At 43.5% G+C, this 72,089-nt stretch overlaps 1 long non-coding RNA gene across 1 annotated transcript; it reads left to right on the forward strand.

The window, feature by feature from the left end:
* Nucleotides 1-34,989: 34,989 nt before the first annotated feature.
* On the forward strand, nucleotides 34,990-46,979 carry LOC122550232 (uncharacterized). Its single transcript, XR_015757082.1, has 3 exons — nucleotides 34,990-35,015; nucleotides 36,708-36,792; nucleotides 46,755-46,979. It is a non-coding gene; the product is annotated as an uncharacterized LOC122550232 (long non-coding RNA).
* Nucleotides 46,980-72,089: the final 25,110 nt, after the last annotated feature.

The raw sequence follows: 72,089 nt of genomic DNA on the forward strand, positions 1-72,089 counted from the left end.
CATTCTGTTCTTAGCTGCCTGGACTTTATGTACGCTTCTCTTTTCCTTTTGGCTAGTCGCACGATTTCTCCTATCATCCACGGTTCATGAGTCTTACCTTTCCTATCCCTTGTTTTCAAAGGGACATGCCTATCCCGCATTATCTTCAACCTATCTTTAAAAGCCTCCTACATATCAAATGTGGTCTTCCCTTCAAATAGCTGCACCCAATCCACATTTCCCAGCTCCTACCAAATTTTGATATAATTGGCATTGGCCCAGTTTAATACTCTTCCTTTAGGACCACTCTCATCTTTGTTTATGAGTATTCTAAAACTTACAAAATTGTGGTCACTGTTCCCAAAGAAATCCCTCACCGCAACTTCTACCACCTGGCCTGGCTCATTCCCCAACACCAGGTCCAATATGGCCCCTTCCCTTGTCGGACTATTGACATACTGCTCTAGAAAACTCTCCTGGACGCTTCTTACAAATCCTAACCCATCCAGACCTCTAACGCTAAGTGTATCCCAGTCAATGTTGGGAAAATTAAAATCTCCCATCACCACCACCCTACATCTTTCCATAATCTGTTTACCTATTTGTTCTTCTCCCTCATACGCACTGTTGGGAGGCCTGTAATACAGCCCCAACAATGTAACTGCACCCTTCTTATTTCTCAGCTCGACCCATAATGTTTCACTGCTCAAGCCCTCCATAATGTCTTCCTTTAGCACAGTCGTGATATCATGACTGACCAGCAATGCAACTGCTCCCCCCTTTTACTTTCCTCCCTGTCCTGTCTGAAGCATCTATATCCTGGAACATTTAGGTGCCAATCATGCCCTTCCTTCAACTCTGTGATTGCAAAAACATCATACTCCTAGGCACCAATCCAAGCCCTAAGTTCATCTGACTTACCCACTATACTCCTTGCATTAAAGTATATGCACATCAGGCCGCCAGTTTTTTTGCGTTCATCTGCTCTCTGCCTATTCTTCTCCTTGGTAATGCTAACTTCATGATCATTACAGTCTCTAGTTTCCACCTCACTGTCTACTAGTCTTCTCTTCTGATTCCCAGCCCCTAACACATTAGTTTAAAACCTCCCAACAGCAGTAGCAAAAACTCCCTCAAGGACATTAGTTCCAGTCTGGTTCAGGTGTAGACATTCCAATTTGTAATAGTCCCACCTTCCCCAAAACTGGTCCCAATGTCCCACAAATCTGAACCCCTCCCTCCTACACCATCCCTCAAGCTACATGTTCTTCCTGCCTATTCTTTCATTTCTATGCTGGCTAGCACGTGGCACTGGTAGCAATCCTAAGATCACTACCTCTGAGGTCCTCCTTTTTAACTTCTCTCCTAGCTCCCTGAATTCTGCTTTCAGGACCTCATTTCATGTTTTTTACTTATATCATTGGTGCCTATATGCACCACGACAACTGGCTGTTCACCCTCCTCTTTTAAAATGCTCTGCAGCCGATCGGTGACATCCCTGACCTGAGCGAGGGGAGGTAACTTCCCATCTGGGAGTCTTGTTTTCGGCCACAGAACCGCCTACTTGCTCTCCTTACAATAGAATCCCCTATGACTATGGCCCTATGAGTTGTTAGCTTCTAGTTAGAGGAGGGTTAGATTCCATTTCTTTCTCCACAGCAAAAGTTACGCCAAATATTCATTTAATATCTCTCCCATCTCCTGGTGTTCAACACAAAGATGACCTCCTTGATCTTTAAGAGGCCCTACCCTCTCTCTCATTACCCTCTTACTCTTAATGTATTTGTGGAATCTCTTTGGATTATCCTTAGTCTTATCTGCCAATGCTATCTCATATCCCCTCTTTGCCTTCCTGAGTTAAAAATGCCCCTACACTCTTTATACTGATGAAGGGATTCAATTGAACCAAGTTATCTATTTCTAAAATAAGATTCTATTTTACACCTGATGAGAACCTCAATATCTTTATATATCCATTGTTCCTTAATTTTACCAGCTTACCCTTCACTCTAACAGGAACATAATGCCTCTAAAATCTCCTCACCACAATCTTGAAAGCCTCCCATTTGTCAGCCATCCTTATATATGTGAACAGTCTACTCCAATCAACTTTTGAACGTTCTTGTCTCATAACATTAAGATTTGCCTTACTCCAATTAAAAACTTTAACTTTTATGGAAGGCTTATCATAGAATCCCTACAGTGTGGAAACAGGCTTTTTGGCCCAACAAGTCCACACTGATCCTCCAAAAAGTAACCCATTTCCCTACTCTACTACTCTACATTTACCCCTGACTAATGCTCCTAACCCACACATCCCTGAATACTATGGGCAATTTAGCACGGCCAATTCACCTAACCTGTATATCTTTCGACTGTGGGAGGGAATCAGATCACCCAGAGGAAATCCACACAGATAAAGAAAAATGTGCAACCTCTACACAGAGAGTCACACGAGGCTGGAATCAAACCCAGGTCCCTGGTACCGTGAGGCAACAGTGCTAACTACTGAGCCACTGTGCTGCCCATTTTCTCTCTACCCCTCCACATTTTGCTTTGGTTAGTGAAGGAGGGAAACACTACAGTGATGTAGTGTTTGGGCCTTGATCCCTCCTTGATATCAGGCCCATGATGACCTATTCTTTCCATAACCATTTTGAAACTAATAGAATTATGATCGCCAGACCCAGAGTGTTGCCCCACTTTTACTTCAATTACCTGCCCTGCCTTATTGCCCAAAAGGAGGTCTAATTTTGCTCCTTCTCTGGGGGGTAGGAACATCCACATATTGATAAAGAAAATTTTCTTGAACACATTTGACAAATTCATCACCATCTAAAGCTTTAACACTGTGGTAGCATCAGTCAATGTTTGGAAAATTAAAATCTCCCATTATTAATCCTTATTATGCTTACATGTATCCAAGATCTCTCTACATATTTGTTTTTCAATTTACTGTTGGAGGGCTGATAGTACAATCCCATCAAAGTGATCTTTCTTTTCTCATTTCTAATTTCCAACCATTTATTTTCACTCGACAATTTTCAAAAATATCTTCCCTAGTTACAGCTGTAATGTATTCTTTAATCAAAAATGCCTCCTTTCTTGCCTCCTTTTCTATGCTTCCTGTAGCATCTAAAACTCACCTGACTGTGCTGCCAGTCTTGCCCATGTCTCAGCCAAGTTTCCGTAATAGCTCTGATGTCCTAATCCCATGTTCTTAAACATGCCCGGAGTTGACCAGCCTTACCTGTAAGTCCCCTTGCATTAAAATAAATGCAATTTAGTTCTTCAGAGTTACTACATACTCTAACCTTCTCTTGTCTTTCTTTTCTAATTGACATGCTCTTTTCACATTCAGAGCCATCCCCATCAACCTTTCTATTTACACTTCTACTTAGAATTCCTCCACTGCCGCTCTCATAAAGTCTCCTTTAATGGAATGAGCAAATCTCCCTGTTAAGATTAGTCCCTTTCCAGTTTAGGTTAGACCCCTCCTTTTTGAACAGGTGTTTTCTATCCCAAAAGACATTCCAAATGTCCAAAAACCTGAATCCCTGAACAATGCACCATCTCTTCAGCCATTGATTTATCTCCTTTTATCCTTTTGTTCCTTCCCTTGTTTGAGTTTGGCATTGGGAGTAACCAGAGATTACAAATGATAAGGTTCTGTTTTTTAGTCTTCTACCTAACCTCTTAAAATCACTCTGTACTGCTTTAATCTTTTTCTTAAAAATGTCATTCCTACCAATGTATACGAAAATTTCTGGCTTCTCAATCTCATCTTTAGCAAAATGCTTGAAACATTTATAGACGTCATTAATCCTAGCATCAGGAAAGCAACAAGCCATCCTAAATTTATCCTCACTTCCATGGAATCTCCTATCTATGCTCCTGACAGGAGAGTCCCCGACAATAGAGTCATAGAGAGGTACAGCATGGAAACAGACCCTTCGGTCCAACCTGTCCAGGCCGACCAGATATCCCAACCCAATCTAGTCCCACCTACCAGCATCTGGTCCATATATCTCCAAACCCTTCCTATTCATATACCCATCCAAATACCTCTTAAATGTTGCAATTGTACCAGTCTCCACCACATCCTCTGGCAGCTCATTCCATACATGTACCACCCTCTGCGTGAAAAAGTTGCCCCTTAGGTCTCTTTTATATCTTTCCCCTCTCACCCTAAACCTATGCCCTCTAGTTCTGGACTCCCCGACCCGAAGGAAAAGACTTTATCTATTGATCTTATCCATGCCCCTCATAATTTTGTAAACCTCTATAAGGTCACCCCTCAGTCTCTGATGCTTCAGGGAAAACAGCCCCAGCCTGTTCAGCCTCTCCCTGTAGCTCAGATCCTCCAATCCTGGTAACATCTTTGTAAATCTTTCCTGAACCCTTTCAAGTTTCACAACATCTTTCCGATAGGAAGGAGACCAGAATTGCACGCAATATTCCAACAGTGGCCTAACCAATGTCCTGTACAGCTGCAACATGACCTCCCAACTCCTGTACTCAATACTCTGACCAATAAAGGAAAGCATACCAAACGCTTTCTTCACTATCCTATCTATCTGTGACTCCACTTTCAAGGAGCTATGAACCTGTACTCCAAGGTCTCTTTGTTCAGCAAAACTCCCTAGGACCTTACCTTAAGTGTATAAGTCCTGCTAAGACTTGCTTTCCCAAAATGAGGCACCTCGCATTTATCTGAATTAAACTCCATCTGCCACTTCTCAGCCCATTGGCCCATCTGATCAAGATCCTGTTGTAATCTGAGGTAACCCTTTTCCCTGTCCACGACACCTCCAATTTTGGTGTCATTTGCAAACTTACTAACTGTACCTCTTGTGCTCACATCCAAGTCATTTATGTAAATGACAAAAAATAGAGGATCCTTGTGGCACTCCACTGGTCACAGGCCTCCAGTCTGAAAAACAACCCTCCACCACCACTCTCTGTCTTCTACCTTTGAGCCAGTTCTGTATCCAAATGGCTAGTTCTCCCTGTATTCCATGAGATCTAAGCTTGCTAATCAGTCTTCCATGGGGAACCTTTTCGAATGCCTTACTGAAGTCCATATAGATCACATCTACTGCTCTGCCCTCATCAATCTTCTTTGTTACTTCTTCAAAAAACTCAATCAAGTTTGTGAGACATGAGTTCCCACGCACAAAGCCATGTTGGCTATCCCTATTCAGTCCTTGCCTTTTCAAATACATGTACATCCTGTCCCTCAGGATTCCCTCCAACAACTTGCCCACCACTGAGGTCGGGCTGAATTTTGTCAAACACTGCCTAGCGTAAGAATCATTCCAAGTTCCAATAACTGACTGCCCCTTTCATTTTCCTTGGAGAGACCATCCCCTTCAATACTTCGAAAAACTGAATATCTATTTGATATAAGAATAGCGACTGGAGACTTGTAAACTATCTTCTTACCTTTCCCAACAGTTATCCATCTGACTGATTTTGCTGTGTAATAACTTTTCTAAATCTACTTAACCTTTTCACTCTGTACCTCATATCTGCCCTTAATAACATGAAGCCTAAAAAAATGGAACTTTCAATAACACCTTTTTTTGAATTAGAATCCCTACAGTGTGGAAACAGGCCCTTCGGCCCTACAAATCCATGCAGACTCTCTGAAAAGTAACCCACCCAGACTCTACACTTACCCTGACTAATAAACCTACACTATGGTCAACTTAACATGGCTAATTCACCTAACCTGCACATCTTTGGATTGTGGGAGGAAACCAGAGCACCCAGAGCGGACCCACACAGATACGGGGAGAATGTGCAAACTCCACACAGACAGTGCCCAAGGCTGGAATCGAACCTGGGTCCCTGGCACTATGAGCTAGTAGTGCTAATCACTGAGCCACCATGCCACCCCTAAATATATCTGATGTATAAAATAAACTACCTTTCATTACCTACAGAAAATAATGTTAAATGGAAAAATTTAAAAAATATATGTATCAAATATATAAAACTTAAATAAATAAAATCAACCACTTAGCTGATTAAATGAATAAAAATATGACTCCTCTTCAATAAATTCCTCAAAGGAAACAATCTTCTCCAGAGCCGACCACACGTAGACTCCACAAAATGAAAACACAATTCCTTATTTTTACAAAAAAAACTGTTCGGATTTTTAAAAAAACTTCTGCAATGTAAAAAAAAACTTTTAAAATATGTATAGTCTTTTTTAAATTCTGAATTTAGAATAAAAAAAACTCAGCCTTTCACTCGAGACCCTGAAAGGCTCAGTGATAATGATCATTTTTTTTTTAAATTCATTCATGGGATGTGAGCATTGTTGGCTGGGCCAGCATTCATTTCCAATCCCTAACTGCCCAGAGGGCAGTTCAGAGTCAACTACTTTGCTGTGGGTGTAGAGGTAAGACCAGGTAAGGAGGGAACTTTCTTTCCCTAAAGGATACTCGTAAACCAGATCAATTATTCCCAATAATCAACAATGGATTCATGCTCATCATTAGACTCTTAATTCCAGATATATATTCAATTCAAATCCCACTTTCTGCCATGACGGGATTCAAATCCAGGTCTGCAGAGCATTACCTAGGTGGCATGGTGGCTCAGTGGTTAGCACTGCTGCCTCACAGCATCAGGGACCCAGGTTTGATTCTAGCCTCAGGCGACTCTCTGTCTGTCGTTTGCACATTCTACCCGTGTTTGTGTGGATTTCCTCCAGGTGCTCCAGTTCCCTCCCACACACCAAAGATATGCAGGTTAGATGAATTAGCCATATTACATTGCCATAATTGTTAAGGGATGTGTAGGTTAGGTGCATTAATGTAATAGGGTAGGGGAATGGGTCTGGGTGGGATGCTTTTCGGAGGGTCAGTGTGGACGTTTTGGGCCAAATGGCCTGTTTCCACGCTGTAGGGATTCTATGTATTGGAATGGCAGTCCAGTGATAATACCACTAGGCCATTGCCTAAGTCTTAGGTCTCCTTGTCATCATTACTTTAATCAAACAGCCACTTGTGGATATTTGCATTAACTACACAACTTGCCTGAGTTGCTGTATCACTTATGCATAAATAACATGAAAAGAAATACAACAATACCATTAACATCATTGTTATTTTGACAGCAAAATATAGCCTATTAGCTTCGGGTAATTGCTTAATTATATCTTTACTGAATGGTATAGTATCACACCACATGAATTAAATATCAGTTATTCCTAGAAATGTAATACACAATCTCTTTAGATGTTTGGACGTGTTGGAGGTGAACGTGCTCTGTGCCTATAGCACAAAATGTTAGCAAAACAGCAGTCTATCTTGTAGTGGCCTGATTTCCTTACTCCTAAGAAACTCAAGCCGACAAATTGTGTTATTTTCAATTTCCTCCCTGTTATATTCTCCTTACTATTTGTGATGAGTTTTCAGTCAAACCACTAAGACATCTGTAGAGAATGTAAATTTCATGATTTGTTTTCTTCCCCCTCCATTTTACCTTTAGTCCAGGTATCAAGTCACCATAGTCTTATCAGACCATAGGGCTTCTCTCTCAACAGACAAAGACAACTGGTGGTAATTTAATCTGAGGGCCACCATACCTCAGGCAAGGGGAGAAGGAGAATCCTTCATGGTAACTTCAGCCAGTAACTGGAATCAAACCCACATTGTTTGCATCACACTGCTTTGTAAAGCAACCATCCAGCAGACTGAGCTAAACCTACCCCTGTTTACCTTTACTGATCACAATGTGTCCCAATGGATACTAGGATGCACTCTGCATTGCAAGAAATCTCCTGAGCCCACTGGTAGGCCACAAATCTATCACTTGTCTTATAGAATTTGCATCCATTTGAAGTGCAATATGTGATGTTAATTCTAAACTGAACATTAATAGAATAGAACATGGCTTAACATAACATTTGTCATTTTACATCTTCAACTTGCATCAGAACTTCTTTTCTGAAAGATGGATTGTTGAGAAATAAAGGGGATTGTCCAGAGTACTGAAAGGTCCCAGTTGTCACATTTCTGTCATTTGAGCATGTCTTTTATTGCGTGAGATCAAACTGGAACTACTGCAGTGGCAGTGTGTGATTCTTTATTCTGTTACCATTAGAAATGCATGATGAAAGAATGAAAATAAAGAAGTTGAAATAGCAACATTCACATTCAGTCCACAATCTGTCAGGTACTATTTTGTGCCACTTACTTTTGTTGGCACATCTTTAGTTTTAGAACTAGTCCTTTGAGACAAACCTAAACCACATCATTCATTTAAATGCATGTGTTATGTTTAATTTTCCCTGATGATAATGGCGTCAACTCAGTTCAATGCTGTAGCAGAGCCATCTCTGAGTCACAAGATTGTGTATTCAGCTCCAGCTCCAATGGCTAAAGTACATAATATACCCCCATGCAGCACTTCAGATATCAGCTATCTTTTGGATGAAACACTAAATTGAGGCATCATTTTCCCTGTCAAGTGCATTTGGAATATTCAAAGATATTATTCAAAATAGAGAAATATAGTTCTCCTGGTATCCTGGTCATTATTTATTTCTTAACCATCACCACATAATAATAATATTGTTTGGTCATTTATGATTTATTATTTATGATTTTTGAAATGTGCAAAATAGCTGTTGTATTTTCTATATTAGAGAAGTACCTCACTAGCTGTAAAATACCTTGGGCTGTGAAAAGTGCTATATAATTAGTTAATCCATTCAGAGATGTTATAACTCACCATTGGAGCACGAGGGACTTTAACTCAGGCCTCCTGGATTGTCACTAATGAGTAACCAACAAAAGTTGAGGATAGCTCACAACACTGAGGAACTCCTGGGTCTGAGATGATTGACCTCCAACAACCACAAAAATCTTCCCTTATGTCAGGTATGACCTCAACAAGCAGAGATTTTTCTCTGCATTCCACTCAATGCAGTTTTGCTAGGGCTCCTTGATGCCACATTTGGGCAAATGTGGCTTTGATGTCAAGAGTTGCTGCTCTCACCTCACCTTTGGAATTCAGTTCTTTTGTCCATATTTGAACTTAAGCTGTAATGCAGTAAGGAGCTGAGTGATCCTAGCAGAAAGCAAATTGTATGTAAATCAGTTGGTTATTGTTTTGCAAGTGTTGCTTGGTAGCTCTGTTCACGACCTTTCCAACATTTTAATGATGATCAAGAGTAATTGTTTGGGTTGGATTTGTCCTACCTTTGGTGCATGTGGTGTAGCTGAGCAGGTTTCCATTTTGTCAGATAGATGCCGGTGTTGGAAATATACTTGAGCTTGGATGGTGTGCGGTTACTTTCGGAACAAAAGTCTTCAATACGATAGTCAGAATTTTATCAGGCCCCACAGCCTCTGCACTATTCAGTCTTCAGCCATTTCTTGATATCCTATGGAGTGAATCAATTTGGTTGAAGACTGGCATCTGTGGTACTGGGACCTCTGGTGGAGACTGAGATGGATCATCCACTGAGCACTTTTGCCTGAAAATACTTACAAATGCTTCAGCCTTATCTGATGTGCACACTGATGTGCTGGGCTCCCCTATTATTAAGGATAGGGACCTTCCACCTCCTGTTAGTTGTTTAATTGTCCAACACACCTGGATGTGGTAGGATTGCAGTACTTAGATCATATTCTGTGTTTGTGGAATCACTTAGCCCTGTCTATCATTCAATGCTTATGATGCTTGGCTTGCAAGTAGTCCTGCTTTGTGGCATCACCAGCTTGACATGTTTTTAGGTATGCCTGGTGCTGGTCCTGGCAATGTGCTCTTGCACTTTTCATTGAAGCAGGATTGATGTCTCAACTTGATGATAATAGTCGAGTGAGGGATATGCTGGACCATGAGTTACAGATTTTGGCTGATTATAGTTCTGCTGCTGTTGATTGCCTCCTGAGTGCCCAGTTTGAGTTGCTAGAAGTATTTGAAGTCTGTTCCATTTAATGTAGTGATAGCACCAGACAAAATCATGGAGGGTATTCTCAGTGTGAAGATAGGACTTTATTGCCACAATGACGATGCAGTGATCACTAATACTGATACACTGTCATAAATGGACACATCTGAGACAGGATTGATGAAGTAAGTGATGCATTCTTGCTGATACCCTCACCAGCTGCTGTAGACCCCGTCTAGCTCCTTGCCTTTCAAACTCAGAGAGCTTGCTCAGGAGTGGTGCTACCCAACTATACCTGGTCATGGATATTGAAGATCCCCACAGAAAATACATTCTGTGCCCTTGCCAACTTCAGTGCTTCCTCTAATGGTGTTCTACATGGAGGAATACTGATACATCAGTCAAGGTGTAGGGGAATAGTAATCAGAACAAATCTTTCCTGCACATGTTTCATCTTATGGTCAGGCAGCATCCAAGGAGCAAGAAAATCGATGTTTCAGGCAAAAGTCCTTCCTTAGGAATCATTCCTAATGAAGAGCTGTTGCCCGAAACATTGATTTTCCTACTCCTTGGATGCTGCCTGACCTGCTGTGCTTTTCCAGCACCACACTCTCGACTCTAATGTCCAGCATCTGCAATCCTCACTTTCGCTTACGTTTCATCTGATGCCATGAGACTTCAATATTGATGGTCTCCATGTCGACTCCTTCCTAACCGCATACTACTCTGCTTGAGGGGCAGAACAGACCCAGAGATGTTGTCTAGGACATTATCTGTATGATTCTGAGAATATAACTATGTCAGGCTTTTGTTTGACGAGACCAAGGGACAGCTCTCCTAATTTTGGCACTAGATGTTAGTAAGGAAGAACATACTTTCTGTTATAAACCATATTCTGTCTCCAACATACTTATTGTATTGTGCAGATTAATGTGTGGCATCTTGGCAGCAGTCGCAATGCCTTCATTCTGCAAGCATGGCACCAAGAGCCATCTTGAGAAATTATAAGCGATTGCTGGCCATCATGGCCATCCGCCGACCATTTGGTTCATGACTCTGGCATGCAATCCATAACAGTATGTCTACAATGTGCACAACATGGTTATAACTGGGAGCCATGCTGCCATAGGAAATGTCACCATTTTGCTGCTGAAGCATTACTTTCTGCAGAAAATATCTCATGATTTTCCATGATCTAACGCATCCAGCACAAACTCATAATCACAAGGACACAGCTCCTATCATCAGGGACACAGTCAGCAGCTGAGGAGGAAGAGTTCTTTTCTGACTGGGTGTGACTGGCTGGTGACAGGGCCAATAATACTGGATGCTACCATCCTGAGAGAGAACAGCAACTTCATGCTGTGCAGGGATAGTTTTAATCATCCAAAGTGGCTGATCAAAAGCCTAACAAAATGTTAGAGGTCAAACTGTTGGACTGTTCTGAGACTGTAGGCTACTTTGCACACTGATATCATAAGACCCACCATAAGGCATAGCCACAGAAGCAGGCCATTCAACCCATCGGGTTTGATCTGCTGTTCAGGGAGATCCTGAATCTATCGTTCCATTTTTTTGCTTTTTCCCCATAACCCATGACTCCCTTCCGGATGAGCTATGAAAATTCTTTATGATTTCAGACTTGAAAACTTTCTGCTGCAAAGATCTGCACAGATTCAATACCCTCTGATGGAAGAAATTCCATCTCTCATTTTTCTAAACTCCAATGGTTACAGGCCCAATCTATTCAACCTCTCCTCAAAAGACAGGCCCTCCATAACTGGGATAAACATTGTGAAGCTTCTTTGGACTTCCTCCCATGTCAATTACATCTTTCTTTGAATAAAAGGATTAAACTGTTCACAGTATTCCACGTGTGTTATGATTAGCACCATATATAGTTTTAGTAAGACTTTCCTATTTTTATAGGTAAAAACAAGGACTGCAGATGCTGGAAACCAGAGTCTAGATTAGAGTGGTACTGGAAAAGCACAGCAAGTCAGGCAGCATCCAAGGAGCAGGAAAATCGATGTTTCGGGCAAAAGCCCTTCAACTCAATCTCCTTTGAAACAAAAGCCATAAGTCCACTTTCATTCCCTATTATCTGCAAAAAGATTTGGATGTTAACTTTTCATAATTCACGCAGTAGAATTTTTTCAAGGAGGTGACCAAGTGTTTGGATGAAGGCAAGGTAGTTGATATAGTTTATATGGATTTCAGCAAGGCCTTTCACTAGGTCCCAAATAGAAAAATGATAAAGAAGGGATCATAGAATCCAGGGTAACTTGGCAAGTTGATTCCAAAATTGGCTGACTGAAAGGAAACATAGGATGGTGGTAGAAAGCTTTTTGTGGGACTGGAGCTCAAGATGTAGTGGTATACCACAGGAATCAGTGCTGGGTCCCTTATTGTTTGTAATATGCAGAAAAGATGTGGATGAGAATTAGGTGTAACGATAAGTGAGTTTGCAGATAATACTAACATTGGCCAGGTGGTTGACAGTGAGGAGGAAGGTGTTAGTTTATAGGATTAAATGGTTAGATATGCAGATCAGTGACAGATGAACTTTAACCCTGATAAAAGTGAGGTGATTCACTTTGTAAGAAGGAACACGACAAGGGAGTACTCAATAAACGGCAAGACACTAGGAAGCTCAGGATAATGGACAGAACTTGGAGTGCTTGTTCACAGATCTGTGAAGGTGGCAGGACAGGTAAGAGGTATATAGGATGTGTGGCTTCAGTTAGGCCGTAGCTGTGTGCAGTTCTGGTCACCACACTTTAGGAAGGATATGATCAGAAGGACCGAGTGGGAAGGAGATTCATTAAGATGTTGCAGAGGATGGAGAATTTCAGCATTGAAGAGAGGCTGGATAAGCTTGGCTTTTCTTTGGAGCGGGAAAGGTTGAGGGGAGACCTGATAGAGGTGTAAAAGATTATGTGGGACCTGGATGGGGTTATTAGAAAGCAGCTGTTCTCCATAGTCATAGGGAAACAAGGGAGCATAATTTTGAAGTGAAAAGCAGGAGGTTTAGAGGAAAATGTTTTCCTTAGAGGGTGGTGGGGGTTTGAAATGCAGTGCCTGCAACCTTTAAAAGGTACTTGGATGAGCACTTGAAATGTCATGTCATTCAAGGCAATGGACTGACCTAATGTGGGAAAGTGGGACTAGTGTAGGTAGTAGTTAATTTTTGGTGGTACAGACTCTTCAGAGCATTGAGCACACAGGCTGATATGTTTATGCAGTGCTGCACTATCTTTCACATAGGACATCAAACTACCCTGAATGTAAGTTTGCTCACTGAGCTGGAGGTTCCTTCTCAGATGTTTCAACACCATACTGGGTAACATCATCAATGAGCCTCCGGTGAAGCACTGGTGGTATTTCCTGCTTTTTATTTATGTGTTTAGGTTTCCTTGGGTTGGTGATGTAATTTCCTGTGGTGATGTCATTTTCTGTTCTTTTTCCCAGGGGTGGCAAATGGGATCCAAGTCAATGTGTTTGTTGATAGAGTTCCAGTTGGAGTGCCATACTTCTAGAAATTTTCACGCGTGTCTCTGTTTGGCTTGTCCTAGGATGGATGTATTGTCCCAGTCGAAGTGGTGTCCTTCCTCATCTGTATGTAAAGATACTGGTGAGAGTGGGTCATGTCTTTTCGTGGCTAGTTGATGTTCATGTGTCCTGGTGGCTAGTTTCCTGCCTGTTTGTCCAATGTAGTGTTTGTTACAGTTCTTAAATGGTATTTTGTAAATGACATTAGTTATGCTCGTTGTCTGTATAGGGTCTTTCCAGTTTATTAGCTGCTGTTTTAGTGCTACCAAACTACTTGTTCTAATAGATTTAAAAGAGGAAGAAAAACCATAAAAAGATCTCTGGTGTGTTCTGGCCATTACTTATCCTTTAACTAACATCATTTAAAACAGATTATTTGCTCAATATAACATTACAGTTTGTGGGAACTTGCTGCACACACGTTGCGTCATGTTTTGTACATTACAATTACTGCATCTCAAACATGCTTGACCATCTGGGGATAACCTGAGATCATGAAAGGCATTTATCTTTCTTTGCAAATAGTAATTTGATTTGCATGTAAGGAGAGGTGAAGAGTTTAGTACTACACAGTTTCCCTTGGCAGGAGTACTATTCAAGGGAGGACACAGCTTTAAAATAATTGACAAAAATGGCAGGCAGCAGATGAGGAAAAAATTACTCACTGAATTTTTATGGTCTAGAATGTGCTACCTAAAGGGAATTCAGACGTGTTCAATAGAATTTTCAAACGAGCACTGGAGTAGAAAGGAGATACTTATGGGACTGTGGGGAAAGAACAGAGGAGTGAAACTGACAGAGTAATTTTCCAAAAATTGTTATAAGGCACAATGTGATGAATGGCCCCCTTCTGTAACATGAAATGTTCATATACAGCCTTTTTTTAGTTTGTTGATGGGATGTAGGCATCACTAGCTATAATAGCCCTTATTGCCCATCCTAACTACCCTCGAGAAGGTAGTGATAAGCTGTCCTTTTGAACAGTAGGGACACCCATAATGCTGTTTGGCCCAGTAACACTGAAGGAATGGCAATATATTTCCCAGTCAGGATGGTGTGTGGCTTGAAGAGGAACTTGTAGGTAGTTCTGGTCCCATATACCTGCTGTCCTAGGTGGTAGAGGTTGTGCGTTTTGGAAAGTGTCAAAGTGCTATGAATGACTGCAATTATTTTGTAGATTAGATTAGATTTTTAGATTACATTAGATTACATTACAGTGTGGAAACAGGCCCTTCGGCCCAACAAGTCCACACCGACCCGCCGAAGCGCAACCCACCCATACCCCTACATTTACCCCTTACCTAACACTGCGGGCAATTTAGCATGGCCAATTCACCTGACCTGCACATCTTTGGACTGTGGGAGGAAACCGGAGCACCCGGAGGAAACCCACGCAGACACGGGGAGAACGTGCAAACTCCACACAGTCAGTTGCCTGAGATAGTACATCTCCTTCCACCATGCAATCGTGATGAAAAGAGTGAATGTGGAAGATGTTGAATGAAGTGCCAATTAAGCAGACTGCTTTGACCTGGAAAGGGTTGAGCTTCTTGACTGTTGTTGGAGCTGCACTCATCCAGGCAAGTGGTAAGTATTCCATCACACTGTTGACTTCAGCCTTTAGATGGTAGACAGACAGTGTTGAAAAATGTGTTGCTGGAAAAGAGCAGCAGGTCAGGCAGCATCCAAGGAGCAGGAGAATCGATGTTTCGGGCATAAGCCCTTCTTCAGCAAGGCTTATGCCCGAAACGTCGATTCTCCTGCTCCTTGGATGCTGCCTGACCTGCTGCGCTTTTCCAGCAACACATTTTCCAGCTCTGATCTCCAGCATCTGCAGTCCTCACTTTCTCCTAGACAGACAGTGTTATCTGTTACACGAGTCTTGGCCTCTGAACTAGCCACAGTACTTATATAGCTAGTCCAGTTAGACTTCTGGTCAGTGAAAATTCCCAGAATGTTGATCGTGGACTCAGTAATGGCAATGCCATTGAACATCAAGGAGGGGAGATGGATCATCCACTCGGTATTCTGTCTGAAGATAAGTGATTTTATCTGAATGCATGTTCAATTTTAGTTTCTATTTGATTCTATCTGGTGCAACATCAGCAGTCTTCTTGTGGCTTGCAAGAGGTTGATTACACTTTGCAAAATAAGGAAACACGAATAAAGGAAATGACCATTAAAAATAAACATTGTGCTTCCTGCATAACCTGGCAGTATGTGGTTTATACAGAGTATTAACATTGTTACAGTCAAGCCTGAAGACAGCATAAGAGCACTTGTGGATCATTCTCTTTCTATAAGGGTTATCAAGAGATAGGGTTATCATGAGATAAGGCTTATTGAACAGTACAATACTTCCACCAAACAAACTGCAGTTCAGCAGTTTTGAGAACATAACAGATGTCAAAGTGTTCATAAGTGTTTCATCAGTTGTCAAGAAAGTCACAGTATGATGCCCTCAGATCATGAAATGCACTACGTAAATGAACACACTTCCTTTTACCGTAAATAGCCAAATAGCCCCATTGTGCTATAGTAAGTGAGGGGAAAAATAATTTACTTGCAAATGCCAACTGACTTTATAAATATGGAATCTAAAATCTAACTGGGAGCGATCTTTCTTAATGCATGAAGGTGCTGTTATTATTTCTCAACAGTATTTAATTAATTACCTGTATTTAAAAATCTGTATTTAGAGAACAGAGTACAAGGTTGATGCAACTTAAAGGAAAATGTATGTATTTGACAACTCTTAGATTGCTTACATCATTCGGCCAGCAAGCCAAAGCTTGTTTTCAGATGAATAAGAAGACTGATAACATTATATAAAAGCGAAGAGGTATTCCTTCAAATAAGAATTAGAGAATGCCCTTTGAGATATAAAATGACAATCCCACAAAATATGTCAGGATTTTTCTTGATTGGCCACTGGTGTGGCCAATCAAGAAATTTACCTGAAAGTTGAAGATGGAGACATGGGAATGTCTTCACTTTTAATGGATTTATAGAATTTACATCTATTTTAAATATAATATTTCCAGGGCATCTTCAAACTTTTCATAAGATATCTACAAAGTAGATGATTACTGTACAATGCAACTCAAGCTAGCCAAAGATAAATTACATCCTGAAATTCAGGAGATAGCTGAAAAGATTGCTGCTGAGCAAAACATGCATTCTACCTTTGGTTATATTTAGCAACCACTTATACATCTGGTCATTCACCATGTCAAACAGCAACTCAAAGTGGTATGTGAGATCCGTCATCATCGCCCACAGGCCACAAAGGAACTAAAGGATGCAGATGTGAAAGTGAAGCCTGATGTAGTTGATATATTTGGGCCACGCCACTTCTAGCTGTAGAGAAAGTATTCATTGACGCTCCCAGCAGTATTGGCATTAAGAAAAAGAGACTCCAAATCTTAAGACTAATGTGAAAATTCAGGAATGACAGATTACCGAAAAAGAGAATCAAACTCATGAATGAGTTTAGAGTAAATTATTAAATAGTTTATTAAGAAGCCACAATTTAAGCATGATGTAAAAGTCAGAAGGGAAAAGCATCCAACCCATGATAGGTCAGGACAGTTTACTGGTCCCAGAAAGCAAATGAAAGAAAAGCATGCCCTTGCAGAAATTTGTTTGCAACAGTAGTCTTTGAGTTGGAGTAAGTATTTCTGGTGTGTAATTGGGAAGCTTCACTTGTTTGATCCTGCCATCAAAGACTGAGCCCAGTATGTAGAAAGAATGTTTTCTTTTCCAGGCAAATGACATTGGGGCAGATGAAAAGCAACAAATAATTCTCCTTACAGCTTGTGGACCGATAGCATTTTTGGTTATTAGAGACATCACATACTAAAACTTTTCAAGTGTTGACAGATTTAGTTAAGGAATATTACGACCCCAAGCCTCCTCTAATTCTGAGGCGTTATCAGTTTTACTCGGCAATTTGAGAACTAAAGGAATCCAAGATTTTTGACTAGCAGAGGAAAGTGGCTTTGGTTTAACACTTAATGAGAGGCTGGGAGACTATTTGGTATGTAACATTAATGGTGTATCCATGGCTATATCATTGGAAAATGTGGTAAGTGAAGCAAATGGTTTACAGGTATTCTGAAAGAAGGGGACTCCCTTGCCAGTCTGACTGTTTTTTTTAAGATTAGATTAGATTACTTACAGTGTGGAAACAGGCCCTTCGGCCCAACAAGTCCACACTGACCCGCAACCCACCCAGACCCCTACATTTACCCCTTCACCTAACACTACAGGCAATTTAGCACAGCCAATTTACTGTGGGGGGAAACCAGAGAACCCGGAGGAAACCCACGCAGACACAGGGAGAATGTGCAAACTCCACACAGTCAGTTGCCTGAGGCAGGAATTGAACCCGGGTCTCTGGCACTGTGAGGCAGCAGTGCTAACCACTGTGCCGCCCATGTTTGGGCAACACCAGTTGAGTGAAGGCAATTGCATCACCTCACTCATGCTATATCCTGAACAGAGGGACTCTAGGTCAGCCCACAGCAAAACCTCAAAAGAAAGCCAAGACTTGGCCAACCGTTAAAATTTTCTTTGGGATCCGGGCCGGCAGGCCATTGTAGTCACTGCCGGTATGCAGACTAGAAACAGCAAAAGAATCCCACTGGACCAGAATTGAGTAGGAAAACTCAAAGGCCGGTAACCAGGAGAAGGCACACCCTTGTGGGCGGCACGGTGGCACAGTAGTTAGCACTGCTGCCTCACAGCGCCAGAGACCCGGGTTCAATTCCCGCCTCAGGCGACTGACTGTGTGGAGTTTGCACGTTCTCCCCGTGTCTGCGTGGGTTTCCTCCGGCTGCTCCGGTTTCCTCCCACAGTCCAAAGATGTGTGCAGGTCAGGTGAATTGGCCATGCTAAATTGCCCTTAGTGTTAGGTAAGGAGTACATGTAGGGGTATAGGTGGGTTGCGCTTCGGCGGGGCGGTGTGGACTTGTTGGGCCGAAGGGCCTGTTTCCACACTGTAAGTAAGTAATCTAATCTAATCTAATCTAATCTTCACTACAGCTGGTTTGAAACAGTGAAATTGCTTAGCAGCATTCAAGACAAAATAAACCTCCACTTAAATCGTCAGACTCTAATGGAGGTCAATACAGGCATGGCCATTCCAGTGACTACAGAACCAGTCATTAACAAAATTTGCTCTGGACTCTAACCCTTATGTTTCTGCAAGACCATGGCTAGACTGAGAACCTTTACCGGGGATTTACAGATTAAAGGTACAACATTGGTTCCAATCCCTTATGAAAAGCAGCTGGTTCCGTAACCAGTGATTGTCGTAAAAGGCTCTGGCCCAAGCTCGATGGAGCGAAATTCTTGACAGTCATTCTTGATTGTGAAACCACTTGTTAATTCTGCAACTTGCTTCATTAATATTCAGACTCCCATCCTCCAAAGTTGCCAAACAAGCTGGACTTTGGGAAAACTTGGCAGGAAAACCAATGTGAGCACCTGGCGATTTGGCTGAATTACCTCGCCAAAGGGCAAGATTCATGGGCACCAGCTAAATATGCCCATTGACTATGGATTTTGGTACCCCAGCTTCGGCCAACCCATTAGGGCCATCTTGCTGTTTATCTGATACACTGGCAGGTCATTTACAAGGGACAGTCTTTCATCGCAGGATGAACCAGTAGCCAGTATCAAAAAGGCTGCAGCAGAGAAATATTTGCGCACACAGAGAGGCAACTAGCTCAATAATTGGATCAGCTACACTTCCAGACCTCTTGAATTCTCTCATAGCATTTGTTCAATCATCACCTACCTGCATGCTCATAAACATGCCTTGTCACATCATGCCTCCCTTTGTGTTCATCAGGACTTCATCCAGAGGTTGTCATTGCTGCTGTTTTAGAGACTCTTTAGTGCAGGCACTCAGACAGGCTGCTTATCCTGTTCAACTGTATTGGAATGTCCTGGGACGAGGGGACAAACGTTGGTGAACAGCTTAATGAGATAGCTATCTATTCACCTACAGCATATGCCAGCTGTCTATGTGGAAAACACATTGCAAGTTTATTCGAACAACTGGACAGGTCAGAAAACATTGAAGAATCAACGTTTTCCCCCAGTCAAGGGGTTGGGGGAGTGCTGTCTGTTGGTGGGGGGTGGTGGGGTGGTGCTAGTGCTGTCAGTCACTGACAGAGGTTTCACACAGAGTTCAGGGATTTTGTTACTGTCATTCACCCATTGTGGATGCAGAGTTCAGGGGGCTGTCCCAGAATAATCTAGAGATGTTCAGCAGTCTTGTGGGCCAGCACAAGCTGTCAGACAATTGTATTTCAAAGACAAGGAACTGCAAACACAGCAGTCAAGTGTCTGATCAGAAATGTCTATGAGCTGATCATCAAAGTCAGTCACAAGTCTGGGGCAAATGCAATCCTGGTTGTCTAGTTAGGTTAGAAAAGTTTGGGGGAGCAGAGGGATCAATTATTGAAAGGATGGGATAGTCAAGGCTGGGAGTGGAAAGCAGAGGCATCTATATTAGTGGGGATGAGGACAATGATGAAGGGAATTTCAAGTTGAATGGGGAGTTTGGAGCAGCATCAGAGGGCATGGTGGTCTTCCAGGGATCAATGGGTGACCTGTATGGGATCTCTCAGTCATGCAGCCACAAATGTATCAGGACAGTGACTGATGTCTTCTCTGCACGGGTTCATTTGATCCCCCATGACAATGTCAGTATTACAACCCTGGGATTAGGATTTGGGAATAAAGCTAGGATCCCCTAGCTGAAGGAGCTATTGATTGTAAACATAGAGTCATAGGTATATACAGCACAGAAACAGACCCTTCAGACCAATTCTTCCATGCCGACCAGATATCTTAAATTTCTCTAGTCCCATTCGCCAGCACCCGGCCCATATCCCTCCAAACCCTTCCTATTCGTATACCCATCCAGATGTCTTTTAACTGTACCAGCCTCTACTACATCCTCTGGCAGCTCATTCCACACACGCACTTCCTTTTGTGTGGAAAAATTGCACCTTCAATCCCTTTAAAATCTTTTCCCTCTCACTTTAAACCTATGCCCTCTAGTTTTGGACTTCCCCACCTCGGGGAGAAGACCTTGCCTATTTATCCTATCCATGCCCCTCATGATTTTATAAACGTCTATTAGGTCACCCCTCAGCCCCCAATGCTCCAGGGAAAATAGCCCAGTCTATTCAGCCTCTTTCTGTAGCTCAAATCCTCCAACACTGGCAACATCCTTGTATATCTTTTCTGAACCTTCTCAAGTTTCACAACATCCTTTCTGCAGCAGGGAGACCAGAATTGCACTCAGTATTCCAATATTGGTCTAACCAATGTCCTGTACAGCTTCAACATGACCTCCCAACTCCTATATTCAGTAACAATAAAGACAAGTATACCAAATGCCTTCTTCACTACCCTTACATACCTGCAACTCTACTTTCAAGGAGCTATGAACTTGCAGTCCAAGGTCTCTTTGTTCAGTAACACTCCCCAAAACCTTATATTTTAGTGTATAAGTCCTGCTCTGGTTTGCCTTTCCAACACCTCACATTTATCTAAATTAAACTCCATCTGCCACTCCTCGGCCCATTGGCCCAACTGATCAAGATTCCATTGTACTCTGAGGTAACCTTCTTCGCTGTCCACTACACCTCAAATTTTGGTGTCATCTGCAAATTTACTAGCCATGACTCCTATGTTTACATCCAAATCATTTATATAAAAGGCGAAAAGCACTGATCCTTGTGCTGGTCACACATCATTGGTCACAGGCCTCCAATCTGAAAACCAACCACCACCATCACCCTCTGTCTTCTACCTTCAAGCCAGTTCTGCATCCAAATGGCTGCTTCTCTCTTTATTCCATATGATCTAACTTTTCTAACCAGTCTACCATGAGGAACCTTGTTCAACACCTTACTGAAGTCCATATAGATCATGTCCACCATTCTGCCCTCATCAATCCTCTTTGTTACTTATTCAAAAAACGTCAATCAAGTTTGTGAGACATGATTTTCCACACAAAGCCATGTTAACTATCCCTAATCAATTCTTGTCCTTCCAAATACATATAAATCCTGCCCGTCAGGATTCCCTCCAACAACTTGCCCATTTCCAATGTCAGACTCACAGATGTACAGTTCCCTAGCATTTCCTTACCACCTTTTGTAAATAGTGGCACCATATTAGCTAAACTCCAGTCTTTCAGTACCTCACCTATAACTATCAATGGTACAAATATCTCAGCAAGGGGACCAGCAATCACTTCCCTAACTTCCCACAGAGTTCTAGGGTACACCTGACCAGGTCCCAGGGGCTTATCCACTTTCATGTGTTTTAAAATATCCTGCAACTCACTTCCTAATAGGACTGTGAATGAAATTACACCACTAGAGACGGCAACAGTTCAATAAAGCAGCTCACCTCCTCTGTAATATGGACATTTTCAAGATGTTGCTATTTATTTCCCATGTTCTGTCTCTTTCATATCCTTCTCTTCCATATCTTGATGAAAAATACTCGTGTAGTATCTCCCCCATCTCCTGCAGTTCCACACATAGGTGGCTTTGCTGATCTTTAAGGGGCCCTATTGTCTCCCTCATTACCATTTTGTCCTTAATGTATTTGTAATAACCCTTTGAATTCTCCTTAACGCTATTTGGAAAAACTATCTCATGTCCCCTTTTTGCCCTCCTGATTTCTCTCTTAAGTATATTTCTATTGCTTTTATACTTTTCTATGGAATCACTCGGTTAATGCTGTCTATACCTGGCATAGGCTTCCCTCTTATTATTGACCAAAACCTATTCCAATGCTGTGGAATTCATCAACAGGATGACGTTCCATTCCATTAATGTTCAGATGATCTGTGATCATCATTACCGCTTCCTGAAAGTATGTACCCATCACCCAGGCAACCCATATGCTGTGCCTTGTGAATTCTGGTGTACTCTCAAGTTTCAATTGAGCGTCCAGATCACTGAGAGACAAGGGATACCCACTGTAGCTTTAAAACCATTATGCACCCCACAGACTGACATGAAGTGCAGATATAATGCTGTCGATGCCTCAACCCTGGCTATGATAGATCAGAGTATAGGACTGTTGAAGATGTAGTTCCGTTGTATGGACTGTCCAATGTACTCTGACAGCCTCTATAAAACATCCTGGTGTGCTCTGCCCTATGCAATTGCAGCATCAATCAATGTTCTGACTGCAGAGGAACTGGGGGAATGGAATGCAGAGGACTGGGGAAATTGTCTTCCAAGGTGGAGGATAGTGTGTTTTGGGAGGAGGAAGCTGACGTGTCCAGTAAGGAGCTCAGCTGTGATTGGTGCTACAAGCCAGATAGAACCTCATTGACACCTGTTCTACTAGGAGAGGTGAGTGCACGTATACAATTGTTAACTCTAACTTTTTAGGTCATAATGCCTAAACATGTTTGGCATTGTGAGAGGAACATTTAGCCACTTTGTTTTGTTCCCTGTTGCATTCTGCAAATACACGTTCACTTTTGTGTTTGTGTTTGTAAATTGCTTACCTGTATGTGATGTTCCCTATGGACAATGACAAGTGGTGGGCTTACAGTAGAATGTGGGGACAGGGTAGCACTGTCTTAGAAGATGTTTAGTTGGGATGTAGATAAGGGCAGGTAAAGTTTATGGCATGGTGTTAAATGGTGACAAGGGTGAGAAAATGCATTGTATTGTGAGGGAGTGTCAGCAATGTGCCATTGGCAATGAGACTTTGTGCTATTATATTGTCTGTAAGGGGTGATGCCAGACTGCTATCATTTATCCAGCTGCACGGTGGCCTGTCAAAGTTGGAGCAGGTGCAAGGGATGTTGGTCTTCGGGCACATTTCTGCTGAATTATGTGATAAAATGGTGTGGAAAACAGATGCGAGAAGGGCTGTGGGGCATCACAGGTAAAAAATGAGGTGGAATTGATAAGATAGGGCAAGCAATTTTGCTAAGTCTGAGGCAAAAAACTCTCCAAAACTCTTGGTGCAACTTGAACGCAATTCAGCAGAGTGAATTCAGCAGAGTGAAAGAACAAAGAAAATTTACAGCCCAGGAACAGGACCTTCGGGCCTCCAAGCCTGAGCTGATCCAAATCTACTGTCTAAACCTGTTGCCCTTCCTAAGCATCTGTATCCCTCTGCTCTCCACCTACTCATGCATCTGTCCAGATGCATCTTAAATGAATCTACCGTGTCTGCCTCTACCACCTCTGCTGGCAATGCGTTCTGGGTACTTACCACTCTCTGTGTAAAGTACTAGCTGCATGTATCCCCCTTAAACTTTTCACCTCTCACCTTGAAAGCGTGATCTCTCGTTATTGAATCCTTTGCCTTGGGAAAAAGCTTATCTCTATCCACCCTGTCTATACCCCTCATGATTTTGTAAACCTCAATCAGGTACTCCTTAATCTCCTTTTTTCTAATGAAAACAATCCTAACCTACTCAACCTCTCTTCATAACTAGCACCTTCTATGCTAGGCAACATCCTCATAAACCTTCTCTGCACCCTCTCCAAAGCGTCCACATCCTTTTGGTAATGTGGCGACCAGAACTCTACATAGTATTCTAAATGCGGCAGAACCAATGTCTTGTACAATTTTAGCATGACCTGCCATCTCTTATACTCAATACCCCTTCCAATGAAGGCGAGCATACTATATGCCTTCTTGACCACTCTAACCACCTGTGCAGCATCCTTCAGGGTACAATGGACCTGCACTCCTAGAGAAATTGAGCTTCAATTCAATACAATGAGCCTCATGTTATTTGAATGCGCAACCTTCTGATCTGGAGTCAGACGCGCCACCGTTATGCCACAAGCCCACTGTTCTCTGAAACCAGGACTGTGAGTACAGCATATTGGAGAACCAGGAAGTGTGAGTGCTGTGCTCAAACCAAACTGCGTTAACATTGTGTTTTCTGAAACCAGCTTACTCTGAGGTTGAGAGTCCTAATGATGCAGATTGAAACTCTGGACAGTGTGCACTTCTTGTTCTTCTAACTCAGCAGTGCGATTACCTCTCCCCTTCAAGCTGGGTAAAACATACTCATGGGACATGGGTTTTGCTGGCAAAGCCACCATTTATGGTCTATCTTTAAACACCTTGAGAAGATTGTGGTGAGCTGCTTTGTTGAACTGCTGCCATCTCCAGTGGTGTAATTTCAATCACAGTACTATCAAGAAGTGTGTTGCAGGATTCTGGCATAGAGATGAAGACATAAACCATTATATTTTTATTTCAGGATGGTATGGACTTGGAGATGAATTTGCCAGTTGGTAGTGTTCTCATGTGTCAGCTGTTAGGTATTTTGGGAGGCAGAGATTGTGCTGCTGAAGGATGTTTGGATATTTACTGCAGCCTTTCTTGTAGATAGTTCACACTGCTGCTCATGTGAGGAGGTGGAATGAGTGAACATTGAAAGTAATGGATGGGGTTTTCAGTCAAGTGGGCTCCTTTGTTTGGTTGGTGTTCAGCTTGACTGTTGTTGGAGCTGCACTCATCTAGGCATATGGAGAGTATTCCACCACACTCCTGACTTGTGCCATGTAGGTTGGGAGAGGCTTTGTAGAGTCAGGAATATGAGTTGCTCAACACAGAATTTCCAGCCGCTGACCTGTTCATGTAGCCACAGTACTTCAATAGCTGATCCAGTAAAGATTTTAATGAATTGTCACTTGGTGGACAGATTAAGTCATTGAATGTTAAGCAGAGATGGTTAGATTGGGTTGAATCTTACTAGATTTTGGCTGTGTCATTTTTCTTAATTAGGACCTCACAAGTTTTCCTGCACAATCGTGCCAAATGCATCTCGACATCTATCAAATGTGTTCCATGACGCCCCTCTCTTCTGAAGCCAACCCCGTCATCCCACTTGCTAAAGCTAGTAATCTTCAACTAGACTAGCGTGCCTGGTCCAGGCACCATTTTTAAAATGCGGTGATGTACCTGATTAAGTCCTGCCCTTCATATTCCCCCTGACTTGTCTCTGATATAGCACAGAAGGAGAAGTTGGTGTCCTGGTAAATGGGACAGTGCAGAAGAGAGATATTCTCTTCCCTCAGGACAGCCAGAGAAGACTGTAACTAGATCATGCCAGCCTGGACTGAGATTGCCACTTATATCAGTACAACCTCCATGGTCTGGGGGAACACTCAGGAATGCTGCAAGGTCAAGGACTTTGTCAAGGTAAGTCCCATTCTTTATCACACACTCACTCTAACTCCACTACTGCATCTATCTCTCACTGAGGCTCACAATCTACCACTCACAAAGCTGCACGCCATATCCTCCCTAAATGACTCACCTCACCCAATCTTTCCAAACTACCAACTCTTCCACCTCTCTGTGTTTCCCTACTACTCACTCAGAACACAGAACCATCTTTCTCCCATTTGGACTAGCACAAATAGATATGCCACCACATTCATTTCACTCCTCTGCCTTCTCATTCCAGGATAAAACAGCCCATTATGGCTCCAGAAAGCAAGGGCAGGTGGTAAGATGCCTGACATTGTTCTCCTCACCCACTACACATAGAGAATTTTGGTCATTGTAGGAGAAGATTAGAACCAGTTATGTCAAGACACTAGAAACTTACATGACTTGCAACCATGTAAGAAACGTTGCCCATTGCAGCACTACTCCCCTATTATAACAATGCACATTTCACCTTAACATGTCACACTTCTATCTCTTGTTCACAATATGCACTCTTTTGTATCTTGCAAGTGCAAGTGGCAAGCTACCTGTGACGGGTGTGATTATACTATAGCTTTAAGAGATGTATTTTGTCCCTTTTTTACTGAACAGAGGTATCAAGTTGTCTCTTCCAAGCCAATAAAGCAAGTAGCTTGCGAGGCCCTGTTTCTTTTTAAAGTTATAACAATAGAAGCAGCATGAATAGGTGGACTCAGGCTCCCATAGAACCATGGTTTTAATTTAGTTTTCAATATCTGCTTGGGGTGGCTCAGTGGCTAGTACTCTGCCACACAGCACCAGGGACCCGGGTTTGATTCCCACCTTGGGCAACTGTCTGTGTGGAATTTGCAAATTTTCCCCGTGTCAACATGGGTTTTCTCCAGATACTCTGGTTTCCTCCCACAATCTAAAGATGTGCAGGTCAGGTGAATTGGCCATGCTAAATTGCCCATAGTGTTAGGTGCATTCGTGTGGAATAAATATAGGGGAATGGATCTGGACGGGTTACTCTTTGGAGGGTCAGTGTGGACTTGTTGGGCTAAAGGGTCTGTTTCTATACTGTAGGGAATCTAATTGTTGGAGTTTTGAAGTTGGTTATGCAAAAGTCTCTGACAGAATTTTCTCTTGGTTTTCTTTTCTCCTGTCCTGAAAAACATTGCATGTGAGACCATCTATTTTACTAAATTTGCCTTTGCCAAGTGTTTATGGGATCATACTATATCGGAACAGTTGTTATTTATAGTTAAATAATCTATTATTCTGTTAAGTTTTCCAAGAGAGGTAAGTTATACCAATTCTTCTTTCTTTTGTTTGCATTTTAATTGGGGTCAAGAATAAAGTATGTCTTGCTTGAAGAGTACTGTGACCAACCAAATTACACCTGGAACTTCAAACCTGACACTTGCCTTTAAATAAACATCAGGGTTGAGGCAAGCTCCTTGGTATATCTGAAGTGGGTTTGGTGTTGTCCATAACACAGTATTTAAGAGGACTGCCCAAGAGATTGACAACTGTACTTCAGAAGAATAAAACATGGACACCTCCTGCAACCCCCATCAGCTCAGAGCCTGACACCTCGGTCGGTATTTTATACAGAATGGAATCAATAGCATCTGCTGGTGACTGCATCACTACCATATCTCTGCAGCTGGCAAAGTTAAAAAATACCCTAGGTAGCTAGCACTTGGATGACAGCTGGAGAAAGGGGACCTGCTCCGCTCCATGCAGATGACCCTGTGGTTTCACCAATCGGAGACTTGATACATATGCACAGGCAGATACAGAAGCAACAGGCCGATTTGTCTAAGGGATGAGGCAAATTGACTTGAAGATTAGAGGACTTCTCTGATGCTTTTGGCACCATGTTGTCTTTGTAATGCAAGTATCTAGCTACCTCTATAGAAAACTTGATGGCTGCCAAAGGACAGCCAGGTTATACATACTTAACTCGACTCCATCATTCTAGCCAAAAACCCAGAGTACCAAGGGCAAGGTAACCGGTGAACATTGGACCTTTAGCTTGCTTAAATGCCCCTTCCTCATAAATAGGAACAGTGGTGCCAATAGGCACCCCTAAAGTGTCTAGAGAAGAAGCTTCTAAGCATTTTGTGTATGTATCTTCCTTGTTTTGGATGCATGCTGGTACCACCCTGTCACCCGAAGAGGAAGGGAGGTAGAGGTCGCTCGTTACTCTCTTGCCTTGCTATTGATACTGAGTATCTGTAGCTAGAGCGATGGAGTCCAAGTCTGTGTGTATATTACTGAGTGTGGTGGAAATGCTGACTGCCACCTTTCCACATGGTCAGCCAGATGCACACATGAGAGCAGTTATAGTACAAATGACATTGGTGGACTCCTCCAATCTTCAATCCAGTTTACCAACTTGCTTTGACAAACCGTCTATTGGTCTTGTGCCTGCTGTACATTTAGATGAAGTCATTAATGGCCAAAACTCTGGGATCACCTTTTGCCTGCTGCTGGAGCAGGTGCCTAGTCTCTGGAAACCTGTGTAAGTCAGAGACCTGAGGCATTTCTTCCTCAGCTAGCTGTAGTGACATGTCAATGATATACTTACCAGGTTGGGCTCCTGACTCTACTCTCAAAAGAGGACCCACCAAGGAAGTGCCTGAGCTGTGGGAGTGTGTGGGCGTAAGCCTTTTTAGCGCATCATCTGAGAGTTCAGTGGGTTCCATATTAGAGCAAGAGATGGAGTTAGGGTCATCAGTGATGGCCTCTTTTTGATGGAGGCTTGTTGGGTACCATTAGCATGTGTTCAGTACAGAGGGTATTAGTTGTGTAAGAGGAATAAAAACAGATTAAGAATGAGGTAGTGTTTCTTTAATGGGAGAGCAGTACAGCACTATAGAAGAAAATTTACTGTGTCGCTGGCCACTGAGGTCTCCCCATTGCATGTAAATGGGCAAGCTTCTATCTGTTTAGATTGAAAACCTTTTCTTCGTATGGTGTGAGAAGCCTGATATCCATTATCCCTTGACTGCTTTGGGCCCTCTCAGTCCAGTTGTAAGTCAATTTTTCCTGCATTGAGACAAAGGGATGGAGTGAGTATGATGGAAGTGGGTGAAACAGCAGTTATTGATATCTAGGGTGGCACTGCTGCCTTGTAGTGCCAGGGACCTGGGTTTAATTCCAGCCTCGGGCGACTGTCTGTGTAGAGTTTGTACATCCTCCCCGTGTCTGTGTGGGTTTCCTCTGGGTTCTCTGATTTCCTCCGACAATCCAAAGGTTAGGTGAGTTGGCTATGCTAAATTGCCCATAGTGTTCAGGGATGTGTAGTTTAGGTGCATTAGTCAGGGGTAAATGTAGATTGTTAGGGAATGGGTTTAGGTGAGATACTCTTCAGAGGGTCGGTGTGGACCTTTTGGGCCAAAGGGTCTGTTTCCACACCGTAGAGATTCTAAGGAGCAGGAGAGATGAAGGTGAGCCCAGTGAGTAAGTGGGAATCAGAGAGGGCTGGGGGGATTGGTAGTTTGGGAGAATTAAAATGAATGAGATGTGTTGAGTGAACATGTTGAATGGAATAGTGAGAGTTGTAGTCCATGAGTATGTAGTGGCAGTGCTCAACTGAATGGTGGCCTGTGAGGGTGAGGTAGCAGAGAGAAAATGTGGCAATTGCCCTTCTGGAGCACAGATTAACTGCTGAGTGTTATTTTAATCTGGGACACAAAACTGACCAGGGACAATATCAGTCTAGACTGGCTGGATCTGATGGTGTAGTTTCCATTGGAAATCAGCAGGAAAAAAGACAGGGAGTCGAAAAGTGTGATGCTGGAAAAGCACAGCCAGTCAGGCAGCATCCGAGGAGCAGGAAAGTCGATGTTTCGAGTATGAGCACTTCATCAGGAATAAGGGGAGTGGGGGCCCAAGGGGCCTGAGAGATAAATGAGGGGGGAGTGAGACTGGGGGGCAGGCAGCTGGGAGTGCGATAGGGAGATAAAGGTGGGGGTTGATGGTGATCATTCAGAGAGGAGGGTGGAGCGGATAGGTGGGAAGGGAGATGGTCAGGTAGGAAAGTTCAAGAGGGCAGTACCGAGTTAGAGGATCTGGGAGAGATGGTGCTGGTGAGAGATGCCCTTAAGTGATGAGGTTGTGGATGGTCTGGGAGATGATGATTTGGTGGTGGAAGTGTCCGCGAGTTGAAGTGTGGCTTCAGCAGTGCAGAGGTTGGTGCGCTAAACTACCACTGCACACAAACCTCCCCCCCCTCCCCTTGTCTACTGGTTTGATGGTGAGGTTGGGGTTAGAGCAGAAGGAGTGGAGGGCTGTGCATTGCAACGATGAGAGTTTGGAGTGGGCGAGAGGGGTGGAAAGATTGAGGCAGTCAATATCGCTGCGGCAGTTAGAAATGATCTGGGATAAGGTGGGACAGGGAAATGAGGAAACTGGTGAAATCAACATTGATCTCGTGTAGTTGGAGGGTCCCAAGGAAGATGAGGCGCTCTTCCTACAGGTGTCGGGTGGCTAGAGTTTGGCGCCGGATGAGGCCAAGGTGTTGCACCTCTTTGGCAGAGTGGAAGGGAGGTGTTGAAGTGTTCGGCCACGGGCCACTGGAGTTGATGAGTGCATGTGTCCCACAGATATTCTCTGAAATGTTCCGCAACTTGGCGTCCTGTCTTCCCAATGCAGAGGAGACCACATCGAGAGCAATGGAGACAGTAAATGACGTGTGTGGAAGTGCAGGTAAATCTCTGTCGCATGTGGGGGGCTCCTTTGAGCCTTGGATGGAGGTGAGGGGGGAGGTGTGGGCACAGGTTGTGCACTTCTTGTTGTGGCAAGGAAACGTGCCGGGAGTGGAGAGTGGATTGGTGGGTGGCGTGGACCTAACAAGGGAGTCGCGGAGGGAATGGTCTCTCTAGAATGCAGATAGCGGTGGGGAGGGAAATATATACCTGGTGGTCGGGTCTGTTTGCAGCTGGCAAAATAGTGGAGGATGATGTATTGTATCCGGAAGTTGGTTGGGTGGAAGGCGAGGACCAGAAGGGTTCTGTCCTTGTTGCGATTGGATGGGTGGGGTTCAAAGGTGGAGGTGTGGGAAGTAGAGGAGATGCACTGGAGAGCATCGTTGACAATGTGGGAGAGAATTGCAGTCCCTGAAGGAGGCCATCTGTGATGTTCTATGGTGGTACTGGTCCTCCTGGGACCATATGTGGCCAAGGCAGAGGAATTGGGAGTAAGGGATAGTGTTTCTGCAGGAGGCAGGGTGAGAGGAGGTCTAGTCCAGGTAGCTGTGGAAGCTGTGGTATCTACTGTGGTTTGAAGTAGATATCCGAGTTGAGTAGGTCATGGATAATAGAGATGGAGAGATCCAGGAAGGGGAGGGAGGTGTCCAAGATGGTCCAGGTGAACTTGAGGTCAGAGTGAAAGTTGTTCGTGAAGTTGATGAACTGTTCAACCTCCTCGTGGGAGCACGAGGTCACCGATACAGTCATCGATGTAGCGGAGGAAATGGTGGGGAATGGTGCCAGTGTAGTTGTGGAAAATGGACTGTTCCACATACCCAACAAAGAGACAGGCATAGCTGGGGGCCCATGCGGGTGTCCATGGCTACCCCTTTGGTCTGGAGAAAGTGGGAGGATTTGAAGGAGAAATTGTTGAGGGTGAGGACCAGTTCAGCCAATCGAATGAGTGCGTCAGTGGAAGAGCACTGGTTGGGTCGGCAGGAGAGGAAGGAACGGAGGGCTTGGAGACCTTCGTCATGGAGGTGTAGAGTGACTGGACGTCCATGGTGACGATGAGGCATTGGGTTCCGGGGAAATGAAAGTCACGGAGGAGGTGGAAGGCGTGGGTGATGTCCCGAATGTGTGTGAGGAGATCCTGGACCAAGGATGACAGGACGGTGTCAAGGTAGGTAGTAATGACGAGGTGGGGAGGCAGCAGAAAGATTGAGACAGTTTAGGACAGTGGTCCAGGAAATGGCTGATGAAATTCAGCGTGAGCAAATGCGAGGTCTTGCACTTTGGCTTTATGCATTTTCTCACCATTTGGAAAATAGTCCATGCCTGTATTCTTTTTTCCAAAATACGACGGGATCTGGAAATGCTAGTCCAGGATACTTTAAAGGTTAACTTGCAGGTTGAGTCCGTGATTAACAAAGCAAATGTAATGTTGTCATTTATCTCAATAGGGTTGGAATATAAAAGCAGTGATGTGCTTCTAAGACTTTATAAAGCTCCAGTTAAGCCCCAATTAGAATATTGTGTCCAATTTTGGGCCCTGCACCTCAGGAAGGACATATTGGTACTGGAGTGTGTCTAGCGGATGATCCCTGGAATGGTAGGCCTAACATGATGAACAGCTGAGGATCCTGGGATTGTGTTCATTAGAGTTTAGAAGTTTGAGGGGAGATCTAATAGAAACTTACAAGATAATGCATGGTTTAGAAAGGGTGGATGCTGGGAATTTGTTTCTGTCAGGCAGGGAGACGAGGACCCGGGTGCACAGCCTTAGAATTAGAGGGGGTCAATTTAGAATGGAAATGAGGAGACATTTCTTCAGCCAGAGAGTGGTGGGCCTATGGAATTCATGGAGCGCTGTGGAGGCCAGGCTGTTAAATGTCTTCAAGGCAGAGATTGATAAATTCTTGATCTCACAAGAAATTAAGGGCTATGGGGAGAGTGCGGGTAAATGGAGTTGATATGCCCATCAGCCATGATTAAACGGCGGAGTGGACTCAATGGGCTGAATGGCCTTACTTCCACTCCTATGTCTTATGGTCATAGGGTCTTATGGTCTAAGGTATACAGAGATAAGTTTGGCGGGGCAGGAGCAGGCTGAGATGATGGGTCTACTGGGGCAGTCAGGATTGTGAATTTTGGGTAGAAGGTAGAACAGGGCAGTGCAGGGTTCCTGGACTATGAGGTTGGAGGCTGCTGGTGAGAGATGCCCTGAAGTGATGAGGTTGTGGATGGTCTGGGAGATGATGGTTTGGTGGTGGGAGGTAGGTCTTGGTCGAGGGGGCAGTGGAAGTGTCTGCGAGTTGAAGCGTGGCTTCAGCGGTGCAGAGGTTGGTGCGCTAAACTACCACTGCGCACAAACCTCCCCTCCCCCCTTGTCTGCTGGTTTGATGGTGAGGTTTGAGTTGGAGCAGAAGGAGTGGAGGGCTGTGCATTACAACAATGAGAGATTGGAGTGGGCGAGAGGGGTGGAAAGGTTGAGGCAGTCAATATCACTGTGGCAGTTAGAAATGAAGAAATCGAGGACAGATAACAGACTGGCACACGGTGTTCAAGGGGATGGGGTGTGTTGGAGGAAGGAGAATGAGTCCTTGGAGGGTGGGTGGGAGTCCAGATGGAAAAAGTAAGCATGGAGATGGCAGAAGAGAAGTTCGCGATCACAACACATGTTGAATTCATTGATCTTGGAGTATAGGGGGATGAAGGTGAGGCCTTTACTGAGGACTGATCGTTCATCCTCAGTGAGCGGGATGTCTGGGGGAATAGCAAAAACATGGCAGAGCTGGGAGCTAGGACCTGATCTGGGGCTGAAGTTGGGAGTGGGGGCAGAGATTGTCTCCAGAGTGGCTGTGGTTATGGGATCATGGGTGACATTACCAATGGAAGTGACGTTCACCATGGGGGTCAAGGGGCAGAAGCAGTGTATTCTGTGGCACCTGCAGGGGCGACAGCCCTATTTCTATCATTCCATCCAGCAATACCTCCAAGTTCCGGTCTGTGAAACAAGGAGTCAGATTTGCTTTCTGAGCCATGTTCTCAGCGATAATGATTGAGAACCAAAATGTGAGGTGCAGTTCCTGGCTTGCAAGTGTACAGCTGGGCATTAAATATGACACCAACCATGTGAATGTCAAAAGGTCCTGGTAGTGCGAGTATTTCTGTCTCTTCAAATATGTGATTATACGTGAATAGTGCCAAAGAGCCCGATTGCATAATTTATGAAGTGAAGAGCAGAGGATTGCATGAGAAGTCATTGAGGACCATAGGGGATTAAGGCCCATGAATCTCACTCAATCAGACATTTTGACTGAAAATAGGAACATTCAGCACCACGTTTTAAATGTTGCATATTTAATGGCTGCCACTGACAGGATACACAGATACTTACAGTGGAATAGACATCTACCTCATTATATAGCCAGTCAGTACACTAATTACAATTAATCATAAATCCAATTGGCCGTCGACCAGGAAATAAAAGAAACTTTAAATAAGATCATGCCATTAATTTTGCAAGACCTTACATTTCCTGTATGCTGCAGTTTTCCACTGCTTCTACCTCTCCCTCTCCTCATTTTAAAATGGGCCTTGGTATCTGTATCAATTTAGAAATTTCTGAACTCATTCAAAAATGATCACTGTTCAAAACAACATCAATAATAACTTTCAGTTATATTATAACTTATTATTTATTGTTTATTTAATTAGATTAACTATGATTGGTGAGAATTTGTTTTAACTTCACTCTGTTATTCGGCTATATAAAGACACTTCAACTGTGAATTGGTGGCTTTTGTGATATCATTGTTTCATGTTTTCTGGATGTATTGTGCAGTTTCACTGGCTGAAACTGTATGTGGTGTGGTTCAGTGTTTCAGCAATGACACTGTTATGCTGAAGTGTTTGCTTTCAATGATAGGTTCTCGTATTAAAAGCTTATTTTGTGGATCTTTTGTATTTCCTGCAATTAAATCAAAATTATTACAGAAATTCAATAGAGTAAGATCAATCATTTTAAATTCAGTTTGTGGCACTGGCTCACATTAGACCAAATGAAAAGCTCTTGCCCTACAATTTAATGTTCTATACAAACTATCAAAAATCAGTGAAAAGAAAAACTGTAAGGGATGGAAAAAAAAATGTGATGTCAAAGAGAGCTACCAACACATTGATGACAAATTTGAGTGAAACGAAACCTGGATATCTTTATCAATAGAGAAGTAATCTTCTAATGACACATACATTTTATGTTGCATTCTAAAATCTATTTAACAGAGTCTTAAAATCAATTAATTGAAAGTGCCTGGGAATTACAGTTTGTAACGTGAGCAAGTTGACCAGCAATCATGGAAAAATCAAAGGGATGATTTAGCATGGGAAGTGCTGCCAAAACCGTGAGAACAGTTAAGCTGGGTGCTGGGACCATGCGCAAAAGTGAAAGATGAAACATTCACAACATTAAGTCAGGATGTAGAACAAACACACTCTACTTTGAACTTCCTCAAATCTTTTCACAGTTAAATCTAGCACTGTAATCCTCATAACCTTCTCCCTTGTATGCTTTAGCTTCCTCTTAAAGAAATTAATAATTTGCTTTACAACTCCATCTTCTCGTGAGTTCACATCTCATTGCTCTTTTGGTAAGGAAGCTTCTTCTGAATTCCTGAAAGGATTTTTGGTGAACCTTTCATATTGGTGGCCTCTAGTTATGTGCTTCCCCAAAAAAGGAAATATCCTCTCTGCATCTATTCTATCAACCTTTCATTATTTTAATACCACTCTTGAGTCAGCAGTACACCTTCTATTAAAAAAGTAGTAAAATATTGCATGTTGTGATGCCAATGGTTAATATAATAGATGTACAATCTGAGGGTGTCATGCTAATGGATTAGAACCCAAAAGCACTGATGAACATGATTTCTTTTTATTCCAACGTCTGTTTTATTTTAGAGAATTATTACAACCAAAACATGACTGCAAATGTTCTGCAAATGTAATGTTCTGTGTGAACACTTGTACAGAAAATGTCACACTTGTACAGAGTAAGGGAAACATCAAACAGAAACACTAAAAAAGTAGATAATATGAGATTTACTACTCACCCAGCTCTCAGCAGGAAGCTATCTCCTGCAGACATGTTTTCGTTTACAATTCCAGGAATATACAAAAACTGGAGTTAAATATGGAGTTAAAAACTGATGACAACACATGGTCTCAGTGTGTTAGTAGCTTAGCTGGTGTGTGGACGATCGTGCAGTGAAAGTCACACTTTGAGAATCACAGAACTATTACGGCTTAGAAGACCTATCGTGTTTGTACCATCTCTGAGTATTTTGACTTGGTACTGATCTCCTGTTTCTCCTTATAACTTGGCATATTGTTTCGATTCAAATAGTCACGCCATCTTATCTACCTCAACTGAACTTGCCTGCACCATACTTACAGGAAGTGGATTCCAGGCCCTAACTATTCATTGTATGAGAAAACTTTTTGTCACCTCATATTTGTTTCTTTTGCAAAGACTAATAGAACAGTTCCTTCTGATTCTCAATCCTTTAATGAGTGGAGACAGTTTCTTTCTAGCTACTCTACCTAAGTCCACTCATGATTTTGAAAACTTCTATCAACACTCCTCATAGCCCTTAACTCAATCTTTTCCAAGGAAAACAGTCCTAACTTCTTCAATCTCATCTGTGAACTTACTGTCAATATCTTCTCTGTACTTTTGCCAATACATTCAGATCCTTGCGATAGTGTGGTGCCCAAAACTGTACACAATACCCCAGCCAAGTCTGACTATTGTCCAATAAGTTCATCGCAACTTATTGTATTCTGTGTCCCTATTGACAAACCTAAAATATAAACAACTCTCTATGCTTCCTGTCACCTTTAATGACCTATGCACATACACACCTAGTCTCTCTGCTCCTGCATACCCCTTAGAATAGTATGATTTATTTTATGCTGGAACATTCTTTGTTCCAAAGTGTACCATCTAACAGTCCTCCATATTGAACTTCATTTGCCACCCATCTGCCCACTTCACCAACTTGTCATTGTCCTTTTGAAGTTTTACACTGTCCTCCTAACAATTTACAATTCCACTAATGTTTGTGTTACTACATACTGTGAAACTGCCTCCTGCATTAAAATGCTTAAATCCTTTATATAGCAGGAAAAGCAAGTGTTGCAGTGCAAATCCCCAAGGGACTTTCAGTACAAACTTTATTGTATCCTAGAAAGTATGTATTAACCGTTGCTCTCTTATTATTTCTTATTCCTCAGGGAATTTTGTATTCTTGCTGATACTGTCTCTACAACATTGTTTTCAGGTCTGTTTGCAGTACTGTATCAGGCCTTGTGGAAGTACACGTATATCACATCAATCTTTCCGCTCCAAGAAACTCCAGCAAGATGGTGAGACTTAATTTTCCTTTCATAAACCATGTTGACTGTTGGAATTACTTAACATTTTTATAAATGACTATTAATTCTATTCTGAACAAAAATAATTCCACCACCAAAGTTAAATTGACTGCTGTGTAATTTCTGGGCTAATCTTTACAAACCTTTTTGAAAAGGGCATAATGTTTGCCATTCTCCAGTTCTCAGGCACTACCCATTGAACATAGAAGAATACAGTGCAGTACAGGCCCTTTGGCCCTCGATGTTGCGCCAATCCAAGCCCACCTCACCTACACTAGCCCACTGTCCTCCATATGCCTATCCAATACCCCCTTAAATGCCCATAAAAAGGGAGAGTCCACCACTGCTATTGGCAGTGCATTCCATGAACTCACGACTCGCTGAGTAAAGAACCTACCCCTAACATCTGTCCTATACCTACCACCCCTTAATTTAAAGCTATGCCCCCTCGTAATAGCCAACTCCATATGTGGAAAAAGGTTCTCACGGTCAACCCTATCTAAACCCCTAATCATCTTGTACACCTCTATCAAGTCACCCCTAAACCTTCTTTTCTCCAATGAAAACAACCCCAAGTGCCTCAGCCTCATACGATCTTCCTACCATACCAGGCAACATCCTGGTAAACCTCCTCTGCACCCGTTCCAGTGCCTCCACATCCTTCCTATAGTATGGCGACCAAAACTGTACACAATACTCCAGGTGCGGCCGCACCAGAGTCTTATACAACTGCAACATGATCTCAGGACTCCGGAACTCAATTCCTCTACCAATAACAGCCAGTACGCCATATGCCTTGTTCACCGCACTATTTACCTGGGTGGCAACTTTCAAAGATCTGTGTACATGGACACCAAGATCCCTCTGCTCATCCACACTACCAAGTATCCGACCATTAGCCCAGTACCCCATCTTTTTGTTACTCTTACCAAAGTGAATCATCTCACACTTAGCTACATTGAACTCCATTTGCCACCTATCTGCCCAATTCTGCAGCTTATCTATATCCTGCTGTAACCTGCCAAATCCTTCCTCACTGTCAACAACTCCTCCGACTTTCGTATCATCCGCAAACTTGCTCACCCAACCTTCTAGCCCCTCCTCCAGGTCATTTATAAAAATGACAAACAGCAATGGTCCCAAAACAGATCCTAGCGGAACACCGCTAGTAACGGCACTCCAAGATGAACCTTTACCATCAACTACTACCCTCTGTCTTCTTCCAGCTAACCAATTCCTAATCCAAACCTCCAACTTACCCTCAATGCCATACCTCCGTATTTTTTGAAGTAGCCTACCATGGGGAACCTTATCAAACGCCTTACTAAAATCCATATACACCACATCTACTGCTTTCCCCTCGTCCACCTCCTTAGTCACCTTCTTAAAGAATTCAATAAGGTTTGTGAGGCACGACCTGCCCTTCACAAAACCATGCTGACTATCCTTGATCACAGTATTCCTATCCAGATGTTCATAAATCCTATCCCTTACAATTCTCTCTAAGACTTTTCCCACCACAGAAGTGAGACTCACCGGCCTATAGTTACTAGGGTTATCCCTACTCCCCCTCTTGAACAAGGGAACCACATTTGCTATCCTCCAGTTTTCTGGCACTATTCCTGTAGACAACGAGGACATAAAAATCAAGGCCAATGGCTCTGCAATCTCCTCCCTTGCTTCCCAGAGAATCCGAGGATAAATGCCATCAGGCCCAGGGGACTTATCTATTTTCACCCTTTCCAGAATTTCCAACACCTCTTCCCTACATACCTCAAAGCCATTCATTCTACTTAATTGTGACTCAGTATTCACATCGGCAACAATGTCCTGTTCCTGAGTGAATATTGACGAAAAGTATTCATTCAGTGTCTCCCCAATCTCTTCAGCCTCCACACGCAACTTCCCACTACTATCCTTGACTGGACCTATTCCCACCCTAGTAATTCTTTTATTCCTGACATACCTATAGAAAGCCTTAGGGTTTTCCCTAATCGAACCAACCAAGGACCTTTCATGTCCCTTCCTTGCTGCTCTTAGCTCTCTCTTCAGGTCCTTCCTGGCTACCTTATAACTCTCAATCGCCTCAATTGAACCTTCACGCCTCATCTTTACATAGGCCGCCCTCTTCCATTTAACAAGGGATTCCAATTCCTATTAAACCTCGGCTCCCTCACACGACCCTTTCCTCCCTGCCTGACGGGTACATACTTATCAAGGACACTCAATAGTTGCTCCTTGAACAAGCTCCACATATCAATTACGCCCTTGCCTTGAAGCCTACTTTTCCAAGCCACGCATCCTAGGTCATGCCTCACCGCATCATAATTTCCCTGCCCCCAGCTATAACTCTTGCCCTGCAGTGCACACTTATCCCTCTCCATCACTAGAGTAAAAGTCACCGAATTGTGGTCACTGTCCCCAAAGTGTTCACCAACCTCTAATTCTAACACCTGGCCTGGTTCGTTACCCAGAACCAAATCCAGTATGGCCTCACCTCTTGTTGGCCTATCAACATATTGTGTCAGGAAACCCTCCTGCACACATTGGACAAACACCGACCCATCTAACGAACTTGAGCTATAGCTTTCCCAATCAATATCAGGAAAGTTAAAGTCCCCCATAACAACCACCCTATTACTTTCACTCTTCTCCTGAATCATCCTTTCTTCTACGTTTCTAGGACTATTAGGAGGCCTATAAAAAACTCCTAACAGGGTGACCTCACCTTTCCTATTCCTAACCTCAGCCCAAACTACCTCAGATGGAGAGTCTTCATCCATCGTCCTTTCCACCGCTGTAATACGATCTTTGACTAGCAATGCCACACCTCCCCCTCTTTTACCCCCACCTCTGACCCTACTGAAACATTTAAACCCTGGAACCTGCAACAGCCAATCCTGTCCCTGTTCTACCCATGTCTCCGTAATAGCCACAACATCGAAGTCCCAGGTACCAACCCACGCTGCAAGTTCACCTACCTTATTTCGTATACTTCTTGCATTGAAGTATATACACACTTCAAGCCACTTTCCTGTTTACAGGCACCCTCATTTGAGATTGATGCCATGTTCCTAACCTCCCTACACTCCAGGTCCTGCACCCTAAAGCTACAGTCTAGGTTCCCATGCCCCTGCAGAGTTAGAACTGAAAATGTGTTGCTGGAAAAGCGCAGCAGGTCAGACAGCATCCAGGGAACAGGAGAATCGACGTTTCGGGCATAAGCCCTTCTTCAGGAATGAGGAACGTTTGTCCATCAGGCTAAGATAAAAGGTTGGGAGGAGGGACTTGGGGGAGGGGCGTCAGAAATGCAATAGGTGGAAAGAGGTCAAGGTGAGGGTGATAGGTCAGACTGGGGTGGGGGCGGAGAGGTTAGGAAGAAGATTGCAGGTTAGGAAGGCGGTGCTGAGTTCGATGGATTTGACTGAGACAAGGTGGGGGGAGGGGAAATAAGGAAACTGGTGAAATCCGAATTCATCCCTTGTGGTTGGAGGGTTCCTAGGCGGAAGATGAGGCGCTCTTCCTCCAACCGTCGTGTTGTTGTGGTCTGACAATGGAGGAGTCCAAAGACCTGCATATCCTTGGTGGAGTGGGAGGGGGAGTTGAAGTGTTGAGCCACAGGGTGGTTGGGTTGGTTGATCTGGGTGTCCCAGACGTGTTCTCTGAAACGCTCCGCAAGTAGGCGGCCTTGATCTCCCCAATATAGAGGAGGCCACATCGGGTGCAGAGGATGCAATAGATGATGTGTGTGGAGGTGCAGGTGAATCTGTGGCGGATATGGAAGTTTCCTTTGGGGCCTTGGAGGGAGGTGAGGGGGGAGGTCTGGATGCAAGTCTTGCACCTCCTGCGGTTGCAGGGGAAGGTGCCGGGAGTGCAGGTTGGGTTGGTGGGGGGTGTGGATCTGACGAGGGAGTCACGGAGGAGGTGGTCTTTACAGAATGCTGATAGGGGAGGGGAGGGAAATATATCCTTGGTGGTGGGGTCCGTTTGGAGGTGGCGGAAATGACGGCGGATGATGCGCTGTACATGGAGATTGGTGGGGTGGTAGGTGAGGACCAGTGGGGTTCTGTCCTGGTGGCGGTTGGAGGGGCGGGGCTCAAGGGCAGAGGAGCGGGAAGTGGAAGAGATGCAGTGGAGGGCATCGTCGACTACGTCGGGGGGGAAATTGCAGTCCTTGAAGAAGGAGGCCATCTGGGTTGTACGTTTTTGGAACTGGTCCTCCTGGGAGCAGATGCGGCGGAGACGAAGGAATTGGGAGAATGGGATGGTGTTTTTACAGGGGGCAGGGTGGGAGGAGGTGTAATCCAGGTAGCTGTGGGAGTCGGTCGGTTTGTAGTAGATGTCCATGTTGATTCGGTCGCCTGAGATAGAAATAGAAAGGTCGAGGAAGGGGAGGGAGGAATCTGAGACTGTCCAGGTGAATTTGAGGTCGGGGTGGAAGGTGTTGGTGAAGTGGATGAACTGTTCAACCTCCTCGTGGGAGCACGAGGCGGCGCCGATACAGTCATTGATGTAGCGGAGGAAAAGGTGGGGGGTGGGGCCAGTGTAGTTGCGGAAGATGGACTGTTCCACATATCCTACGAAGAGGCAGGCATAGCTGGGGCCCATGCGGGTGCCCATGGCTACTCCTTTCGTTTGGAGGAAGTGGGAGGATTGGAAAGAGAAGTTGTTCAGGGTGAGGACCAGTTCAGTCAGTCGAAGGAGGGTGTCAGTGGAAGGGTACTGGTTGGTACGGCGGGAAAGGAAGAAGCGGAGGGCTTTGAGTCCTTCATGATGGGGGATGGAGGTGTACAGGGACTGGATGTCCATGGTGAAGATAAGACGTTGGGGACCGGGGAAGCGAAAATCATGGAGGAGGTGGAGGGCATGGGTGGTGTCCCGAACGTAGGTGGGGAGTTCTTGGACTAAGGGGGACAGGACCGTGTCAAGGTATGCGGAGATGAGTTCGGTGGGGCAGGAGCAGGCGGAGACAATGGGTCGGCAGGGGCAGTCAGGTTTGTGGATTTTGGGCAGGAGGTAGAAGCGGGCGGTGCGGGGTTGTGGGACTCTGAGGTCGGAGGCGGTGGATGGGAGATCCCCCGAGGTAATGAGGTTATGGATGGTCTGGGAGATGATGGTTTGGTGGTAGGGGATGGGGTCATGGTCAAGGGGGCAGTAGGAGGAGGTATCTGCGAGCTGGCGTTTGGCCTCAGCGGTGTAAAGGTCGGTGCGCCAAATTACTACCGCGCCTCCCTTGTCTGCTGGTTTGATAGTGAGGTTGGGGTTTCAACGGAGGGAGTGGAGGGCTGCGCGTTCCGAGGGTGAGAGGTTGGAGTGGGTGAGAGGGGTGGGGGAGTTCAGGTGGCGGTTAATATCGCGGCAGCAGTTGGCTATGAAGAGGTCGAGGGCAGGTAGGAGGCCAGCTCCCTGCAGAGTTAGTTTAAACCCCCCGCAAGAGCACTAGCAAACCTCCCGCCAAGGATACTGGTGCCCCTCAGGTTCAGATGTAGACCATTCTGTTTATAGAGGTCCCACCTTCCCCAGAAAGAACCCCAGTTATCCAAATAAATCCCTCCCTCCTGCACCATCCCTGTAGCCACGCATTTAACTGTTCTCTCACCCTATTCCTCAACTCTCTATCACGTGGGCACGGGTAACAAACCAGAGACAACAACTCTGTTCGTTCTAACTCTGAGCTTTCAACCTAGCTCCCTGAAAGCCTGCCTAACATCCTCAGCCCTCCTCCTACCTATGTCATTGGTGCCAATGTGGACCACGACTTTGGGTTGCTCCCCCTCCCCCTTAAGGACCCGGAAAACACGATCAGAGACATCATGTACCCTTGCACCTGGGAGGCAACATACCAAACGTGAGTCTCTCTCGCCCCCACAAAACCTCCTATCTGTGCCCCGAACTATCGAATCCCCAATTACTATTGCTCTGCTCTTCTCCACCCTTCCCTTCTGAGCAACGGGGACAGGCTCCGTTCCAGAGGCCTGAGCCCCATTACTTACCCCTGGTAAGTTGTCCCCCCAACAAGTATCCAAAACGGTATACTTGTTCTTGAGGGGAACGGCCGCAGGGGGTCCCTGCACTGGCTGCTTCCTCCCAGTCCTCCTCACTGTCACCCATCTGTCTGCAATCTTTGGAGTTACTACTTCCTTAAAGCTCCGATCTATGACCCCCTCTGCCTCCCGAATGATCCTAAGTTCATCCAACTCCAGCACCAGTTCCCTAACACGGTCTTGGAGGAGCTGGAGATGGGTGCACTTCCTGCAAGTGTAATCAGCGGTGTCGTCCATGGCATCCCTCACCTCAAACATGTTGCAAGAGGAACATTGCACTGCCTTCACTGCCATCCCTCTAAAAAAAAACTGGGTCTAAAGAATAGAACAAGCAAAATGCAGCACATACCTACTTACCACAACGGGTCTTATTATTAGGTTAGAGGAGGAGGGCGGGTGGGAGGCACTACCTCTGTAGTGCCTCGGGTTCTTCTCCTGCGCGCTTTTATAGGGAAATAACCTACCCGGCTGCCCCTCTGGCCTTCATCACTTCCCCCTGCTGCTCCCACTCTTTCTGTGAAGAGAAAAAATAACACCGCTGCCCGCTACCGGTAAGTAATTTTAAAACAAACTGTCTCACCTTAGCTGTAGCCTTCCGGGTTCCTTTACACTCTGCTGCTGGTCGCACTCAAAATGACCGTTGGCGTCAAAGGGTGAGTATTTATACTCACTGCTTTCCTTCCCGGCTGCCCCTCTGGTCTTCGTCACTTCCCCCTGCTGCTCCCGCTCTTTCTGTGAAGAGAAAAAAAAACACCGCTGCCCACGGTAATTTCAAAACAAACTGTCTCACCTTAGCTGTAGCCTTTCGGGTTCCTTTACACTCTGCTGCTGGTCACACTCAAAATCCAGGGAAAATTGGAAGATATGACCAATGCTGCTGAAGAACCTTTCACTTTCTTCAAAGTCTTTGGATGCATCTTATCTATTTCTGGTGCTTTGTCAATTTTAAATACAAATAACTTAACCAATATCTCCTCCCTATCAATTTTAATTCTTTGAGTAACTGAGTTTCCTCCTCTGCCAATATGACCTAGGCAACATCTGTCTTGTAAGTAAAGTCAGATACAAAGTAATCATTTAACATTTCAGCCATGCCTCTTGCCTCAAATTTGTAATGCTCTTCTTGGTTCTAATCATTCCTCCTCCTCATCACCCTTTCGCTGTCATGTGCTCATAGAAGAGTTTGGGATTTTTCTTTTTGGTATTTACCAGTGATTTTCATAATGCCTTTTTGTTTCTCATATTAGCTTTTTCACCTCCCTTCTGAACCTCTGTTTTCATCTTGATTCTCAATTATGTTTATTACCTGATATAAGAACAGCTTTTTCTATTTCACGTGATTTCTAGCCCCTTTGGCATCTGGAAGTCATACAGATGTAGAGATATCTAGCACCGAAAAAGGTCCTTTGGCCCATCATGTCTGTGCTGATCAAGAACAACCATGTAGCTTATCTAGTACTTGGCTCATAGACTTGTAAGCCTTGGCATCACAAATGTACACCTTCTTAAATATTTCAAGGGTTTCTATCTCTATCACCTCTACAGACAGTGAGTTACAGTTTCCCACCATCCCCTGGGTGAAAAAAATTCTCGCCTAAACATTCTGCTCCTTACTTTAAATCTTTGCCCCTGGTCATTGAACTCTTCATCAAGAACAACAATTCCTTCCTGTCTAAAATATCTATTCCCATCATAATTTTAGATATTTCAATCATGTCCCCTCTAATCTGCTCTAAGGAAAACAATCTTAGTCTGTCCAATCTCTTTTCATAACTTAGGTTCTCCAGTCCAGGCAACATCCTGATAAAACCCCTCTACATCCTCTCTAGTGCAATCACATCCTCTTATAATGTAAAATCCAGAACTGCACACAATATCTTGCTGTGTTCTAACCAACATTTTATACAGTTCCAGCATCACCTCCTCGCTCTTAAACCCTATGCCTCCACTAATAAAGGCAAGTATCCCATTAAAAAACCTCCAGGTGCTGTAAGTCAGAAACAAAAACAGAAGTTGCTGGAAAAGCTCAGCAGGTCTGGCAGCATCTGTGCAGAGAAATCAAAGTTAATGTTTTGCGTCCGATGCCCCTTCCTCAGAACAGAGTATCTCATATGCCTTCTTAACCACTTTTTCCACCTGCCTGAATCCTTAAAGGACAAGTGTACATGCACACAAATGTCCCTCTGATCCTTGGTGCTTCACAGGGTCCTACCATTCATCAGGTATTCCCTTGCCTTGTCTGTCCTGCCAAGTATATCACCTCACACTTATCCAGATTGAATTCCATTTGCCACTGATCAGCCCATCTGACCAGTCTGTCTCTATACTCTTGTAATCTATGACTATCCTCCTCATTACATATCACCCCACCAATATCATCTGTGAACTTAGTGATCAACCTTCCTACATTCAAGTCTCAATCATGTAAATAAACCTCAAACAGGGAGGGCCCCGACATTGACCCCTGTGGAACCCCACTGGATGTAAGAGTTCCAGTGAGAAAAACATCCTTCAGCAATCATCCTTTACTTCCTGTCACTTAGCCAGTAGTGGATCCAATTTGCCAAATTTCTTTGGATTGAATTGTCTCTTACCTTTGTTATCAGTATCCATGCAGGACCTTATCAAAAGCCTTGTGAAAGTCCAAATAGACTACATCAAAAGCATTGACTTCATCTACACATTTGGTCACCTCTTCATATAATTCAATCAAATTGGTTAGGCATGACCTCCTCTTATCAAAACCATATTAACTGTTCTTGATTAATCCCTGCCTCTCCAAAATCAAATTAATTCTGTCCCTCAGAATTGTTTCCAATAGTTTCCCCAACACTGAGGTTAGACTGACTGGTCTGTAGTTTCCTTGTTTATCCCTTGGTCCCTTCTTGAATAATTGTACTATGTTGGCTATTTCCTCCCTTGTCCCCCACTTTTCCCATTTGAAAGACTATACCAGGACCATGCTGAACCATCTCCTCTTTGAAGATAGTTCACTATTCGGCTACTGTTTTTCTCACAAACCTTGCCTCACAGAAGTCCACTCTCCGCCAGTTGATTATTCTAACCCTGAATTAACCAATATCATTTTCCATAAGATATAATGATAACTAGCCCTAAATGCACTCCAATGTCACTTGATCTACTTGATTCACCTCTTTCCCAGGAAGCAGGTGCCTCCTTTCTTGTTAGCTAGACACATATCATTGTAGAAAATTCTATTACCCACACCTTAGGAACTTTTTCCCTCAACAAGAGGTAATTAAATTGGTAATTAAACTCCCTCATTATAATTGCACTTGTGATGTTTATATCTGTCTGCAACTTCATCGATATCATAGAATCCCTACAGTGTGGAAACAGGCCCTTCGGCCCAACAAGTCCACCCCGACCCTCTGTAGAGTATCCCACCCAAACCCATTCCCCATTACTCTCCATTTACCCCTGACTAAAGCACCTAACCTACACATTCCTGAACACTATGGGCAATTTAGCATGGCCAATTTACCTAAACCGTATATCTTTGGAGTGTGGGAGGAAACTGAAGCACCCGGAGGAAACCCACGCAGACACAGGAAAAACTGCCTGAGGCTGGAATCGAACCCAGGTCCCTGGTGCTGTGATGCAGCAGTCTAACCACTGAGCCTCATGTTTACTACTTCCTTTTATTGACTGCTTCCAATTACTTTGTTATGCAAAAATTGAATGATATAACCTTGAAAGATTCCAAAATGCCCCCTTACAGATGTTTAATGTAACTGTAACGAGCAAGTTTATTCTGTCTCTATTTGAAAGTAATCACTCCTGGCCAGAAATGTTCCCATTTCCCTTTGATTCCTTTGACATGTCAAATTTGATCAGGTCCCAACACTTCATTCCTGTCCTGCTGATGATTGTCCTCTTCCTTGGCAGGATAAGTGTATGGATAAACCAGGCCCACGGCTCGACAGCAGAACAGAAATCTGCTTTGTGAACTGTGTGGAATGCTTTATCGACACCAGCCAGTTCATTCTCAATCAACTGGAACAGACACAAAAAAGCAGGATGTCACCAGAGGGTCTGAGTGAGCAGGAGTATACTGCAGCACAAAAGACTTGCCTTAACGCGTGACGGAGTGCATGTCAGGCACAGTGCAGAATGGGCATGCAGCATTGCTGGGGCACAGCTCTAAGGGGCCTGCTAGCCCCTGACTGCTCTTGGAAGGATCTTATCTTGGGCTACTATGTCCTTGATTCTGAGCCTCCAGTACGATCGTTTTACCATCCAGAAATAAAGCACAGTGGTATTTTTAAAACAAACATGCACTCAGTACAATAAAACACAGTGGGGATGATCTACACGCTGTCTTCGGCATGAAAAATCAAATCTGGTATTCAAGATGAATTGTCTGTTCAGAGTGAGATTCATGATTTTCACAGAGAGAACAGTTTGGTGCTGCAGGATTTTTTTTTGAGCACTCCTTGTTTGCAGTTGGATCATTGGACAAACATTATTGTTCATTTAGGGGATGTGGACTTTGCTGACTGCTCCAGTATTTATTGCCCACCCATATTTGGCCTTGAAGCTGTGATAGTGAATTACTTTTAAACCAATGCAGTCCTTCTGGTGTAGGTATTCCTACAGTGCTGTTAGTTCCAGAATTTTGATCCAACAATAGAATATTTCCACTGACCATTTCCCTTGCAGATTTATTGTTCTATATCCTTCCTATTTGTTGAAGATTGTTGAACCTAAAGTCACCATTGTTCTACCGGCCCATAGGGCTGCACTCTCATGAGAGGGAGACAATCGGTGGTGGTCTAACCTGAGGGTCAGCACACCTCAAGTGAGAGAGAGGTTGAGGAGAGTCTTTCATGGTAACCTTATCCAACATCTCTGAGGCAGACAATTCAGAAGCAGACTTCAAGTGCCAGGCTACTGGAGAAAGAAAATCAGCATAAACCAAAAAATGCTGGATGCAATCAGTAAATCTATGCGCAAAGGCTGAGAGCATGTCATCCAAGTGCAATGGCAAGTTACAGTTGAATTTTGCACAGCAAGCTCCCATAAACAGCAAAGATTTGATAACCAGCTTTTCCATGTGTACATGCAGCGTACCTTTTTGACCTTAATCATTTCCACCACAGGAAATTCTGATGACAAGCTGATTGCACAGGATTGTCTCTCTTGTCCTCAAACTAAACCCTGGAAGCTTTCATTGGCAAATTTAGCTTTTATCTGCGAACCCAGAGAGGTTAGGAAGCAAAGACTTCGCCCAATTTGATAGGAATATTTTATTATTTTCCTCTGCTCCCTGTTTAAAATGGCAAGATTAGCATTGGACTAGTTACTGAATAGAAAAGACTGAAGGCTGCAACTGTGGACTATTGGACACTGCTTCAGGATTTGGGAGGAAACAAACAGGTTTTGAGGTGTATTGATTAGTGGAGACAGTGGAGGAAGATCAGGCTTGTTGAATAGGAGGGAGGATGGTGGGGAGCGAGGGCTCAGAAAATGGAAATGGCAAGGGGAAGGTCAGTCTTAGTCAAAACTGTTGGGTTGGGCAAGTGATGAGAGAAGATGCCAATGGCAACACACACACACACACACATTAATTGTTTGTCCTTTCTCTCCCAAATACTACTACCTTTAATTTGGAGGGTGTGGTTTGGTCTTCAGAATTAATATCGAAGCCACAGATTTTGGAGATGTTTTCAGAGTGGAGATCTATGTCACAAGTGCCTACATAGCAATGATGGTAGCAACAGGAAGAAATTAAACAGTTGAATCCAGATTCAATAATTGATGTGAAATCTGGTCTATACATTCTACCAAACATGTTGCAACCCAGCTTAACATTTTGTAGTTCCATCAATAGATACATCACATATAAAATATTATCCACTGAAGTGATAGAGGTCAGTTTAACTTACTGACTTTTTACTTTGAATTTGTAATCCATTTTAGTGGTATTTAGTAATAAGGTAAAGTCACCATACTCTTACCAGACCACAGGGTTGCCCTCCGAGAGATATATATATATATATATATATATAGAGAAAGAGAGAGAGATAGAGACAGGGGGAGAGAGGACTGGTGGAGCATCACCACGCATCAGATAACAGAGGCTGAAAAGGAGAGTCCAAATGGTAACCTCAGCTAGGTGCAAGAATTGAACCATGCTTGGCATCACTCTACATCACAGACCAACTGTTCATCCAACTGAGCCAAACAATACCCCCATATCCAGTAGGTATTTAGTATGTTAAATATAGGGCCTTCAAACAAATTGAATCTCTGAAAGACAAATGCAACTCTAATACAGAAATTTTTACCTCCCTGGCCACAGCCCTGAAGCTATACAGCTGTCCAACTCCCTCGAACCCTTGACAGCATCTAAACCACAAGATCCTTAGGTCCATGTGACTTACGTACAAAGCAGATGGAAATTGCTAGGAGACCCAGGTCATGTAAAATCATAAAAATCTGGAATTGAAAGTCTAATGGCCATGAAATGACTGTCATAAAAATGCATCTGATTCATTAATGCCTTAGTGAGAAGGAAAGTGCTAGCCTTGTCTACTTTGGCTTACATGAGATTCCTGACCCACTACAGTGTGGTTGAGGAACCATTGAAGGTGACAAGGGTGCAGAATATACTCAAGATTAGAAACCATTAGGAGGTAGGATCACCGGACCCGAAATGTTAACTCTGATTTCTCTTCACAAATATGACATGCTGAGCTTTTCCAGCAACTTGTTTTTGTTTCTGATTTACAGTATCTGCAGTTCTTTCAGTTTTTATTTAGGTTTTTCAATGCCCACCAAGACTAGCCGCACAGCACAAGGCATACCTAAGTGGTCTCAACTTGGCAAAGCTACAAAATAGCACTGCCTGTGCTCAAACAGAATACTGGCGGGTGGCTAATGTTGTGCCTTTATTTAAGAGAGACTGCAAGAAGCTGCTTGGGATCTATAGACCAGTAAGTCTAATATCAGTGGTGGATGATTTGTTGGAGGGGATTCTGAGGGACTGGATTTTACATGCATTTGGAGAGGCAAAGACTAACTAGGGAGAGTCAACATACCTTTGCAGGTGGGAAATCATATCTCACAAACTTGATTGGGTTTTTTTTGGATGCAATCAAGAAGACAGATGATGGTAGAGTGGTAGATATTGTATACATGAACTTTAGTAGGATCTTTGACACAGGAGGAGAAAGTGAGGGCTGCAGATGCTGGAGATCAGAGCTGAAAATGTGTTGCTGGAAAAGCGCAGCAGGTCAGGCAGCATCCAAGGAACAGGAGAATCGATGTTTCGGGCATAAGCCCTTCTTAAGACAAGTTAGTGAAGTTGGGATTCAGGGAGAGCTTACCATTTTGATACAACATTAGCCTGATGGTAAGAAACAGAGGGGGTGGGGGGGCGTTGAGGATCATTTTTGGAGAGGAGGCCTGTGATCAGCAGTGTTCTGCAGGGATCAGTGCTGGGTCCATTGTCATTTATATAAATGTTTTGGATGAGAATATAAGAAGCCTGGTTAGTAAGTTTGCAGATGACATCAAAATTAGTGGTATAGTAGAGAAGATTATCTACGATTACAAAGAGATATTTTTTAATTGGGCTAATGGGCTGGAAGTGGAAGATTGGGTTTAACTTAGATAAATGTGAGGTGCTGAATTTTGGTAAGATAAACAAGGCATGACTTCCACAGTTAATGGTAGGGACCTGGGGAGGGTTGTTGAACAGACAGACCTAGGGGTTCAGGTACATAGTTCCTTGAAAGTGGCATCACAGGTAGACTGGGTAGTGAAGAAGGCGTTTGGCATGTTTGTCTTCACCGCACATACCTTTGAGTATTGGAGTTGGGATGTCACGATGTTGTACAGGATGTTTGTGAGGCCACTTTTGGAGTAGTGTGTACAGTTCTGAGGTCCTTCTGCTATAGGAAGGATATTGGAGAGGGTGCAGAAAAGATTTGCAAGGATATTACTGGGACTGCAGGGTTTGAGTTATAAGGAGAAACTGGATAGGCTGTGACTTTCTTCACTGAAAGTTAGGAGGTTGAGGGCTGACCTTACAGAGGTTTATAAAATCATGAGAGGCAAAGATAAGGTGACTAGCAAAGGTCTTTTCCTCATGATAGGTGAGCTCAAAACTAGAGGGGATAATTTTAAGGTGAAAGGAGAAAGATTTAAAAGGGACCCGAGGGGCACATTTTCATACAAAGAATGGTTAGTATGTGAAATGAACTGTCAAAGGAAGCAGTAGATGCAGGTACAGTTACAACATTTAAAACACATTTGGACAGATACATGAATAGGAAAGGTTTCACAGGAAATGGGACTCGTTTAATTTGGGAAACTTGGTCAGCATAGAGGAGTTGGACTGAAGGATCTGTTTCTGTGTTGTATGACTTTATGACTCCAAGCAGCATATGAAGGACAGAACTAAGTGCTTTCACAGTCCCTCGATCAGATTTAAACCCTGCAGTTCTGCCACATGAATGCCATGAATGATTTTGAACAACCAAATAACTCACTGGATAAGAAATCTCCACAAACATCCCCATCCTCAATAATGGAAAACATAGCACACCACGCAAAAGGTAATACTGAAGCAATCACAGCAATCTTCAACCGAATGGATGATCTCTCCCTGCCTCCTCTAGAGATCCCTAACATCTCAGATACTAGTCTTCAGCCAATTTGAGTCACTCCACGTAATATCAAGAAATGCTTGGAAACACTGGATACTGCAAAGATTATTGGCCCTAACATCATTGTGGCCATAACAGTCATAGTTATTTAGATCCAGAGCAAAGACAAAGGCTTTTCAGCATTTTAAGTCTGCTTCGGTCAAAAACAAACATTCAAGCATTCTAATCCCATTATCCAGCACTTCACCTTGTACACTTTGACATCACAAGTGTACATCTAGATATTTCTTAAATGTTATGAAAATTTCTGCCTCTACCACCACTATATGCAGTGAGTTCCAGATTCCCATCATCCTCTATGTGAAAAACATTTTCCTCACATCCCCTCTAAATCTCTAGGCCATTACCTTACATCTATGTTCCCCCGTCATTAAACTCTCCACTAAGGAAAACAGTTCCTTTCTGTCAACCCCATCTATGCCTCTCATAATTTTATACATCTCAGTCATGTTCCACCTTCAATCTACTCTGCTGCAAGGAGAGCAAATCCAGTCTTATCCAATCTCTCTTTATAACTCTCCAACCCAAGCAGCATCCTGATAAATCTCCTCTGCACCCTATTTAACACAATTACATTCTTTAAACATGTGGATTGCAGAACTGCATGCAAAACTCTTGCTGTGGTCCAAACAACATTTGACATAGTTTCCAGCAACACCTCCCTGCTCTTTAAACCCTAAAGCTTCACTGATAAATACAAGTTCTCTTATGCCTTCTTAACAAACTGATCTTCCTGGCTTGCTACATTAAGGGACCGAGGACAACGCACCAAGTTCCCTCTGATCCTCGGTGTCTTCCAGAGTCTGACTTTTATCATATATACCCTTGACTTGTTTGTCCTGCCCAAGAGTATCATTCACACTTATCTGGACGAAGACATGTGTCCAGAATTTGCTGTGCACCTAGGCAAGCTGCTATAGTACAGCTACAACACTGACATTGATCCGACATTGTGGAAAATTCCCCATATATGTTCTATATACACAAGCAGGACAAATCCAATCAGTCAATTACCTAACCTCAGTCTAGTCTTGATCATCAGTAAAATGATGGAAGGTGTCATCAAGCAGTACTTGCTTAGTAATAACGTGGTTACTGACGCTCAGTTTGGGTTCTGCCCAGGCCATTCAGCTCCTGACCACAGTATAGCCTTGGTCCAAATATAGATAAAGGAGCTGAAATACACAGGTGAGTTGAGAGTGACTGTCATGATATCATGACAACATTCAACCTGATGTGACATAAGGAATCCCAGCAAAGCTGGAGTCCAGCGGAACTCCTTTATGCTGACTCGAGTCACACCTGACATATAAGAAGATGGTTGTGGTTGTTGGAGGTCAGTCATCTCAGCTCCAGGACATCTCCGCTGGGCTTCCTTAAGGTCATGCCCTAGGCTCAGACTAGGGCTGACAATAGGCAAGTAGTCTTCATACCACAGAAGTACCTGAACAGATCTAACCAGAGAGAATCTAACAACTGCCCCTTGATAGTCAATAACATTACCACTGCCACATCCTCCACTATCAACATTTGGAGTGTTACCGTCAATTACAAACTGAACTGGATCATCATATAAATACTATGCAGGCAACAGCAGGTCAAAGGCTAGAAATTTTGCAATGAGTTACTCCCCTCTTAACTCTCAAGATCCTGTCCACCATCTACAAGGTACAAGTCAGAAGTACGATGGAATACTCCCCATTTGCATGGATGTGTGCAGTTTCAAAACACTCATGCTTCATATTATGCAGAACAAAATAGCCTGCTTGACTGGCACATCCACAAACATTCACTCACCCCTCCACCAATGCCCAGTACCAGCAGTGAGTACTATCCACAAGATGCACTGTGAAAAATTGCAAAAGCTCTCCACATGGCACCTTCCAAACCCATGACCAATACCGTCTAAAAGGACAAAGGCAGTAAATATGTGGGAGCAACACTACCATCAAGTTCCCCTCCAAGTCACCCACCATCCAGGCTTGGAAATATATTGCTGTTCCTTCAGTGTTGCTGGGTCAAAATTCTGGAATTCCCTGCCCACTGGCGTCGTGGGTCCATCCACAGCAAATGGACTGCAACAGCTTACCAACTTCTCAAGGGAAACCAAGTATGGGCAATAAATGCTGGCCAGCCAGTGACCAAAGATCTCATGACTTTTTTCATTTACAGGAAAAGGAGATCTTTCAAACATGTGGTCAACAAGAGGATCTAAATTTTCTATCAGAGTCTAAGGACCCAATGTAAATACAAAATAACAAAATGCTGGAGGAAGGGAAGGCAAAGGCTTAGTGGTATTATCATTGGACTGCTAATCCAAGGACTCAAGTAATGTTCTGGGAATTCAGATTCGAATTTGCCACAGCAGATGATGGGATTTGAATTCAATAAAAATCTGGAATTAGGAGTCAAATGATGACCATGAATCTGTTGTTGATTGTCAGAAAAAACACATCTGGTTCACTAATGTCCTTTATGGAAGAAAACTGCCATCCTTACCTGGTCTGGCCTACATGTGACTGCAGACCCATAGCAATGTGGCTAACTATTAACTGCCCTCTGGACAATCAGGGATGGCAATAAAGGCTGGACTTCCCAGTGACACCTTCATCTCATGAATAAAAAGAACCCAGCAAATCTGGATTTGGAGAGAGAAAAACAGGGTTAACTATTCAGATCCAGTGATCTTGCATCAGACCTAAAAATAGGCTGGGAGTTGCAATATTTATGCTGATGACGAGGTAGGGGGAGTGAATAGGGTACAAGGAGATGGGGCCAAGAAAGAGAGAAAAAAGGGAAAGAGAATGGCAAACAAAGAGATTTATGATAAGTTGAGACAGAGAGCGATAAATGCTAGATCCAGTGCTAACGATAAATGTAAATGTTTGAAAATGGGTTGGTTGTGCTGGGAGCAAACGATACAAGACATGACTAGGGGTGTAGGGAAGGGCAATGCACATTGGAGGAGGTGTTCAACCTCTGAACTTGTCAAACTCTGAACTTGTCAAACTCAGTGTTGAGACCTGAAGGCTGCAACGTACTTAGGTGGAAGATGAGGTGTTATTTCTCTAGCTTGGGTTGAGCCTCACTGGAGTACTTCAGCAGGCCTGAGACAGAAATGTTGGCGTAGGAACACAAGTGGTGTGTTGAAGTGGAAAGTGACTGGAAGCTCAGAGTCATTTTGTTTAGCAAAGCATCATCCAGTCTGTGTTTTGTGTCACCATTGTAGAGGAGGCCACATAGTCAACAGTAAACACAGCAGACTAAATTGAATGAAGTGTAGGTAAAACGTTGCTTCACCTGGAAGGTGTGTTTGGGGCACTGGATAGTCATAAGGGAGGAGGTAAGTAAGCAAGTATTGCACCTTCTTCATCTTCAAATGCACGGTAAAGTGTTGTGGGGAGATGTTGCGAGTGGAGAAGTCGTGGATCAAAGTGGCACAAGGGAATGGTCCTCACAGAATGCTTTGAGGAGAAAGTGAGGTCTGCAGATGCTGGAGATCAGAGCTGAAAATGTGTTGCTGGAGAAGCGCAACAGGTCAGGCAGCATCCAGGGAACAGGAGAATCAACGTTTCGGGCATAAGCCCTTCTTCAGGAATCCTGAAGAAGGGCTTATGCCCGAAACGTCGATTCTCCTGTTCCCTGGATGCTGCCTGACCTGCTGCGCTTCTCCAACAACACATTTTCAGCCCACAGAATGCTGACAAGGGAGGATACCACTCTGCTGGAAGTAGCAGAAATGGCGACCTATGCTCTTTTGGTGGCCAGTGGGGTGGAGTGGAAAGCGAGGACCAGCTGAACCCTATAATTATTGTGGGAGGAAAGGAAAGGGAAGGGATGAAGGAAATAGGTTGAACACAGTTGAGGAAAAAGGTGAACATTTCTGAGGCCCCCTGCAGAAGGTGGCATTATCAGAACAGATGAAATAGAGAACCTGGGAACATGGAATGGAGTCTTTACGGGAAGCAAGATATGAGGATGCATAGTCAAAGTATCTGTCGGAGTCAGTGGATTTATAATGATTTATAATGGCAGCTTATGGTAGAAATGGGAAGAGAGATACCGAGGAATGGGAAGGAGGAGTCAGGTGTGGCAGCAGGGTGGAAATTGGAAGCAAAATTGCTAAATACTTCCAATTCCGAATGAGGGAAGGAAGCAGCAATACCGATGTCACTGATATACTGGAGAAAGTGTTGCCGTGGGGTGTGTGTGTGTGTTGTGCGCGTGTGTGTAAATGGCCTGAATAGGACATACACTAGAAATGTTCCACATAACCCTCAAGAGGCAGGCATGACTGAGGCCCATGCAGGTATCCTTGGCCACATCTTATACCTGAAGAAAGTGAGAGGTGTTAAAAGGTGAAGTTGTTCAAAGTAAGGATGAGGCCAGCAAGACAAAGGAGGGTAGTGGTGGATCGGGATGGTTCAGATCCTCTCTTAAGAAGTTGTGAACCCTCAGACCACCCTGACTACTCTTACCTTCTAGGTAAAAACAATGACTGCAGATGCTGGAAACCAGATTCTGGATCAGTGGTGCTGGAAGAGCACAGCAATTCAGGCAGCATCCGAGGACAGGCAAAATCCTCGGATGCTACTCTTACCTTCTGTCTGCCTCGTTCACTCTTTGTCTCTCGCTCCCCCATCACTTTTCAGTTCTGACAAAGGGTTGCTCGGCACAAAACATTAACTGTTTTTCTCTCAACAGATGCTGCCAGACCCATTGAGTTTCTGCATCATTTTCTGTTTCTGTTTCAGATTTCCAGCAGCTGCAGTTATTTATATTTACATTAAAATCAGAACAGAATAATTCACAGCACTAAATGGAGCAAATTGACACCATTTGTCCATTACAGCTCTCTGCAACAATAACTCACCCAGATCAATCCCCTGTCTTTTCCCTGTAGCCATGCAAATTTGCTCTCTTTAGAAGACCATTTGATTCTCTTTTGAAAGTCACCATTGAATTTGCTTCCATACTACTTTTAATGCACTGTATTCGAGCTCCTAATCCCTCACTATATGCAAGTGTTCTTTCTTATGTCATTATTGTTTCTAACTACATTGAATCTGTGTCATTTGCTTCTTGGTGAATCTTCCAAGGAGAACTGTTTCACCCTATCTACTTTGTCTGTAATTTTCATGATCCTAAATATCTCTACCACCTGAGGCACCTTCCACTTCATCTGGAGGTCAAAGATTGACCATGTCCACAGGGACACAATGTACAATGTGTGGGGAGGGCGGCATACCCAATGCCACCCTCATCCACTTGCCCATCTTTGTCTGGGGCTATATTAAGCTGTGCATAGAGATGTGTACACAAACACCAAATGCTTCTATGTGCTGAGGTTCCACCTGTTTTTGAAGGATGGATCTGTCTGCGTTGCCATGGAATGGTCCAAGTAGTTGGACCATTCCATATCACCCATCCTTGATAGAAAAATTTGCAAAGAGAAACATCTTCAACTACAACTCAATCAGGCAGTGGTCAGCACATAGAATCCTCAAGACCCTGCGGGAAAAGGAGGGTTGTTTCTGTCAGGTAGTTCCCTGAGCAGACTTTCAAAGTCATTTGGCAGAATGCCTCATCGACAAAACTTACTAAAATGCATCAAGATGTAGCTTGACCGATGGTGAGAAGGGCACTACCTGTAAGATCATTCATGTACTCCCAGACTGTCTGAGACACTGCATGCTGCCTTCAGAGTAGCTGGTGCTGGGGAGAAGAACTGTCACACATCTCCTTCTGGAATGTATTTTTGCAAAGGTCTGGACAGAGATTCTGCTTTTCTGTTGAGGTTTACCGAGCAGCTCTATGATCAGAATTTTGGGCTCTATGGATTGTTCCCTAAGATGCACACCAAGACACACATTAACTGTTATGTGAAGACCATAACCGAATGAAAGTTGCTCATTCAGATGCCTGAAACTTGTTGGTCTTCCAAAGTAAAGAGTTGAACTCGACTGAGAGTTGCAGATTGGCATATTTCGAAGTCCAGGTCTATCTGCTGAGGGATGCATAAAGCTTGGGCCAGCTGCTGCCAAAGCGCAGTGGTGAAAGACCATCTACAGTCTGCCAAAGTACAATGAGGGTCTGTGCAGTTATCAGATCCTCTCTGCCTCAAATTATTTGCAAATAGTCTCATAAGTAAGTAGAAAATGTCTTTAGTTTTGCAACTGCAGGAAATGTCAAATTCCAATATTTGTCTTCCTTACATGAAAAAAAATTGTACGAAACGTTTTTACAAATATATTAAGGACAAAAGGGTAACTTTCCAGCAACACATTTCCAGCTCTGATCTCCAGTATCTGCAGACCTCACTTTCTCCCCTCAAAGATCAGCAAGGCGACCTTTGTGTGGAGCCACATAAAATGGGGGAGAGACTAAATGAATATTTTGCATCAGTATTTACTGTGGAAAAGGATATGGAAGATATAGACTGTAGGGAAATGGATGGTGACATCTTGCAAAATGTCCAGATTACAGAGGAGGAAGTGCTGGATGTCTTGAAACGGTTAAAAGTGGGTAAATCCCCAGGACCTGATCAGGTGCACCCAAGAACTCTGTGGGAAGCTAGAGAAGTGATTGCTGGGCCTCTTGCTGAGATATTTGTATCATCGATTGTCACAGGTGAGTTGCCGGAAGACTGGAGGTTGGCAAATGTGGTGCCACTGTTTAAGAAGGGTGGTAAAGATAAGCCAGGGAACTATAGACCAGTGAGCCTGACCTCGGTGGTGGGAAGTTGTTGGAGGGAATCCTGAGGAACAGGATGTACATGTATTTGGAAAGGCAAGGCCTGATTCGGGATAGTCAACATGGCTTTGTGCGTGGGAAATCATGTCTCACAAACTTGATTGAGTTTTTTGAAGTAGTAACAAAGAAGATTGATGAGGGCAGAGCAGTAGATGTGATCTATATGGACTTCAGTAAGGCGTTCGACAAGGTTCCCCATGGGAGACTGATTAGCATGGTTAGATCTCATGGACTACAGGGAGAACTAGCCATTTGGATACAGAACTGGCTCAAAGGTAGAAGACAGAGGGTGGTGGTGGATGGTTGCTTTTCAGACTGGAGGGCTGTGACCAGTGGAGTGCCACAAGTTTCGGTGCTGGGCCCTCTACTTTTTGTCATTTACATAAATGATTTGGATGCGAGCATAAGAGGTACAGTTAGTAAGTTTGCAGATGACACCAAAATTGGAGGTGTAGTGGACAGGGAAAAGGGTTATCTCAGATTACAACAGGATCTTGATCAGATGGGCCAATGGGCTGAGAAGTGGCAGATGGAGTTTAATTCAGATAAATGCGAGGTGTTGCATTTTGGGAAAGCAAGTCTTAGCAGGGCTTATACACTTAATGGTAAGGTCCTAGGGAGTTTTGCTGAACAAAGAGACCTCGGAGTACAGGTTCATAGCTCCTTGAAAGTGGAGTCGCAGATAGATAGGATAGTGAAGAAGGTGTTTGGTATGCTTTCCTTTATTGGTCAGAGTATTGAGTACAGGAGTTGGGAGGTCATGTTGTGGTTGTACAGGACATTGGTTAGGCCACTGTTGGAATATTGCGTGCAATTCTGGTCTCCTTCCTATTGGAAAGATGTTGTGAAACTTGAAAGGGTTCAGGAAAGATTTACAAAGATGTTGCCAGGGTTGGAGGATCTGAGCTACAGGGAGAGGCTGAACAGGCTGGGGCTGTTTTCCCTGAAGCATCAGAGACTGAGGGGTGACCTTATAGAGGTTTACAAAATTATGAGGGGCATGGATAAGATAAATAGGCAAAGTCTTTTCCTTCGGGTCGGGGAGTCCAGAACTAGAGGGCATAGGTTTAGGGTGAGAGGGGAAAAATATAAAAGAGACCTAAGGGGCAACTTTTTCACACAGAGGGTGGTACGTGTATGAAATGAGCTGCCAGAGGATGTGGTGGAGGCTTGTACAATTGCATCATTTAAGAGGCATTTGGATGGGTATATGAATAGGAAGGGTTTGGAGAGATATGGGCTGAGTGCTGGCAGGTGGGACTAGATTGGGTTGGGATATCTGGTCAGCATGGACGGGTTGGACCGAAGGGTCTGTTTCCATGCTGTACATCTCTATGACTCTATGACTCTAAGTGCTTTAGTACCTGTGTAGGTACATCAAGATTATTCATAAAAATTAAGTATATTTTTGCAAAGTAAAACAAAAACTCTCTCAAAGCTTGGTCAGCTGCTACCAAGGCAGTGGGAAAAGACCGCCTTCTAGGGTCTTTCTGCCAAAGTGTAACAAGGGTCCTTTCAGTTGTCAGACCTTCTCTGAGCTTCAAAATGAACATCAGTATTACCTGTATAAATGTGTTAGTTTTTGCAACTCTAGAGAAGCTCTGAGAAATGTCAAAATTTCAATGTTATTTTTGCTTTTTCTCTCTGCAAAGACTGTATAGATATGATTCAGAGCATCTGCATTAGTTTTATGAATAAAGGATATGTTTAAAAGAATGAACTCTATCAAAGACTCATCTGTTTTCCTTTCTCCGAGGAGAATAACTTCAGCTTCCATATAACACATGCTCCTCATTCCTGAAACCATTCTCATAAACCTTTCCTGCATCCCCTTTGAAGTCTTTGTGTTCTCCCAAGGTGTCCATTTGAAGCCATTGTGTTCTCCCAAGTCGTCCAGAATTGACCACCATACTCTAGTAAATGCTGTATCAGTATCTTATTAAACTTGTTATGACTTCCTCACTTTTTTTAACTCCATACCTTCAGATTTAGCCCAGGATCATTGTGCTTTATTAACTGGTTTCACATGTCAATGTGTCACATTCAATGACTTGTGCGCATATATATATATATATATACACCCACATCCCTCTGCTCTGGCAGCTCCATTAGAATTGTACCCTTTAGTTTATATCATGTCTTCTCATTATTCCTGCCCAATAATTCAGTTCAAACTTGCCACTTGTATGCCCACTCCACTAGCTTGTCTATTGGTTCTTAAAGATTAACACTACACAATACCTCAGGTTTTATGTCATTAACAAAGTTTGAAAGTATATCCTGGATACCAAATTCTAGATGTTTAGTATATATCAAGAAAAGGAGGTCCCAACACTGATCCCTAAAAATTCCTACTACTGGAAATACCTTCTTCCAGAATGGAAAAAACTATTCACCATAATTCTATTTTCTGTCACTCAACCAATTTCATATTTCTTTGCTACTTCCCTTTTATTCCATGGAATTTGCTGAAAAGCCTGTAGTGTGGCACTATTTCCACATTCTGTTCAAATTAAGGCTACTCCTCTGCAGACATCATCATCTCAGGAACAACAGCAAAGAATAGGACTTCACTGTCATCAACAATGGAATAAACAAAGGAATTAGATTCTCTTGGAAACCCACCTCAGGATTTGGAACGACAAAATACTCCTCCACCCCAAACTAGACTTTAAGGTCATGCTGCTTATAATACGCGTTTTATTAATGCAAATTTGTTGTAGCATGATTCATAAATGGGACATGATTTCTAAAGCACAACCTTTTAAAATATATATTGGCTGTAAAGTGATTACATGAGCAACACTTTCAGCACTGTTTCTAAAGAGCGATTTTTCTATAATGCAAGGTTGCATAAGAATGCGAACATCACGCTGTAGAAGAAGTCCCGTATTAGCATAAAAGATTTGCAATATAACAGTTACACTGGCAATAGGAAGAATATCTGGGCCTAAATTATTCATGTTGAAGCTAAAGTATGCCACCGGTAGGTGTTTTATCTTGTGTAATTACACATTGTTTTTCTATTCATTTTGTGTGCAAGTGTGTTGGGGCACAAGTAGCTAAGCAAATCTGGTTGAAACACTCACTCTCACAGCATCATCTACAGTGAAAGGTTTTGGTGCCACATTTTAAGGCCTCTTGCACACCCTTTCACTCACTGCTAACCAGGAATATCCATGGAGTCTGTGGTCATTGCTTATCCCCTCCTTCTCCCCCACTTCACTCTGAGGCACCTTGTATTGGCAGTGACATTCACCACTTTGTTAGAGTGTTTGTTCTAGGCAGACCGTACCAGAAGGGAGGTCCTCTTCCCCAGTGATAGGAGAAACAAGTCTTACCAATAGATCCAGGAATCTTGGACCAAGGTTGCACAGAAGGTCACTGCTGAATCTACGAAAAGATCCTATCCAATGCAGGAAAGAATGAATGATTTCCTGCACTCCATGAGTAAATGTGGGCATCTTCTCACTGCAGACTTGTATTCATAGGGCCATCGCTCAATCTAACTCTGCCATCGTACAGCCTTGTTACATAGGTATGCAGGCCTCAGCATCACATGTATGATATGCACTGAAGGATGCACACCCAACTTTTGCTGCCAATCTTCGAAAAATCAGAGGCCCTGCACTTCCTACTCACTTCTGAGGAAGCCAAACTTCCAACAGGGAAGCATGCTCATCAAGTGCTCATGCATCTGTTCCTGTCAACCTCAACCTTTTTTCTAATTTTCGCTGGATTAACTTTACCACATCAAAAAAAGGCTGTGGCAAAGAATGGCGAAATGGTGCAGGATCCCTGCATGCTAAACCCCTTTGTGGATGAAGAAATCCAGCTGGTGGATGAGGACCAAGATCAGTCCTGTACAGTTGAAGAGATCAGCATGGCAGGATAAGCCGGTGAGGACCAGTGCAGAATGCTCTTCTCAGAGTCTCTCACAGTCCTCTACATAAGGATTTATGCATCTTCACCAATTAGTTATTTCTCTTCTTCTCCACAAGAACGAGCAGTCAGCAAAAGCAGAACAGATCTGAGGATATTGCTTGTCAACCATCTGAGGCCACATTGGCAAGGTGTTTACCTACACCTTCTATCAGCATTGAAACTGTCACCTCGATGGGTACTCTGTCTAGATTAGACTTGGAGACACAATCTGATGAGCACATTACTGATGCACCTTCATAACCATTAGAGGAAGAAATGCCTGAGGTCTTGCTCAGCCCCATTCAGAAGATGTGCCTCTGTACTCAGTCTTAAGTGGTGGCAAAACCTGCAAAGAGACTCGAAGCAACATTATGCACTGATACTGAAGGCTTTTGCTAGATTAGAACAAAAGCAATCCACACAACTTCTGTGTGCTGTGGTGGCTGTGGCACATGAGTACTTGGTGACCTCCACAGAAAGGGCAGCAGCTAGCTTCGAGACCCAGGTCCAGCAGAATGCTCAGTGGATACATATACAGGCTCAGGCCTACATCCCATCAATCCAGCCGAAGGTACTCAGCTTCATTGGCAAGGTGAGGGAGGGACAAGGCACCTTGACCTCATTCTAGGTACCCATTCCTTTCAAGGAGACAGGGTGATGTCAGCACTCAAAATAAGTAGGAGTGACAGAGAGGCACCCTGGGAGTTTCATGTCAGTATTGGTCACATTAGAAATGGTAAGATGTAAATATGCAGGAAACAGTTCAGAGAAGGGTTACCAGATTAATTCCTAGAACGTGTGGGCTATCTTATTAGAAATGGTTGGTCACAGTACACATGCATCCATGAAGTTTGTAAGCATAAGAGTTTATTTAATTGAGTCATTTAAGATCCTGAGGGTTTTGAGGACAGGAGGGTACATCAGGAGTGGGGTTTTAGGAGATGCACTGTGCTTCAGTCAGGCACCTGGCAACTGGCTAGGAGCAGCATCATAACCAGTGATTTCTGTCCATGCAAGTGGTCTTGATCAGATAGCTGTGACAGGACGTTTCCTCCTGTGGGTGATTCTAGAACTTGGGGTTTCATAGAATCCCTACTGCGTGGAAACAAGTTCACACCAACCCTCCAAAGAGTATCCCATCAAAACCCATTCCCCATTACTCTACATTTTCCCCTAACCGACACATCCCTGAACCCTATGGGCAATTTAGCATGGCCAATTCACCTAACCTGCACATGTTTGGATTGTGGGAGGAAACCAGAGCAACCGGAGGAAACCCCCACATTGATATGGGGAGAATATGCGAATTCCACTTAGTCAGTCGCCCGAGGCTGGAATTGAACTGGGGTCCCTGGCGCTGTGAGGCCACATTGCTAAGCACTGTGCCATTGTGCCGCCCAGGGTCTCTGTTTAAAAATAAGGAATCTCTCATCTAAGACAAATGAAATGTTTTTCTCTCAGAAGGGCGTGCGTCTTTCGAACTCTGTTTCTACTACCATTTTAAGGAAAAGCACCTTTCAATATATTTGAAACAGTGGTAGATAGATTATTGTTAGTCAATTTCCAGAGGTGCCCTGCCTTTTCACCTCACCTAGCCTTTATGAGGTACAGCTTTGCAAAGTGTGCATACATCTGTGCATGAGGCACATTAACAGTCTGGGATTCTCAAGGTCTCAACACCTAAAAGGATACCTACCAAAGCCTTTAGGGTTACCACACTATGAGTTGCAGATTCTTTATTCACCCTCGCTGCAAATACTTGGGCTGTATCTAGATATGGTGAGAGACAAAGGAAAAAGACATTTAGAGACACCTGACATAGGTATTTAACCATGTACATACACTGCACTTAGGTAAATTTATATTTACTTGCACTATTCTAACGTCTGCTGTGTTCTCATTTCCCCACTCGGTGCTGACATGGTTGCTTGAAGTCAAAGCAGTAGAATATTTCCCCCATTAGTAGGTGATGCTGAAATCCCATAAGGACACCTTTGATTGTCTCACTGTATCAGCCATGTCTCTGCCTGCAGTTCCTCTCAGAACACAGAAAACAATAGACCTAGCATCTGCACTATGCAGTCAAAGCTCCAGAGATTTTGTTGAGGGACTCTCACATTGTCCCAACATGTAAAAGGTAGGATATTGGGCTTAAGCCATGCACATATCGGGTCCTGCACAATATGGAGGGCAATGATGCAAAGGAGTAATTGGCATCGGCAGAATGCAGGAGCCAAAGGTATTTTTGCTAGCTGGGGCATCTGTAGCCAGGCTACACATTCTCAGCATATGAGATTGTTTGAACACTCCTGGGAGGTGACTCTCAGCATTCCTTTCGGAGAAGTAGTGGGAAAGTGTGAGCATTTGTGCAGCTCACTGCACAGGAAGCTCAGTTACTGAAGATGATCAGCCACTGTAACAGTACTCTGTAGGATCTAAACATTCTTCAGGACTGTATGAAGAAAGAAATGGAACAATGTGACTACTTATATTCAGTAGAAAGTCAGCAATAGAGAGCCTTCTCCAGGTTGACTGCCCTTTTATCTGCCTTTGGACTTTAACCTGGTGTTGTGTGATTTTTAAATTTATTGGAGGTGGTGACCTAGAATATCACACCATGATCCCCTATTCGTAGGATTACCACGTTGCAGCTCCTACACATGCATGCAAATACTAAAAGCCTAGATTTCTCAGCTGAGCTTTCTGCCCCAAAGTTATCATCTTAGAAGCAGATTAAATAAAATCACTCTGGATTGCAAACAATGGTGCAAAATGATATTGTTCTCAGTCAATGAGATATGTTGAATAGAGGATGCAGTGGCTCTCCCAGCCAACTGATCCAAAAACGAACCAAACACTCCTACAAACATATCCATGTACCTCAGCAATTCACTTCTGGGGGATCTATGAGGTTGTCCTGTGTATTTTTGCTTGTCAGATCATGGCTCTGTTTTTGTGTGCCTGCCAGTGTCATCTCAGAATCTTCAGTGTCAGTTTCCTCCTCAGCAGAGATCTCCCATTCCTCCATCTTGTTCTCTCCCAAGACATCCCCAGTTTATTGAGTCAAGTTGTGTAGTGCACAGCAAACATCTGATGTGGGACACTCTGTATGGGGTCTGATTTGCACTGCCTGGCCAGTTCGGACTTCCAAATCTCATTTTAAGGAGATCTATGGTCTGCTCCAAAATGGCCGATGTGGAAACAAGTGCAGCATTGTACCTCTGCTCAGCATCCGTCAGTAGGTTCCTGATAGGTGTCATGAACCAGGGTTTGAGGGGGTAAGCTGAAACTTTATTGCTGGAACAGCACAGCAGGTCAGGCAGCATCTAGGGAACAGAAGATTCGACGTTTCGGGCACATGCCCTTCTTCAGGAATGAGCAGAGAGTGTTCAGCAGGAGAAGATAAAAGGTAGGGAGGAGGGACTTGGAGGAGGGGCGTTGGAAATGTGATAGGTGGAAAGAGGTCAAGGTGAGGGTGATAGGTCGGAGTAGGGTGGAGGCGGAGAGGTCAAGAAGAAGACTGCAGGTCAGGAAGGCGGTGCCGGGCTGGAGGGATTCGGCTGAGACAAGGTGGGGGGAGGGGGGATGAAGAAACTGGTGAAGTCCAAGTTCATCCCCTGTGGTTGGAGGGTTCCCAGTCGGAAGATAAGACGCTCCTCCTCCGACCGTCGCGTTGTTGTGGTTTGGCGGTGGATGAGTCCAATGACCTGCATATCCTCGGTGGAGTGGGAGGGGGAGTTGAAATGCTGTGCTACAGGGTGATTGGGTTGGTTCGTCCGGGTGGCCCAGAGGTGCTCTCTGAATCGCTCCGCAAGTAGGCGGCCTGTCTCCCCAATATAGAGGAGGCCGCAGCGGATGCAGTAGATGATGTGGGTGGAGGTGCAGGTGAATCTGTGGCGGATATGGAAGTTTCCTTTGGGGCCTTGGAGAGAAGTGAGGGGGGAGGTGTGGGCGCAAGTGTTGCACCTCCTGCGGTTGCAAGGGAAGGTGCCGGGAGTGGAGGTTGGGTTGGTGGGGGGTATGGATCTGACAAGGGAGTCGCGGAGGGAGTGGTCTCTACGGAAAGCTGATAGAGGAGGGGAGGGAAATATATCCTTGGTGGTGGGGTCCGTTTGGAGGTGGCGGAAGTGACGGCGGATGATGCGCTGTACATGGAGATTGGTGGGGTGGTAGGTATGTGCCCGAAACGTCGAATCTTCTGTTCCCTAGATGCTGCCTGACCTGCTGTGCTGTTCCAGCAATAAAGTTTCAGCTTTGATCTCCAGCGTCTGCAGACCTCACTTTCTCCTCCACCATGTTCAATGATCCCTATAAATATTTTGCTGCTGTGTGGACCAAGGTCTATGTGCAGCAGAGCTTCTGGGAGGGGAAGCAATTCATCAGTATGCCAGTAAATGTGCTTGGAGCTTCCCACATGGATTAAAGGAAACTTTGGTTCTCCATATTCAGATAATTGTGAGGTTGTTTTCTATATCTTCCAGTTGCTGATTGAGTTCCTGAAACCATATGGACTAGGAGCGAATACCATCCCAGCGGCCCTCAATTTCTATGTAATGGGATCAATTCTTGGAGCCTTTCCTATTAATGAAGTCTGCTGGTTGTTAGTGGGGCACTCTGAGGGCCACATAGATACAACTGATTGTACCCTGCGGAAATCCTGAAATGTTAGTAAAGCTGACTGCCCTGACTGCCTGATTTCCTGTATCTAAGGGAAAATTAGTAAATAGGTGCGCCTTCGTGAACACTGCATCAGTGACCTCACAAATACATCTATAAGTGAATGCCTAAGAGATTCCACTGAAATCTCCAGTGGCTCCAAGAATTGATCCCATTACATAGAAATTGAGGGCCGCTGGGTGTAGAGCATGGTGTAGAGCTTTATGCAAATTGCTGCAGCAAAACTTGTTGACTCAGTTTGGAGCAAATGGATGCTTTATTTGCAGCAAGGTCCATCTTTTCCTGAATATTGTGGGCGGCACGGTGGCACAGTGGTTAGCACTGCTGCCTCACAGCGCCCGAGACCCGGGTTCAATTCCCGCCTCAGGCGACTGACTGTGTGGAGTTTGCACGTTCTCCCCGTGTCTGCGTGGGTTTCCTCCGGGTGCTCCGGTTTCCTCCCACAGTCCAAAGATGTGCAGGTCAGGTGAATTGGCCATGCTAAATTGCCTGTAGTGTTAGGTAAAGGGGTAAATGTATGGGAATGGGTGTGTTGCGCTTCGGCGGGTCGGTGTGGACTTGTTGGGCCGAAGGGCCTGTTTCCACACTGTAATGTAATGTAAATGTAATGTAATGTAAACAAAAATCTTGTGTTTCTAGGGAGAGAGTATTCTGGAGTAGTTGCACTTTGTAATTCTGTATTCTGAACATCACAGGTTTTTGTCAAATCTTCACACTGTAATCAATTTATTCCTGTTAGTCTGTTTTAGTTGCTTATCTGACACGTTTTCCACAAAGAAACTTCTGCACAGCTTGTGTTTTTTTTAAAACTTATGTCGTAATTTGTTCAGGGTGGCTATATACCAAAAGAATGCTGAACAATGTTGTGGTTTTGAAGAATGAAACAACAGGTCTTATAGATATTTCGTAATTAATGTATTCAGAGATGTTATGATACAACACTGGAGTGCTTGGGATTTGATCCTGGGCCACATAGCTCAGAGATAGGGATGTTACTAGTGCACCAAAATAGCCCCCATTTGACAAGTTTTATATGATTCCATCTGAACTACCCTGCTCAGCTAGATTTAGTTACTCTCTCAACTGTATTGACACATCTATCCTCCAACAATCAATAATACTATATCATTCAAATTGTACAGGAAAGATTTTTGGAGAGATCTGGAGTACCCAGTTATTTCACCAGTACCTGTCCACAAAGCGCAAATGCCTCCTCTAGGAGACAAGCAGAGAACTGCTTTACCGTGCCAAAAGGAAGATTCTTTTGTTTAAGGCAGGCCTGTAATTGTACCAGTCAATCCACATTCTTGTGAAACTCCTCCTCACTCTGTTGCTCCCGGAGTGCAAGACCAAATCCAAGCAGACCGCCCAGTCTACTGTGGGTGCTGCACTGAAACTGAATCTATGTGCAATGATAAAAAACTGAAGTGCAGGAAGTGGAGACAAAAAAAAATTAAATATGGAATGAAAAACATTCACCACACTAAGTGTAATGAAAGGACCCAAAAATACCAATAATAGTAATAACTCACATCCACTAACAAAGCAGCAGAATAGACTTTTTAAAAAATCCATACCAGGAAGTAAGTTGGAAAATATACCTATTTTCTTTCAACAGGGTGTTAGATATCTAATATAGGTCAGAGTAAAGTAAAATCATCAGCACAATTTTAAAAGCATTAGAGCAACCATATTTAATGAACTAGAGGTTTATAGTTTTAATGGGCAATATTCTGACCTTGGGTGCTAGTGAAGGTTAAATCTTGCCATATGATCAAGATTTTGTAAGTATTTCAGTTTACTAAAGGAAACTGCATTTATATAGCAGTCAGATTGCCCAATCAGAAGATGCCCCAAGTGCTTTATAGCGAATGAAGTACTTTCAAACAATAAAAAAGTAGTTGTCATAGTTCAAGAGGACCATATGCTGCTCTCTCATTGGAGAGAGCCAACTGGTGGTTAACCTGAGGGTCACCATGTCTCAGCAAGGGGCAAAATTGAAAAGATGTAACCTTCATGAGGACCTTAACCAGTAGGGAAATTGAATCCACTTTGTTGGCATCACTCTGTATCGCAAACCAGCTGTCTAGCCAGTTCAGCTAATTCTGGAGGCCAGTGAACTCAGTGGGCTGAGTGGCCAGTTTACAATTCAGGGTGATGTCAGGTTCAATTCCAGCACCATCTGAAGTCACCATGAAGGGTCCTGCCTTCTCAATCTCACTCCTCACCCGTGGCACGATGACCCTCAGCTTAAACTCACCATCAGTTGTCTCCTTCTAATGAGAGAGCAAACATGTGGCCCTATGGGACTATGATGACTTCACCTTTCAAACAATACTCCTGGTTGTGTTGTTGGAAACTTGGTTGCTCATCGCAAACTCCCCAACAGCAATGTAACAATGACTAATCTATCGGTCAGTAAAGTTAATTGAGGTATAAATATTAACAAGATATTGGAGATAATTTCCCTACTTTTCAAGAAAGTGTCACAAAACCTTTTACATTTACCTGACAGGGTCGACAGAGCTTCAATTTAATGTCTCATTTGAAAGATAGCACCTGAATGATATAGAATACCATCAGTCCTAAACTGGAAGGTCAGACTTGATTTATGTGCTCAAATCCAGGAGTGACATTTTAATCTTCAACTTCTGATTCTGAGACTAGAGTATCACGAATTTAGCCACCGATGACACAGACCATGGATCATGAAAATTAGGAATAGGAGTAGGCTGTTTGGTCCCTTAAATGTGCTCTGTCATTCACTAGTATCATAGCTGATCTGACAGTCCTTATTTCAGACAGGCTGTGCTTTCCAGCACCATTTTTTAAAATCCTAACAGCCCTTCTGTCCACCTTTTTGCCCTGTTAATCCCCTATTGATCAAGAATTTATCTATCTCAGCCTTAAACATACACAAGATCTCTGCCTTACTCCTCTCAAGGAGTTCTAAAGACTCACAAACCTCTTCAACTTAGACTTAAATTGGCGTCCCAATTCTGAGACTAGGCCCAAGGCTCTCTCACAACAGAAAACATCCTCTCAGCATTTACCCTGTTGCCTTAAGAATCCTCTATGCTTCACTGAGATCACCTCTTGTTCTTCTAAGTTCCAGAGAGTAAAGTCTCAATCTGTTTAGCCTATGCTCATAAAATAATCCATGCATATCAGGGATCATCCAAGAGAACCTCCTCTGATCTGACTCAATGAAATAATGTTTTCAAAGGGGAGAAACACTGCTCTCAGTATTCCAAATGACGAGTCACCAGCACCTGCTGTAGTTGCAGTAAGACTTCCTTACTCTCATGCTCAAGCCCCATTGAAGTAATGGCCAGCATCCCATTGGCCTTCCTGATTACCTGCTGCACCTGTGTCCTAGCTTTCGATGTTTCATGCACAAGTACCCCAAACCTCTTTATGTTGTAGCTTTCTGCAGTTAAATAACACTCTCTTCTTTTGATTTCCTTTCAATATTAACAACTTTGTCTTTTCCCATATTATAGGCAAAAGTGGGTATTGCAGATGCTGGATATTAGAGTTAAGATTAGAGTAGTGCTGGAAAAACAGGTCAGGCAGCATCCAAGGAGCAGGAAAATCGACGTTTCAGGCCAAGGCCCTTCATCAGGAATGAGGCCTCATTCACGATGAAGGGCTTTGGCACAAAACATTGATTTTCCTGCTCTTCGGATGCTGCCTGACCTGCTGTGCTTTTCCAGCACTACTCTTAATTTTTTCCAATATTATACTCCATTTGCCAACTTTTTGACACTTACTTAATCTATCAATAGCTCTATTTAAACTGTATCTCTTTTGCAATCTGTCTTTCCACCCACTTTTGCAGTTGTCTGCAAATCTGGCTACAGTATATTTGTTTCCTTTGTCCAATTCATTAGTATATACTGTAAACAGTTGCAGTCCCAGCACTGATCCCTGTGGAACTCCACAGATCACAGAGTACCAACCTGACAAAAAAAAACCCTGTCCCCATTCATTCTTTCCTGCTCATTAGTCAATTCTCCATCCATGCCAAAATACAATCTCCAACACTGTGGTTTCTTATGAATTAACCTGTTGTGATAAACCTTGTTGAACACCTCTGGAAGTCCAAATACAACATGTCTACTGGGTTCCCTCTCTCAACTCTCGAAAAACTCTAAAAAATTAGTCAAATGTCGCTTTTCTTTCACAAAGCCATGCTGACTCTGCTTGATTAAATTATGATTCCCAAATGTTCTGCTATTATTTAATCAAAAATTGATTCTAATACTTTTCTATTAATAGATGTTAAGGTAATCAGTCCATTGTTACCTGCTTTTTGCCTCCCTCTCTTTTTAAACAGGTATGTCATATTGTTAGTTTTCTGGTACTTCTCCAGAATCTCGGAATCATTAGAAAATTACAACCAGTGCATCCACTACCTCTCTTTTAGAATCCTAGGATGCAAGTCATCAAAGTCAGGGGACTTATCTGCCTTTAGCACTGTTAGTTTTTATTTTGTCTAATACCACATCTCCAGTGATGAATATGATACTTAATTCCTCCCCTCTTCTCGTTAGTATAAAAAAATATTCAAAATATCTCTCATCATAAAGATTAATGCAAAATCTGCTATTTTCTTGTTCCTAATAACCAGATTCATTTTCTAAGGGGCCTATGTTCACTTTGATCTTTTTGTATAGTGTCATACAGTCATACAGCACAGAAACAGAGCCTTTGGCCCAACCAGTCCATGCCAAACATAATTCCAAACTAAAGTAGACCCAACTGTCTGCTCTTAGTCCATATCCCTCCAAACCTTTCCTAATCATGTATCAATCCAAATATCTTTTAATGCTGTAATTGTAGCTGCATCCACCACTTCCTCAGGAAGTTTATTCCACACCCTCTGTGTACCCGCTAATCTAGGGAAAAGACAACTACCATTAACTCTATCTATATCTAACATAATTTTATAAACTTCTAACAGGTCATCTCTCAACCTCTTTTGCTCCAGCAAAAAAAGTCCTAGCCTATCCAGCCTTTCCTTATACCTCAAACTTTCCACACCTGGCAACATCCTGGTAAATCTCTTCTGAACCCTCTCCAGCTTAATAATATCCTCCTAGAACTGGGTGACCAGAACTGGACACAGTCTTCCAGAAGAGGCCTCACTAATGTTCTGTACAGTCTCAACATGACTTCCTAACTCTTGTCT

The sequence above is a fragment of the Chiloscyllium plagiosum genome, unplaced genomic scaffold (genome assembly GCF_037043375.1).
Source record: "Chiloscyllium plagiosum isolate Xiang-an unplaced genomic scaffold, Cpla_swu_hap1 HiC_scaffold_5, whole genome shotgun sequence".
NCBI lineage: Eukaryota > Metazoa > Chordata > Chondrichthyes > Orectolobiformes > Hemiscylliidae > Chiloscyllium > Chiloscyllium plagiosum.